At 35.0% G+C, this 72,089-nt stretch overlaps 1 protein-coding gene across 2 annotated transcripts; it reads right to left on the bottom strand.

Moving 5' to 3' along the window:
- Nucleotides 1-17,025: 17,025 nt before the first annotated feature.
- RB1CC1 (RB1 inducible coiled-coil 1) lies at nt 17,026-69,478 on the bottom strand (the record flags this gene model as incomplete). Of its 2 annotated transcripts, none has more annotated exons than XM_084229558.1 (22): nt 17,026-17,203; nt 17,948-18,018; nt 20,268-20,404; nt 22,190-22,248; nt 31,181-31,228; nt 32,580-32,634; nt 36,064-36,304; nt 39,111-39,219; nt 42,210-42,375; nt 49,559-51,459; nt 51,547-51,673; nt 52,068-52,171; nt 54,241-54,302; nt 54,531-54,612; nt 54,696-54,882; nt 55,078-55,262; nt 57,677-57,847; nt 59,438-59,864; nt 61,189-61,391; nt 67,586-67,756; nt 67,924-68,050; nt 69,393-69,478. In XM_084229558.1, 22 exons carry the CDS (start codon nt 69,461-69,463, stop codon nt 17,126-17,128), a joined length of 4,782 nt encoding a protein of 1,593 aa, XP_084085684.1. In that variant the 3' UTR covers nt 17,026-17,125. The 2 variants fall into 2 exon arrangements, with proteins under 2 accessions (XP_084085684.1, XP_084085685.1); XM_084229559.1 differs by having other exon boundaries at nt 20,277-20,404; nt 69,393-69,463.
- Between the last annotated feature and the right edge of the window lie 2,611 nt (nt 69,479-72,089).

Below are 72,089 nucleotides of genomic sequence, written 5' to 3'. Positions count from 1 at the left end.
CTGCTCAAACTCATTTAAAACAATTGAGAGAAAAGGAATACTTCCAAACACATTTCATGAGGTCAACACTACTCTATTAAAGACAACACAATAAAAGAAAATGTATAGACCAATATCTCTAATGAACACATGTAAAAATCTTCAACAAAATCTTAACAAACTGAAACAATGCATTAAAAGGATCATACACCATAACAAAGTGGGATTTATACCAGGGACATAAGGGTGGTTCAACATCTGAAAATCAATCAAGTAATCCATCATATCAATAAAAGGAAAGATAAAGACTAAAACTCTCAAAAGACTGGGGATGAATAGAAGATACCTTAAAATAATGAAAGATGTATGTAACAAAAATGTAACTTACATTATTCGCAGTGGTGAAAACTGAAAGCTTTTCCACTAAAATCTGGTACAAGACAAGGATAGCCACTGTCACCACTATTATTCAACATTGTGTTGGCAGTATAAGCTAGAGCAATTACGCGGGAGAATGATTTAAAAGGGATCCATTCCAATCAAAATTTCAATGTCATTCTTCAAAGAAATAGAACAATTATTGATGAAATTCATATGGAATCACAAAAAACCCCGAATAGCCAAAGCTCTCCCGAAAAAAAAAGAAGGGAATGGAGGCATCACACTCCCAGACTTCAAACTCTACTACAAAGCCATAATCATCAAAACTGCATGGTATTGGAACAAGAACAGACATACAGACCAATGGAATCGAATAGAAAATCCAGAAATAAACCCACAGATTTATGGTCAACTAATCTTTGACAAAGGAGCAAAGACTATGCATTGGAGCAAAGAAAGTTTGTTCAATAAATGGTGCTGGGAAAACTGGGTCGCTACATGCAAAAGAATGAAGCTTGACCACTACCTCACACCATACACAAAAATCAACTCAAAATGGATTAAAGAACTAGACATAAGACCTGAAACCATAAAATACATAGAAGGAAATATAGGCGAAACACTGCGTGATTTGCATATCAAAGACATCTTTACAGACACATCACCCAAAGCAGTGATAGTGAAGGCAAAGATCAACAGCTGGGACTACATCAAATTAAAGAGCTTCTGCACAGCAAAAGAGACAATAACAAAAACAAAGAGAAACCCCACCAACTGGGAGAAAATTTTTGCACACAACACTAATGACAAAGGACTGATCACAAAAATCTGCAAAGAGCTGATGAGACTCAACAACAACAAAGAAAATAATCCAGTCAAAAAATGGACAGAGGAACTAAAAAGAAACTTCTCTGAAGAGGAAATGCGAATGGCCAACAGGCATATGAAAAAATGTTCAACATCACTTGCAATCAGGGAAATGCAAATCAAAACTACCATGAGATACCATCTTACACCAGTGAGAATGGCACATATTAAAAAAAATAGCAACAACAAATGTTGGCGAGGGTGTGGAGAAAAAGGAACTCTTCTGCACTGTTGGTGGGAGTGCAAACTGGTCCAACCACTGTGGAGAGCTGTGTGGAGATTTCTGGACCTACTAAACATAGAGCTTCCATATGATCCAGCAATTCCACTCCTAGGTATTTACCCAAAGAACACAGAAACATCAATTCCAAAGAACACATGCACCCCTATGTTTATAGCAGCACTGTTTACAATAGCTAAGCTTTGGAAACAGCCCAAATGCCCAAAAATAGATGACTGGATCAAGAAGATGTGGTACATATATACCATGGAATATTACTCAGCATTCAAAAAAGATAAACACATGCAATTTGCAGCAACATGGATGACGCTGGAAGGAATCATGCTCAGTGAAATAAGCCAAAAAGAAAAAGAAAAATACCAGATGGTCTCACTCATAGCAGGGATCTAGAAAACTTAAATAAGGGACCAGGAAAATGAATAACTATAAGAAAGTGAAAATCAAAATCAACAAAAACTATGAACCAGAGACACTTTTTGGGGGGTGGGGGGCGGGAGGAGAGGGATTGGGGTCAGAATGGGGGGATTGCAATTGTATGGGGAATATAAAAATAAAATTTATTAATTAAAAAAATTATAATATCTAAAATTTTATAATTTTATTTATAGTCTGTAGGCATCACTGCTTTTTATTTTTTGACACTTTTAGTTACATCTGTTTATTTATTGATCATCTTTCCTGTAGGTTAGGGATATTATAAAATCCTTTCAAATGACAAAAAAATAAATAAAAGGGATCCAAATCAGGAAAGAGGTAAAGCTATAATTATTTGCAGATGACATGATAATATACAAAGAGAATCCTAAAGACTCCATTGAAAAACTTATTAAGGAGCCTCCCTGGTGGCACAACGGGTTGAGCACAGGTCTGTGAAGCTGTCCACAGCCTCTGTGGGACTAGTTCGATTGCCCAGGTGCCAGGGAGCTATTCACATGGCACAGCAGACCTCTCCTGTCTTGCCTGCTGCTCCCCTCAACAGTGTATTTTAGTCAGTCTGCCTGTTCTGCTCCCCATTCTGTCTCTGGTGAATCTTCTCACCCTTCTCTGCCTCCAGTCTGTACCCCAGCTCTTGTATACATAAATAAATATTCAAAAAAAAACTTAATAGACAAGTTAAGCAAAATCAACACACAAAAATCAGTTACTGTGCTATATGCAAAAAATAAGCTGAAAGAGGAAGAACCTAAGAAAGTTATCCTACTTACAATCACACCAAGAAATATTAAATACCTAGGTGTGAATTTAAGGAAATAGGTAAGTAACCTATGCAAGGAAACCTATAAGACTTTGTAAAAGAAACAGAAGATACAAAGAAATGAAAAAATATTCCATGCTCATGGATTAGAAGAATCAACATTGTCAAAGTGGCCATCACCCAAAGCAATATACAGATTCAGTGCAAACCAAAGAAAAATTTCAATGGCATTCCTCAAAGAGGGGCAAAAAATGAAACTAAAATTCATATGGAGCCACAAAAGACCCCAAATTGCCAAAGCTATCCTAACCAAAAAAAAAAAAAAAAAAAAAAGTGGCATAATGGTGGTATCACACTTCTAAAATTCAAACTATGTTTTAAAGTCATGATAATTAAAACAGCATGACTTACTTCCTTTATAAGGACAAAGACAACAGAGAGATTCAGGACATACATACTCTCCCCCACTACAACCCTTCCTTCCCTCTCTAGAACCCATTGTTAAGTATGTTCTACTGACTTAAAGGCTCAAAATATGTCCCAAGCAAAGATGTATTTGGGAACTCAACTCCAATGGCAAAACAAAAATAAGCAAGTGGGACTACATTAAACTAAAACCCTTTTGTACCTCAAAATAAGGCATCATGGGGCCTTCCCTGGTGGTGCAGTGGTTGAGCACTGGGCTGCAAAGCTGCCTGCAGCCTCTGTAGCGCCCGTTCGATCCCGGGCCGCCGGGCGAGGGTCCCACATGGCGCACAGACCTCTCCTGCAGCCCACTGCTCCCCTCAGCATTGTACTTCATCACTCTGCCTGTTCTGTTCTGCGCTCTGGCTCTGGTGAATTCTCTCACCCTCCCATGCTTCTGACTGTACCCAGTGCTTGTATAAATAAATAATCTTAAAAAAAAAAAAAAGGCATCACAACAATGAAAAAGGCCACCTATAGAATGGGAAAACAATATTTGTACATTAGGCATCTGACAAGTAGCCAATCCCCAAAATTAATCAAATATTGATGCAATCTAGTGATGCGACAACAACAACAACAAAAAAAAAAACAGACTGCCCAAATAATGGACAAAAGACCTAAATAGACATTAAGGACGACATTCAGATGGCCAACACACATACAAAAAATTGTTCAACATCACTTATAAGGTAAATGCAAATCAAAATCACAATGAAATATCACTGTGAGAATGACCTATATCAAAAAGAATGAAAACAACAAATGTTGGTGAAGATGTGGTGTAAAAGGAAATCTTATCCAGTGTTGGGAATGAAAGTTGATGTAGCCTTTATGGAAATAAGTTTGGAGATTTCTCTATGAAAATAAAAATGGAAATTCCATATTACCCAGTAATACCTCTATTAGGTATATATTCTAAAAATATGAACTCTAATATGCAAAGATTTATGCTTATATTCATAGCAGCACTGTCCACAGTTGCCAACTCATGGGACCAACATAAGCACACATTAAAAAGTGAGCAGATCAAGAAACAGTGGAATATATACTCAATGGAATACTACATAGATATTTTTTAAAAAGATAGAATAGTGGCTTTTGGAAGAAAACAGATGGACTTCAAGGTAATTAAGTGAAATAAGTCAGAAAATGAAAGATACTGGACTGTTTCTCATATCTGTGGAATATAAATAACTAAAACAAAACAAAACAAATAAAAAACTCCATACACATCAAATACAGCTGGAAGAAATCTTGGACTTAGTGAAAGAATTTAATGGTTACCAGAGAAAACAGATGGAAGGGCAAAGGGGATGGACAAGGGAAGCAGAGGAGTATTTGCTCTTCAGAAGACTGATGAGGTGACGCACGCTATTACTAGCTTTTTACGTTGGCCAATGTTTATCCTCTTTTATGAAAATGTGTTCATGTCTTTTGCACATTTAAAAAATTGGCTTGACTTTTTCTTATTGATTATAATTATATATTCTAGATATTAGCCCTCTATTTCATTCATTCACTGCAAATAACTTTTCCCATTCTGGGACTTGTATTTTACTTTAACAATGACATCTTTTCATCAATCAAGTCATGAAGTCTAATGTTGTATCTTTTGTTCTGTTTTGTGGTTGGGTTTGTTTGGTTTGGTTTGGTTTGGTTTGGTTTTTTTGGTCCTGTTAAGAGCTTTTCATTCTACCCAGGGAAGGTATTTTCTACTATTTTGTTTTGTTGTGTTTTACCTGTCACATTTTGTTCTATGCTCTATATCGAATACGTATCTCTGTGCTTCAAATACATTTTCTTTGTGATAGACAGTAGACCAAGGTTGTTTTCCATCCAGTGTATTTTTTTAAGAACATACTTTTCCAGGGCTTCCCTGGTGGTGCAGGCAGTTGAGCACTGCACTGTGAAGCTGTCCGGAGCCTCTGCAGCTCAGATTCGATCCCCGCCGGCCAGCAAGAAACCCACATGGCGCAGGAGATCTCTCCTGTCTCGGCTGCAGCTCCCCTCAGCAGTGTATTTCACTCAGTCTGGCTGCTCTGTTCCCCACTCTGTCTATGGTGAATCCTCTCACCCTCCCCCGCATCTGGCCTGTACCCCGGTTCTTGCATAAATCAATAAATCTTTTCTTTTTAAAAGATTTATTTATTTGTTTATACAAGCACTGGGAACAGTCAGAAGTGCGGGAGGGTGAGAGAATTCACCAGAGCAGAGCTGGGAGCAGAGCAGGCAGAAGGACCGAAATACACTGCTGAGGGGAGCAGGGGGCGGCAGGAGAGGTCTGCGCGCCATGTGGGACCCTCCTCTGGTGGCCGGGGAGCAGCCGGGGATGGAACCGGTGCTGCAGAGGCTGCGGGCATCTTTGCAACCCAGCGCTCAACCCCTACACCACTGGGGAGGCCCTAAATCAATAAATCTTTAAAAAAACAAACATACTTTTCCAATTGAATTTCAGTGGTATCTTTGTAGGAAATCAGGTGACTACATATGTACTCATCAATTTCTCCTGTTTTCTTTTCCATTTTGCCCTGTGATTTGCCCAAATCAGTACTAAATTTGTAAGGACAGAGATATTTTCCCAGGACATTTTTAGGTAAAGTCATGAATGCTTTTGTCTTGTGTTCTTTAGATTGTTTTCCCTGACTTACTTTCAATTCCTTTATAAAGGACAAAGATGACAGAGAGTTTCAGGACATACACTGGCAGTGGTAGCTCCAGTTTTACTGTATGTTCTCTCTACTTTTTCTAATAGAAAAATTTAATAAGACAAAATTTGATATGATCCTTATACTAATATAAAGAAAATGAAATTACATGGAGGCTAAAGAACCATTATTTTGGATTATTCATAAGTCAATTTCTATTCATTTCATTCCTGGTTATATTTCTGAAAACCTACTATAAAGAGTGTAAAAATGTTTTGAGATCTCAGAGAAATAACAGTGCTATAATCTGGGATTTTAATCTGTGTTCCTTTGTGCATAAAGAAAAATATTACATAAAGAATATTAAGAAAAAATTACATCAGCTTAATTTTAATCTTGGCATTTAATACATTACTAGAGATATTCATACAATTTCCATATTTTCAGTGTACATTTTAAATGATCTTTTAATTTAAAAGTATAGTTCTATCTCTTGTGAATGACAAGAAATATTTATGTATACTTTGGCTGTGAATTTTTTTTTTAAAGATTTATTTATTTATACAAGCACTGGGTACAGTCAGAAGCGCGGGAGAGTGAGAGAATTCACCAGAGCCAGAGCGGAGAGTAGAAAAGGTAGAGTGATGAAGTACACTGCTGAGGGGAGCAGTGGGCCTCAGGAGATGTCTGTGCGCCATGTGGGACCCTCGCCCGGCAGCCGGGGATCGAAGGGGCGCTACAGAGGCTGCGGGCAGCTTTGCAATCCAGCACTCAACCACTGCACCACCAGGGAGGTCCTTGGCTGTGACATTTTTGTGAAATTCTATAGTCTTCATAAACTGATAACTGAAAAGCCAATTTCTTGATGGAAGCTATTCTATCACAATCTCTCTCATGTATCTGGCAGAACTATTAAACTAATTTCAATTCTCTGCAGGCACTTGGCCACTGAATGTAATGCTGAAAATTTCTCCATCTCAGTATGCAACTGGCTCTTATAAAAGATTCAGTAATATATACAACTGTAATTGTGAAAATTATGGATTACTGTTTATTTAGATTCAGTTTTACTTCCTCCGAATGTTAGGTGAGCCCTTTTGAGGTTCCACCTAACACAAGAACTTGTTGATAAATGACAGGTACTTGAATCATTCAGGCAAGTGAGTTTCTGTTAAGAGTATAACCTTAGAATAAGTGGTCACTGTCCAACGGAATCCAATTTTGGCTAAATAGCACTGTGGAATATATGTTGTTTGCTTTCAAATATAAATACTGACAACATATACAGAGAACATTTTTGCCTACGATTTTTTTATGAAGACCTTAGTAAAGACAAGCCAAATAGAGTTAAAGGTGGGGAACTTACATAACTTTTGTGTGTGAGCAGGGGTGGTGGTGAGTGTGTTGGAGATAGGGGAACTGAATAACAACTGAATAAACCATTGATGTAGAAGCCTCAGAAGACCACATGGCAATTTCTAAATCGGATTTTGAAAGCCTATAGAATCTTTTTAAATTCTTTCTTGAAATTGTAAGTATTTGTACAGTACTTTTTAATATGCAAAATCCTTTTACCTATTTTATTTGTGATCACAACAAACTGAAGATTGTTTCTTATGGATAGGGAAATTTTGGTTAACAAGTTTTTTTTGGAGTCAATATTGAACTGTTTTACAAGTTAAAATGTTCTCTGTTCCTGTCAGAAGTTTACATTATATCATACCTACATAATTCTAAGTAGCAGGAATTTCCCAGAGAAAACAAGTTCTAATGGTACTTAAAAGATTATAAAACCATTGTGTATGATTATGTTCAAGCTGTGTATTTATTTATGTGGCTCAAATATAGATACTGATGATTCCAGTTATTGATTTGGGCAGGTGCAGTATTAAAATCCAAACAAAGTAGTTGATTTATAAGCACTCGACACAGGTGGCTTGTGATATCCTCAAGTGCCCTAGATACTCATGGCTTATCTTGGCATTAGGCTTCAGCAGTATTGTGATGTATTAGCTAAATGCAATTACATCACCTAACTTGCAGTAGAACAAGGAGTCTTAGAACAAAAGGTGTCTTTCTTTCCAGTACAAAGCTAGATTCAGACAGAATGACTAAGGTGAATCTTGCAGACTCTTAGTTTCTTGGCATTATCATTGAAAATGTGTACAACTTCCTATAGTTGAGCAGTTGATACTATCATGTAAAGAAAATAGTCAACACATTCCTTGTCTGACCATCACATCCTATTATCAAGGTATGCTCGGGCTCTTCGGATAATGTGAATTTGGTCCATGAAAACACTCATCATTTTCCGTAACATCCAATTGTGTCATTATATTGTAGTAAATTAGAATCAATGGGCTCCCCAAAACACTTTGAAATGAAATATTGTGCAAAGTAATTTTAGTAATCTGATATCCTACAATGCTAGTTATCTCCCATTTTTTTATGTAACATTGAAAGTACAAGAGAAGTTACTGTGTTTTGCTTTGGCCCTTCTAGCCAAGACACAACCGTTGAACTTCACTGTTCTGTTCACAGAGACAATCATTTTGATGTGAGGCATTATTTAGTGAAGTCTTCCTAAGCTTCATTCTAATCATAACCTTTTAGTGACAAGCTCTGCAACTGAAAGAATTAGAAATATGCCAGTGAACACTGAGGACATATTTTAGAATGGCAAGAGTGTTGGAATTTTCAAGATTTAAATAATCGGTGTTTCCAATTCCATATTGGGTTACTCTCAAAATGCAACAGAGAACACATTCAGGGAAGGAATGAGACACACTCTAGAACATGGGTAACACTAGAAAAGCTTAAATAAATAATTCCATCAGTCACCTGGAAAACAGAGGCTGTGGCTGCATGGCTGGGAATTTTAAACAAAGAATAGTCCAACCAAGACAAAAATTTGACTACAATATCAAGAATGCAATTATACTTACTCACACACACCCCTTTGAACAAACGAAAAAGTCAGTCTTGACTAAAGGGGGATGAGAGGCTAGAGGAGGAAATAGTTTGTTGTAGGTCCTGTCAGTCAGTGTGTATAACTGAGAAGTCCCACTATACTACCACAACCCAAGCACTACACTCATCAGACTACTAAACATTGCTCCAATTTCCAACTCACAAAGTTTTTGATAATGCTTATCAAAAAGAGAAGGAATTCACTTAAGTAATACACTATAGCCTCTCAACCACATAGTTATCACTCACAACTGAGCATGGTTTTGGCTTATACCAGAATCACACTTCCTGTGACAGAGTCTACTTTTATACAAAAACAGATCAGCACCACTTTATTTTTTAAAGAAAGTTTTGAGAGAATACATTTAGAAGACAGTAACACTGACATGTGTAAAAAAGGAAAGTGGTATGTGCTTAAATAAGACAACTTGTAGATGTTTTGAAAGTAATTTGTTTTTTTAGTTATATCCACAATCTCTACCCACCTTTTATTGTTCTGAACTATGAATTATTACTTAATGGAATTAGAGATCTCTACTATCTCAATTGAGAATACTCTTATTGATAAATATAAATGGCCAGTTTGCCCTTCAATCAAAAGAAAACTTCATCGAAGTGAGGCTTTACCATGTGCACAATCACTGGTTAAAGTGGAGGTGCTTTGGGGAAATACCAGGTACCAAATTTGGAAAGTGACCTATCTGGTCCTTCACATCCACACAGAAACATCAGAATCAGTGATGACAGAATTCTTGTATAAAATTTTTGAATGCTCTTACATAACAAAATACTGTCAGGCATCACAAAATATTTCAAATTATGCACAACTGCTTTTAAAGAGTTCATACAAAGTGCCCTCTGCTATGATTTCCAAAGTGTACATAGCCATTCCCAGTCTAAAAAGTTGCTCATTCATGAATTCTTGTATCTTTCAATTAACAGGCTATTTGAGGACTATTTATGAAACTTTTTAATTACTTTTAAAAAGGATCAAATTAAGCATATGGTGGCATAAGAACATAAGGAAATGTATACCAAAAGTCTTCAAAAAACATTTAGTGCAGTACTATTTTGTTGTAATACTGAGGAGAAAAACAAGAGTCCCTGTTACAGCTACTGTCTGGGTAGTCTGCATTCATGGTAAGAAGTTTCCTTGTACATCATTCTGCTTGTTAAATGAAGACTTACCATGTACCTTTACAATGCTATATATAACTGGTCTTAAAGGTATACCGACATATCTGACAACATCTCCAGAATTGGATAGAGATAAACTTGTTAACACATGACAGAAATTGTTGAATTCAAATATATATACGTGAGAAGTTAGGTTTTACACTTGTGTAGAAGTTTAAGAACTTTAAGAACTTTTTTTTTGAAAGGAAATTAAGCAGTTCATGTTGTAAGTTTGAGCTGGCTATGTAGACTAGACATTCACTGGTAAAAGAATTCCAGATACAACATAGAACAACTACATTAACTACTAATATTAACAACAGCAACAATGGGAGAGGTATTGATGGCATTTCTACATCAGTCTAAGAAAGTTGTATTACAGTATCAATTTGGAACTTGATTATATGAAGCATCTTTGCTATTACTTATTAGGTTCCTCAAACCTGGGGAATTCTTTCTGAAGCAATACTTAACATTTGTAAATACAGTGCCCGAAAGTGTTAGAAATTCCTAAATTGGCAACATTTATCTAGTTTCTGTTCAGTGAGGATGGTGGGATTCCTGTCTCTTGGCCTAGAACCCTGCTCTGAAGGAAAATAAAAGGGCAAGATCTGCTATAATGGTTCAATGACAGTATTTCTATGGGTCATGTATATGATAATGACATAGCCTTAAGTATATTCTTATGTGAACCATACTTTGCTTTGACTAGAAGACAACGATGAGGACTAATCTTGCACTTTTGTTAGATTGCGATTGTTTCCACTAACATTACTATTGATATTGCTGCTTGGCATTATATATTTTACAGTGGGAATGAAAAAGGTGGGACTCCATCTAAATGATTTCCAAGTTTGACACAACTAAGAATTATGTAAATCAAATAGTTTAGAGTTGACTGTATAGTCTCATTAGTTCCATGTTAAGAATTGTTTGAAAGAATTTCCATCTTACCCATAAAGATTATAAATTATACAAAATGTTTTAAAATGAGTCCAAGAAAGCTGGTATATATTTTAAGTATGACTAAAATAAAAGCTAATACTTGACATTAATAATTTTTACCTGCTTCCCAGTTATTACTAGTAAGTGTAAAAAAGGTAAATTTATAAAAATTAGATCTGAAACATTACTCCTTTTTTTTTTTTTTTTTTTGCTTTGGGTATCATTAAATCACACGGTCTTTAAAATAATATTTAAAGACATCTATAACTGTGTATCTAAGTATTAAAGGCAATAATAATTTTAGACCCAACTCCAAAAAGAAATGTGATGGCTTAAAGGTTTTATTTTGTTTACTTACATACTTTGAATCTGATTGACTGTAACTTTGATCAAGACCCTGTAGCAGAGTTGAAATGTGATATCCATACATATATATAGAATGAAGCAGCATCCTATGGAACAGGTAAAAATATTTTCACACCGTACACCTGACAATGTACTGATATGGAAGATCTACAAAGAGCTCACACAACTCAACAAAAAGAAAACCAACAACTGAATCAAAAACTTAGTAGAAGAGCTAAAAATGCATTCATCCAAAGAAAACAGGCTCAGTTGAATCAAAAGATAATGCAGCCAAAGTAGCAAATAAGTGGTGATTTAAGCCAGTTGTGACATGAGTATTTGCATAATCAACACTCACCACAGAAACTGGTACCAAGAATGAGGTGCAGCTGTAAAAGAAAATCTAGCATGTTACACTGCCTGACCAAAGCTGAATGAGTAGTGAACTACTCATGAGAATTGGAAAAATAAATTGCTATTGGAAACTGAGATGATGACTTATGCTTTGTAGCAGCAAAAAATTGGGAAAATCACAAATGTGGGTTTCTGGCTAACTTTTCAGGAAACATTCACTGTTAACTGTCTTATTGTAGGTGTGCATTGGCATGGGAAGAGATGAAATAGAGAAGTGTTCAACAATGACATTTGGACCTGCAGGATTGGAGACACTCCCTCCAGCAAGCTGACGAGGCTCAAATAAAATGGTTTCAGCGTCATGCCCAAATTAATTTTAAGGAAATTAATTTTTTTGTGGGACCCTCGCTGGTGGCCGGGGATTGAACTGGCGCTGCAGAGGCTGCGGGCAGCCTCGCAACCCAGCGCTCAACTGCTGTGCCACCAGGGGAGGCCCTTAAGGGAATTAAAATTTATGAAAATATAAGAGCAAAGGCATTTTAAAATGAAAAGAGGGGCTCCCCTGATGGCGCAGCGGTTGAGTGCTGGGCTGCAAAGCTGCCCACAGCCTCTGCAGCACTGGTTTGATCCCCAGCCACCGGGGAGGGTCCCACATGGCGCGCAGACTTCTCCTGCCCACTAAGCTCCCCTCAGCAGTGTATTTCGTTGGTCTGCCTGCTCTGCTCTCCGCTCTGGCTCTGGTGAATTCTCTCACCCTCCCGTGCTTCTGACTGTACCCAGTGCTTGCATAAATAAATAAATCTTAAAAAAAAAAAAATGAAAAGATTTTTTATCCCCTTCCCATGTCAAATGGAAAACCATTATGCTGTATGTAAGTCAGGAGTGATCAATTTGAATCCTAGTTGAGTTTTGAAACATTCCCAATGTCATTAATATTTCTTAACCTGCATATTCAAAAGGAAAAAGACAACAGTGATGTCACAAATGGATTTGTACTCTGTGACTAGGTTCTCCACTTAAGCAACCAAATTATATGAAACTACTCAACAAAATACTAGTCTACTGAATTCAGTTGCATATTAAAAGGATTATGCATCATGACCATGGGTAATCTATTTCCAGAATGTAAGGATGGTTCATCAAATGAACAGCCACGCAATACATTCTACTAAAAGAATGACAGGGGGAACCCATATTTATCTAAAAAGTGAAAAAGGTATTTGACAAAGTTAAACACCTTTCCATGCTTTAAAACAACAACAATAACAACAAAACCTCCAAACGGAAAAGAATCTCAATCCAAAAGCAATATATGATAAGCCAAAGAAAAGTTGAGGCGCATAGTCAATGGTGAAAAGTTGAAAACTTGTCCTCTAAACATCAGAAGCAACAGAAGGATGCTTATTTTTACTATTTATATTCAACACAGTATTAAAGTTCTAGCTGAGCAAGAAGGCAAGTAAAACATCAAAGAAATCTAAATTGGAAAGAACAGAGAACTATCTCTTTTTTCTTATTTGCAGGTAATTAGGAAAACAATCCAATTATATCATCCAAAATAATAAAATACCTAGGAATAAACTTAACCAAGTTGGTCAAGACTTTGCACTTAAGACTGCAAAACAGGGCCTCCCCTGGTAGCGCAGCAGTTGAGCGCTGGGCTGTGAGGCTGCCCGCAGCCTCTGCAGCATCGGTTCGATCCCTGGTCACCTGCGAGGATCCCACATGGCGCAGCAGACCTCCCTGCCATGCCCGCTGCTCCCCTCAGCAGTGTATTTCAGTCCATCTGCCTGTTCTGTTACTCGCTCTGGCTCTGGTGAATTCTCTCACCCTCCCGTGCTTCTGACTGTACCCAGTGCTTCTATAAATAAATAAATAAATCTTAAAAAAAGACTTTATAATAAAGACTGCAAAACATTTCTGAAAAAATTAAATGCATAAATGGGAAGATATCATGTGTTTATGAACTGTAAGACAGTATTAAGAATGGCACTACTGCTCCCAAAGCGTTCCACAGATTCAATACAATTTTTACCAAAATCTCAAAAGCCATTTCTTGAAAATAGAAACCTGCTAAAATTCAATGACCCTGAATAACCAATTTTAAAAACAAAAACAAAACTTCACTTTCAGAGTTCAAAATTTATTACAAAGTTTATTATAAAACTCAGTGAACACTGTGGTGCTGTCAGCAGACAGACAGACAGACTGGAAAAGAACTGAGAGTCTAGCTATAAGCCCACACAGCTATGGCCAATTTATTTTTGGTAATGTTATCAAAACGACTCAATGGAAAAAATAACATTTTAGTTTCGTCAAGTGGTGCTAAGGTTACTGAAGATCCACATATAAATGAAAAGTTGGATCTATGCCTCACAGCAAACAAAAATTAAAAATGGATCAACAATCTAAATATATTAATTTAATATAATTTATCTAAATATAATTTATTAAAGGTAAATTTTTAATAAATATAATTTATTAAAGGTAAATTTTTATGCTCTCAGATTTGGCACTGAATTCTCAGATAAGACATCAAAAACAGACCGGACACGCAGGGAGTATGTCCCGCATCGCCATTTTAGAACAGGGACATTTCTCCAGTAAAGACTGCCTGAAACCAGCAGAAGGCTCCCGGAGTAGCCAGAGGTGAGCTGGGAAGTTCACCCATGCCAGGCCCCTTCTGGCCTGCAATCCAAGCCCAGAGGGGGAGCGGTGTGATTACTGAAAAATCTGTCACCTAATAAAACTATCTACAACAAGTGTAAGCCTACTACACTTGCAGAAAGCCAGAATATCTCTTACTAATTGTTTCCTGGGGAGTTACTTTATCATCGAGTCTAACAAAAGAGAACAAGAAAACAATGACTTTCTAACAAAATATTAATATGACTTCATATTCTTACAATATGAAAACCACATCAGATTGAAGCAGAAGAGCTAATGGTTCCAAAATGGAGTTCTCTGAGAAAAATGTGACTTGATAGAATAAGAAACATTTAAAATAATTAAAGCTGGTAAATACATAATAGAACAAGAAAAAAAAGAGTGTCAAATAAAGACTATGAGCTGTAGCAGAAAAGGCAATGTAATCATATTATCAGGCGATAATATTTAAAGTCATGATGTGAATGCTAATGAACCCATTAGAAAATAAACATACTATGTTAAGGCAGAAACACAGAAACTTCTTATGAAGTAACTAGATTGTCATGAGAAAATATGTCAATAAAATAACTTGATTTATCAAGAAACAGCAGTATAGTCATACAATTCAGCACATAATGCCAAAAATGGCTGAAAAAGCAGAATTATCTTTAGGTGGCAAAATGGGGAACTAAGACAAGGACTTGGGATCATACTGATTTTTGAAACCATGTACACATTTTACACTGTATTTTTTTCAATTAAATAAAGTTTTTGTTCATACTGTTCTATGTACGAAACCTTTCTAAAATATACACACAATAAATGTTTAAAGTTTACTTGAGTAAAACAACACCTAACTATTCTATATTGATAATAAAATTACATGACTACTAGAGATAGAATGTCAATTTACAGGTTTTGGTTATATTATACAAAAATGTTTACAATGGCCAACATTGATTACTGAGTATATGCCTGCTACAAATATAATTTTCATTTAAACTTCAAAATAACCCTACAAGGTAGGACCTGTTCCACCAATGTATACATAAGAAAACCGAAATTCAGAGTTTATGCAATCTTCCCCAAATTAAAGTTATATCTGAACTGTAAATTTTCATTCTAATGTCAAAGCTTGCAGCACAATAACTTTGACTACCCAAAGGTAAGAACTCTACTGATAAGTTTAGATTTCCAGTTTTGTTTTTCTTCTTTTTAACTAAAAAGAAAATTCTAAAAACTACATTTTCTTTTTGCTTGATTTATAAAGGTATCCATGAACGCTGCCAGGATGGATATAAAATAGGCTGTAAGAAAAATAATACACAACCAAAAGCCAACATTAAAATTAGTAACATTTCTTTTTAAATTAGTAACTTTAATGAGATAATAGGTTTGATGTCATGAGTCAGCCCTGGCAATTCTACAGCACAGTGACCACTTATTAAATTTGAAGGATACCAATTATGCCAAATGCCTACCTGGTAGATTTATTGATACTCAACCAAATGTGCTTTACAAAACCACTCAGTATATAAAGTTATTTATTGCTTTTGTATTCTTTGCATAATGATGTCATGGAAGGACTGAATACAAACATGTCAAATCATTTGTTCATTTATTCATTAATATGCTGTCAAATTCAGTTTTCTATACACTATGGTTGTTTATTTTGTTTTCTATATTATTAGATATACATAATTAAAAAAATATTCAACTTATTTTTATGAAGAAATTAAATATTTTCTGAAAAAGAATCATTTAATTTTTCTCTAATGACAAACCTGAAAAAGTCTCATCCAACCCAACTAACTTATTTAAATAACTCTGCTCAATGGCAACTTGTCTGAAGTTCTAGTTTATACAATTCTATTCTACATAATACTGTTTTACCCTGTTACATAGCATACAAAGAACATTTTTGTAATAAACATGTTTCTATGTTGATATGATACAGAACAAGTTTCATACTTCCCAGCAATCACTCAAGTATCTTAAAAATGTATCCTCCTTTAAAAGGCACACGCATTTACAGGTTCAAATCTTTATTGTTTTAAAATTCTACATGTCTTTTACAATACAATATTTTGTTATTTAAATGATCTCTAAATGGTTAATATACAATGAATTTTTTTTCTGAAACTGAAACATGAATTACAATTTCATCAATATGATTATTCTAAACAGAATAATAAAGATGGTGGGAAGAGTTAAGTGCTGTATTTGAAATTCAATAGCACAGACTCTTCCCTATAGAACCCAGGTGACCAATCTATTGAAAGTGCTTTTGAAGACTGTTGATTATGGCTGATCTTAATAATCAGTCAATCAAATTAGAGTTCTTTTATGTTTTGAAACATCAAAGGGCATTTAAAAAAATAAATGAAACAATTTGCTTTAGTAATCTATAGAGGCAAACTCAAAATTATGATTATCTGCATGCAGTAACACTCCTCTTTAAATAGTTTTGAAGAATTTATACATTTTATAAAGAATGTTAAAGAGTGCAAGTTTTCTGATATTGATTTCACAAAAGGACAAATGCTGGTAATGATAACTAACATTTAATATCTAAGTTCAAGCTAATGTATATGTAACAGGCAATTAATATGGCTAATCATAAGCCACAATGCACAGGGTATGCCCTTTGAGAAAATGAAATTAGTTTGGTCCGCATTTCTAGAGTTACTTGGGTAAAAAACCAAAAACAAAACCATTTTAACTCATTCAAGGGTTTTGATGAATTTATTGTTCCTAAGATGTAGCCAGTTAAAAAGGAAATGAATCAATGAAGTATACTGTCATGTTGACTTTTGTATAAAAAGACGGCCTGCTGTTTTTGGAGTGATGAATGAGTAGTGTAGGACAAATCAGAAAAATGTCACAGAATGTATTCATTTCTTCCATAAGTTATACTTTCTTATTCCATGACACAGCTTTCACTCTGTAAAACTTTGTCCCTAAAGGGACTTTAAATCTGTTTTGTGCCTAAGAAGGAAAAAAAAGAAAAGAATTTAAGTGATTTTATACATGTACTATACTAACACACTACTCAAATCTATTAAGTATTATCAGAGTAAGGGAGAAGTCTTTATCAAACTACCCAAGATCCACCCCTCAACCAGTGAAGAATTTAGTGAGCCATTACTACTGATGAAGAAAAAAACTGATAATCATCATCACTAAAAAATAGTACAAAGTTAGTAAGATGGCCTTTATTTTAAGTACTGAAAGAAACCTTAATTCTACACAGTTTAAGTACGACTAGAGCTCTGGAGCACAGGGACCCTAAATTATAATGATTTAGGAAGGATGTTCAATAGATTTCACTGATTCTATAGCCCTGATATTGTTGACATTACAATCAGGTGCATTTAAAAAATCAAACCCTTTACATTATCTGTTTTTTTTTTTTTTAACAAGGGGGACAGCATATGAAAATAAGAAAACATCAACCTTCCTATTAATAAAATTCACTTTCAATCATCAATTATGCTGTGGCTCTTTTTTTTTCTAGCACATAAAAACACTAGTAGCTTCACAGTCATAGAAAAGAGATTTGCAGTTGTTTTCCTGTATATATTGAGAGATTTAAAATAAACAAATGTATTTATAAAATTGCTAGTTCAAATTCAGTCTCATTAAATTCAAGGCTATCTCAAGTGAGCAAAAAAGCCAAGGAAAGAATTATTAACAATTTCTATATAAATTAACACATGATGCAGTTTTTACCTTTTTGGCTTGACAGTATTCTTTCTCCATTACTTTTCCAAGAACCCAGGGTCTTCTAGTTGCACCTGAAGCTATTGAATCAAATCATTAATTTCTTTTTGAAAGCACAGTTATGAGTTGTAGCCTCACTACTGTTTCATGAGTTATAGACTCAGGAAACCAAAACTGGCAAAATCAGAATAATGAAGTTCTCGTAAGTGAAAAAGTATTACTTATAAAACAAAATGGAACTCATGTTACTTTTCAACCAGTGATATATGGCTTTATTTCCTAATTCAATATAGATGGCAAGTAAAAAATCACAGAACGAACCAAGTTCAAGAAGTATAAATAATCTAAGTACAAATAGGTATTAATAAATTAGCTCAACAGTGCCACCTACTAAAAGTGTTAAAAGAGATGACCATTACTGAGAGCAGAAAATGTTATACAGACAAAATGTAAAGGCACAGCACTAGTTTTGAAGGGCAATGTTTTCACAACATTTCTCAAGGAAAGGAACTGCATCTTTCTCATGTCTGCATTCTACAGTGCCTTGCAGGGCAGTGTGCACACAGTAAAGTGCACAATAAGTAACTAATAAAGGTTCGAAACCAAACAAAGTCTGGAACTGTAGTACTTATATGAAGGGGAAATAAAAAAATGCAGGAAGAGACAGGATTCAGTGTCCTTGTAATGCTGAAGTGTGATGAGCTAAGAAGAAGTAAATATTCATTCTCTAAATTCATCAGAAATGATAAAAGTTGATTTTAAAAGTATCAATTCAATAAATTATATATTTAAATTAAAATCTCTGAAATACCAGAGAAATCAAAACTAACTTTTATTCTATCAACACCATTTGGAAAGACAGAAATCAAAAATATTCTGAATAAACTATCAGAAATGAATAGACACTGTCATGTGACAGTCCCCTGGATCACCAGATATGGAATACACTTTGAAGAGCTATTATTATAATGATTTTTGAAAAGAATTATCTAAAAGTGAATGATTTTTTTGGTTTATGTTTGAGGAGTAATGAGTCTCACTGTCACAGGCATTAAAGCATTCTGGTAATCCACACAACCGTTTAAGCAATGCCATAGTAATAGGGTATCATAACCCCCCAATTGGTATTATGTGTTCTATAGTCTTCAAAAACAAAGAGAGGATGAGAGTAAAGTAAAATCAAATAAATTCTTTCTCTGGGACTTGTGAGCAATTTTAAAATGGTAATGTGTACTGTATACTCTAAAAGCATTCAGTGAATGTTCCTATTCTTATGAAATGCACCTTGAAATATTTAGATAAAGGGCCATGATAATATAAATTAGTCACATGATTCCAGGAAAAAAAAAAGTACATGCTTGTGTGCATTTATGTATTTGTGCATTTATATATACATATATATATATGTAAAGATAATGCAAATGGAACAAAATATAAACAAGTTAATCTGTGTAAAGGTCTAGGTTTTTTGAACTACTGTACTACTTAATGCTACTTTTCCATAAATTTAAAACTCATTCTCAAATAAAAAGTTAAACATGAAAGAAAACCACAAAAAAAAATTAAGAAAAAAACTTATGTTCACTTTTTTCAAAGTAAAACACCAGCAAGTTGTAAGCTTATCTTCCTGTTTTATATGATTATGTGAATACGGTATTTATTCTTGATAAGCACAACCAATAGCCATGATGTAGTGACCATGTGCCACTGGCCCGTATCAGAATTTGACCATACTGACAAGCAATTCCAAAAAAGACCATTAATCTTATGGACATATGTTCTTGTTTTTTAAGATTTATATTTAGGTTAAATATCCCAAGGTATCTATTCTGTTCATTTAAAACTCTTTAAAAATCAAAGTAACAGATTATAGACAATTTAATAAAGTTTAACAAAGTTAATTCCCTTTTTATAAAAATGTTTAAGTATTGACTAGTTCAATGTAATTCAAGACAGGAATACAGGAAATATACAGGATAGAAAAGACATTTATAATTTAATTTTTTTTTGCCAAAAATAGTAAAGTCTTTTATAAACAAATAAGCATTAATTAAAGCTTTACTAATTTGTGAGAATTCTGGCTATTGTATTCTATGTATGTAATTGCTATTGCTCTAACAGCAATAGCTAAATCCCAATTTCAGAATTGGTAATGGAATCCAGGAAAGTCATGTGGATAATGCGATTTAAAAAAAAAAAAAGAATAAAGCAAATAAAGCAGTAGCCTTCTCAGTGATTTAATTCTGATATAACTAGACAACAGGAGAAATATATACCTCAAAATATTCTATTGCACATTTATTGTTTTAGTTAAGAATGTGACACTTACCACCCTCACCTGGTTTGAGATCCAGGGCAGGCAGAGATTCTGAATGCAAGAAATATAAGGTTGGACTAACAGTAAATAATACATAATTGTCGTGGCGCTCGTCTAGGATAATAAGTACCAAATCTCCCACCTGAAAACTGAATAAAGAAATATAATTTTATTGCTCTAAAGAATTATTAGCACCCTATTTCAGAAATCTAAGTATACTGTGCAGTGTTCAACCATGTATTTCAGAATCAGTGCCATATTCAATTTCACATTTTATGGTTTTTCATTCTTTTACTTAGCTCCTAATGGGAATGCCAGTCTAAAAGCTGCTCAAAGGATGATGCCACCCACTACCAAAGACAAAAGTCTTACCTTTTTAAAGGAAAAAAAAAATGCTTGAAGGGTGGAAAAACACCAAATATAGCTCGTATAATTATAGGGCTAGTCACCTATCTTTCATTTTGCAACAAGAAACATGGTCAGAGGGAGCAAACTTATTTACAGTCAGTAACTTGAAAGAGAAACAATCTGAGCTAGCTAGGCGCTTGCATTTAGGTTTAAACAAGTCAATGGAATAACTGGTTTAGGGCAAAGGTCTGAAGGCAGTGAAGAAGGAGACAAAGAAGTGGGTACAACTGCCTACAAGTTTTAAGTGGAGTCTATTTCCTCAGAACATTTTTTAAAAAGATGCTCAAGGGGCCTCCCTGGTGGCACAGCGGGTTGAGCACAGCACTGTGAAGCTGTCCACAGCATATGCAGCATGGGTTCGATAGCTGGCAGGCCAGGGAGATAACCACATGGCACGGCAGACCTCTCCTGTCTTGCCTGCTGCTCCTCAGCAGTGCTTTTGGTCTGTCTGCCTGTTCTGCTCCCCACTGTTTATGGTGAATCCTCTCACCCTCCCATGCCTCTGACCTGTACCCCAGCTCTTGTATAAATAAAAATAAATCTTAAAAAATAAAAATAAAAATATGTTCAAATTATCAAGAGGTCTTAAAAATTAACTTTGAATTTAATGGATCCTATACCAGATAAATCATCAAAATCAGTGGCAAAGCTTTTAAAAGACCTGATCTTCTACTTATTGTTTAACTTCAAATGTGGTAAGAAGTTTTGGCTAAATACCAGAAGATAAATCCTTTTTCTCTGGTCTTTTAAAGACCATAAACTGATTTGATCTGACAAACACTGGTGAACACAGATCTTTTTTCTCAAATCACTGAGAAAAGATAAAATTCTAAGGAGATCCCCTTAGAAATCTCATAACCAAAAATTTAGTCAACAGACTTATTATACTAAAATATTTTAAATATGTTTTGTTTACTGATTATTGTCTCAATCCTGACAGGTTTATAAACTGACTAGCATTGTTAAAGCTGCTATCAATGCTTTTATCATTCCAGGGACCCTCCCTTTAAGTAACTTATGTCAAAAAAAAGAAATATATTACTATGTACTAATTTGGTTTATGGAAATTAACTATTAGATTACTCAACCAAAAAATTAAATAGTGTATTATGAATTTGTGGCATATCAGTAAGAGTATAAAAAATAAGTAAACACTGCAACTTTAAGAAATCAAGACATTACTATCTAAAAATAAAGACTAAGGAAATAAATGAGATTTAAGAAATGTACCAGCTGAAAAGTAAACTAGAATCAAAAGGTTTCAAAATATTTATGTGATTGATAATTAAAGCTGTAACAAGAATGTCTTGGAATTTAATCCTAATGTTTCAGAATAACAATTTAGAAAAACCTTGCTTTTTCAATTTAAACAAAAAACTTTTCACTCCCAATGATATAAAACACCCAGTTCAATGAACCTGGATCTAAAGGATTATAATTAAAATACTTTAAAATACACTCTCATAAATATCTCAATATTTAGTTCAGTAAATTTTTTTCAAAGAAAACAGAAATGAAATACTTACTCTCTAATAGCTATCTTTTCAGAATGCCTTGAGGATACTGAAGACATGCTCTGAGACATCTGAAAAAAAAAAAAAAAAAAGAAAATTCATAAAGCTTATACAATTAAAGTACTACATGTAGTTATTATGTCATTACTGTATAAATTTTCTTTCAGTGTCACAGTCACATCTTAGTCAGTTTTTAAAAGTCCAAGTTTATATAGTATTTAATTTAGTTAATGTAATTCCTCTCCTTCAAAAATCACTTTCTTTTTTTATGGGGGTGGTGGTGGTAACTGATATGTAACTGACATAACAACATATTATTTTGAGGTATATAAAATAATGATTTGGCATTTGTATATATTGCAAAATGATCGCCACAGTAAGTCTATGTAACAACTGTGACTATACATTTTTTTTCTTTTCATGGGAATTTTAAGAACTACTCTTTTAGCAACTTTGAAATATACAATACAGTATTATCAGCCACAATCACTATGCTGTGTATCTTCATGATTTATTTATTTTATAACTGGATATTTTCACCTTTTGACTTCTTTTACCCATTTCTGTCCCCTCTCCATTAACCCATGCTTCTGGCAATCTACCACTTTGGTGTATCTCCATGAGTCTATTTTTTTTTTATTCCACATATATGAGATAATAAGGTACTTGTCTTTCTATACAATTATTTCAACAATTTTACCTACTTTTTGTTATATTCTTAATCAAATTAAAACGAGGAAAACATGAATATAGATTTGTATTTTAGTTATTATTATATATTTAATATTAAAGAGACTGACATTTTTCAAGAAGAGTTTGAAAATTACAACACCTTGGTTTCAAATCTTTCCTTTTTAATTTTTTTTTAAGATTTATTTATTTATACAAGCACTGGTGTACAGACCAGAGGGTGGGAGGGTGAGAAAATTCACCAGAGACAGAGCAGGGAGCAGAACAGGCAGAAGGACCAAAATACACTGCTAAGGGGAGCAAAGCGCAAGACAGGAGAGGTCTGGGGCACCATGTGGGAATCTCCGTGGCTGGCTGGGAATAGAACCCGTGCTGCAGAGGCTGTGGACAGTTGCAGTGCTGCACTCAACCCGCTGCACCACCAGGGAGGCCCCTCAAATCTTTCCTTTTAGCAAAAGAATAAACAGATCAAAAAAACTCTAGAAAAACCTTATATAAAACAATACTACTCCGGTTGCAATGGGGGTGGGAAAGTATATTTCCGAAAATTGGTGATGTCCCTTTGTCTCATCTCAAAGAGAAATCCTTAAATGTCTCAGTTTTAAAAGTCCAGTATTCTGAGCAAGCATTAAATAATGAAAGTGTGACTGCCATCCATTTGCTATCCGGACAAGCAGCACAACTGAATAGGACATGCTAACTGAGTGCTGTTGTGCTGGATTAGCTAGGACTTCTTATTCTCAGACAGGCTTCAATCCAATTTCTCAGTATTACTTAATAGAAGGGACAAAAGTACCACCATTTTGGTAAAAAGAAAGGATGGCAAGGATGACCATCTTTCCCCAATGAGTAGCCCCAATACATTGTTGAACAAATCAAGGACAAATCAAGACAAATCTATTTAAAGTCCCATTTTGATGCTCAAAATGTCTTCCATTTTGCCTCTCAATAGAGCCTCAATTAGCATTAAAAAAAAAAAAGAACAGGGGCCTTCCTGGTAGCACAGGCAGTTGAGCACAGGCTGTGAAGCTGTCCACAGCCTCTAATGTGCCGGTTCGATCCCCGCTGGCTGTGGAGATACCCACATGGCGAGTGGGCCTCCCATGTCTTGCCTGCTGCTCCCCTCAGCAGTGTGTTTCAGTCAGTCGGCCTGTTCTGTTCCCCACTCTGTCTCTGGTGAATCCACTCACCCTCCCACACATCCGGCCTATACCCCGGTTCTTGCATAAATAAATAAATCTTTTTTTTTTTTAAAAAAAGAACAGCAAAACATAATCAATAGAAAGGCCTATATAGCAACTTATTATCAAAATCACTCAAATGGCCTATTTGCTGCCAACGAAGACAAATCTGACCATTCATTTTCAGGCCATAGTCAACTTTATTTAGGTATTCAAAAATTTTATCCAAATAGCAAACATATGCAAATAACCTAAATGCCCACCACCAGATGACTGGATAAAGTAGTTCAGGACTGTATACTAAATGGAACACTACCCAGTTATTATGAAAGAAGAAATATTGCCTTTAGAGATAATATGAACGGGGTTTGAAATCATTAGAAAAGTGAAATAAATTAGAAAGTTAAAGACAAATACTAGATGGCTACACTCATATATGAAACATAAATACACAAACTACACAAAACTTAACAAAATACAACAAAAAAACTCTTAAGACGGAGAAAGGGGCCTTGCTGGTGGCACAATGGGTTAAGCACAGCACTATGAAGCTATGCGCAGCCACTGCAGCATGAGTTTGATCCCCAGCCAGGGAGGTGACCCACATGGTACAGCAGACTCTCCTGACTCGCCCGCTGCTCCCGTTAGCGGTGTTTTTCAGTGGATCTGCCTGTTCTGTTCCCCACTCTGTGTCTGGTGAATCCTCTCACCCACCACACTTCTGGCCCTTACCTCAGTTCTTGTATGCATAAATAAATAAATCTCAAAAAAAAAAAAAAGAGAAAAACATGGCAGTTACCAGATGGATTGGGTGGGGAGGGGTCATTTGATTACAGTGAATAGGCATAGAACTGCAGTCTTGTACATACACACAAACACACATATTGAGGTATGTAGTCTCAAAACTTATCTAGTACGGTTAAATCAACTGTAGATCAAAAACATTATGAAAAAAGTTTAAGTTTGGCATACACTTAAGTGAGCACTTAGATTTGAGGAAAAATTATGTGAATACAGCTATAAATTGTCATGAAAACAGAAGAGATGAAATGGAAGAACAAATAAGTACTCTCGAAGACAAAGAAATAAAAAGAACCAAAACAGAAAAGGAAAGAGAAGCATGAATAAAAAAGACTGAAGAAAGACTTTGAGAACTATCTGACTCCATGAGGAAAGGAAATATAACAGGTATAGCAATCTCCAAAGGAGAGAAGAGAGATGTAGGAACAGAGAAAAGATTCAAGGAAATAATTGAAGAGAACTTCCCAAACATGAAGGAGCAGCTGAAAATAGACATACAACAAGCAAGAACACCAAACTTCCATGATGAAAGGAAAAATACAGCAAGACACATAATAGTAAAGCTCCCAAGAATCCAAGACAAGGAAATAATAATAAAACGGATAAGAGGGAAGAAATAGGTAACATACAAAGGAAAACCAAATAGCTTGACATCAGACTTCTCCAAAGAAACACTATAGGTAAGGACAGAGTGGAGGGACATAGTCAACAGACTCCATGACAACAAATGCCAACCAAGAAAACTCTATCCCACAAAGCTTTCCTACCTCTATGAAGAAAGAATAAGGACCTTCCCAGACAAACAGAAACTCTGGAATTTCATTACAACTAAACCCCGACTCCAAAAAATACTACAAGGACTCCTAAAGCCAGAACCAACAGAGGGAGGAATAAGAACGAAACAAGAACAAAAAAAAAAAAAAAAAAAAAAAAAATTTAATAAAAAAATAAGTAAAACCTGAGAAAAGTCAAACAAAATGGCAAATACAGACACTAACATATCAATATTAACCTTAAATGTAAATGGACTAAACTCTTCAATAAAACGACACAGAGTTATAGGCTGGATTAAGAAACAAAACCAAAACCCAACCTTTTGATGGCTCCAGGAAACTCACTTAACTACAAAAGATAAAAATAGACTGAAAGTAAAAGGATGGAAAACAATCCTACAAGCAAATGGACCAAAAAAGAAGGCAGGAATAGCTATACTTATATCAGATAAAACACACTTCAAACTCAAAAAGGTAAAAAGAGACCCATATGGTCACTACATTATGATCAAGGGGACAATACTTCAAGAAGAAATAACACTTATTAATGTATACTCACCAAATGAAGGAGCGCCAAAATATATCAGACAACTATTATCATCTCTGAAAACAGACATCAGAGAAGACACATATGTAGTAGGTAGACTTCAACACACCACTATCAACAATGGATAGGTCAATGAGACAAAAAATAAGTAAGGACACTAAAGCTCTACATAAGGATCTAGAGCGCGTGGGCTTAACAGACACCTATAGAACACTAAACCCAAAAAAAATCCAAGTACACATTTTTCTTAAGTGCACATGGATCATTCTCCAGGATCTATCGCATACTGGGACACAAGACAAAAATCAACAGACACACTAAGATTGAAATCATACCAACCATCTTCTCTAACCATGAAGGCATCAAACTAGAAATAAACCATAAAAAGAAGGCAAGGAACTCTCCAACCTCATGGAGACTGAAACCCACACTACTGGAAGACCACTGGACTAATGAGGAGATCAAAGAAGAAATTAAAAAACGACAAGGAGGACACCGATTTCCTAAATGTATGGGATGCAGCAAAAGCAGTCAAGGAAAATATACAGCAACAGGCTCACATCAAGGAACAACTCAAAGAAACAACCTAATCTCAAAGTTCAAAGAACTAGAGAAAGGACAACAAAACCCCTAAACAAGTAGAAGAAAATAATAAAAATCAAAGCAGAAATAAATGAAATAGAAACTAAAAAAACAATCCAAAAGATCAACGAACCCAAAAGTTGGTTCTTTGAAAAAATAAATAAAATAGACAAACCCCTAGCCAGGCTCACAAAGGAAAAAAAGGGAGAAGACACAAATAAATAGGATCACAAATGAAAGAGGAGAAATCACAACAGACACAGCAGGATTCAAAAGAATAATCAGAAACTACTATGAACAGTTATACGCAAATAAGCTCAACAATCTAGAAGAGATGGACAAATTCCTACAACTCTACAATCACCCAAAGCTAGATAGAGAAAAAACAGAACACCTAAACAGATTACAAGCAGTGAAATTGAAATGGTAATCAAAACCCTCCCCCAAAACAAAAGCCCAGGACCAGAGGGATTTACAAATTAATTCTACCAAACATTCAAAAATGAATTAGTGCCTATCCTTCACAACTCTTTCAAAAAACTGAGAAGGAAGGGATAATACCAAACATGTTCTATGAAGCCAACATTACACTAATACCAAAACCAAACAAGGACAACGCAAAAAAAGAAAACTACAGGCCAATATCTCTAATGAACACAGATGCAAAAATCCTCAATAAAATTTTAGCTATCAGAAACCAACAATGAATCCATAAGATAATTCACCACGAACAAGTAGGATTCATTCCAGGGACACAAGGATGGTTAAACATCTGAAAATCAATCAATGTAATCCACACATCAACAAAAAGAAATATAAAAGTCATATTATAGTATCAATAGATGCTAAGAAAGCCTTCAAGAAAATAAAACACCCATTCATGATAAAGGCCCTTGAAATTCTCAGGATACAAGGAACATACCTCAAAATCATAAAGGCCATATATAACAAGCCCATTGTCAGTATAATTCTCAATGGTGAAAAGCTAAAAGCATTTTCATTAAGATCTGGAACAAGACAAGGATGTCCACTCTCACCACTGCTTTTCAGTATAACACTGAAAGTCCTAGCCAGAGCATAAGACAAGAGAAAGACATGCAAGGAATCCAAATATGGAAGGAAGAAGTCAAACTATCACTATTTGCAGATGATATGACAATATACACAGATAACTCCAAAAACTCCACAGAAAAACTAATTCAACTCATCAATCAGTTCAGTAAAGTGGCAGGATACAAAATCAACACGAAAAAATTAGAAGCCTTCCTATACACCAACAATAAATCTGAAGAAGAAATCAAGAAAACCATCCCTTTTATTATTGAAACAAAAAAAATCAAATACTTGGGAATAAACCTAACAAAAGAAATAAAGGACCTATACAAAGAAAACTATAAAACACTGTTAAAAGAAATAGAAGAAGATACAAAGAAATGGAAAGAAATCCCCTGCTCATGGATTGGAAGAATTAACATTAACAAAATGGCCATCCTACCAAAAGTCATCTACATATTCAATGCTATTCCAATAAAAATTTCAATGTCATTCTTCAAAGAAATAGAACAAATATTGATGAAATTCATATGGAGCCACCAAAAACCCTGAATAGACAAAACCCTCCTGAAAAAAAAAAAAAAAGAAGAGGAATGGAGGCATCACTCTCCCAGATTTCAAACTATACTACAAAGCCACAATAATAAAAACTGCATGGTACTGGAACCAGAACAGACACACGGACCAATGGAACTGAATAGAAAACCCAGAAATAAACCCACAGATTTATGGTCAACTAATATTTGACAAAGGAGCAAAGAATATGCACTGGAGCAAAGAAAGTTTGTTCAACAATGGTGCTGGGAAAACTGGGTCGCTACATGCAAACGAATGAAACTTGACTACTACCCCACACAATGCCCCAAAACCAACTCAAAATGGATTAAAGAACTAGACATAAGACCTGAAACCATAAAATATATAGAAGGAAATATGGCAAAACACTACATGACATGCACCTCAAAGACATCTTTACAAACATATCACCCAAAGCAGTGATAGTGAAGGCAAAGATAAACAGCTGGGACTATATCAAATTATAGAGCTCTGCACAGGAAAGAGACAATAACCAAAACAAAGAGAAACCCCACCGATCAGGAGAAAATGTTTGCACACAACACTAATGATAAAGGACTGATCACAACAATCTGCAAAGAGCTGATGAGACTCAAGAAAAACAAAGAAAATAATCCAGTCAAAAAATAGGCAGAAGAACTAAAAAGGGGGGCCTCCCCGGTGGCGCAGCGGTTGAGCGCTGGGTTGCGAAGCTGCCCGCGGCCTCTGCGGTGCCGGTTCGATCCCCGGCTGCTCCCCGGCCACCGAAGGAGGGTCCCACATGGCACGCAGACCTCTCCTGCCGCCCGCTGCTCCCCTCAGCAGTGTACTTCGGTCCTTCTGCCTGTTCTGCTCCCCGCTCTGGCTCTGGTGAATTCTCTCACCCTCCCGCGCTTCTGACTGTACCCAGTGCATGTATAAACAAAACAAACAAACAAACAAACAAATAAATAAATAAAACATGCCTCTATTAAAAAATAAATAAATAATAAAAAAAGAACTAAAAAGGAATTTCTCAAATAGGAAATGCAAATGGCCACCAGGCATATGAAAAAATGTTCAACATCACTTGTAATCAGGGAAATGCAAATCAAAACTACAATAAAATACCATCTTACACCAGTGAGAATGGCACATATTAAAAAAACTAGCAACAACAAATGTTGGCGAGGATGTAGAGAAAAAGGAACTCTCCTGCACTGCTGGTGGGAGTGCAAACTGGTCCAACCACTGTGGAAGCTGTATGGAGATTCCTCAACCTACTAAAGATAGAGCTTCCATATGATACAGCAATTTCACTCCTAGGTATTTACCCAAAGGACACAGAAACATTAATTCAGAAGAGCACCAGCACCACTATGTACATAGCAGCACTATTTACAATAGGTAAGCTTTGGAAACAAGCCAAATGCCCAAAAATAGATGACTGGATCAAGAAGATGTGGTATATATACACAATGGAATATCACTCAGCAATCAAAAAAGATAAACTCATGCAATTTGCAGCAACATGGATATAGCTGGAAGGGATCACGCTCAGCAAAATAAGCCAGAAAGAAAAAGAAAAATACCAGATGGTCTCACTCCATAGCAGGAGTTTAGAAAACCTAAATAAGGGACCGGGAAAAAAGAATAACTATAATAAAGAGAAAATCAAAATCAACAAGCAACTATAAACCAGTAACACACTGGGCCTCCCCCGGTGGCGCAGTGGTTGAGCGCTGGGCTGCGAAGCTGCCTGCAGCCTCTGCAGCGCCGGTTCGATCCCTGGCCACCGGTCAGGGTCCCACATGGTGCACAGACCTCTCCTGGTGGGGCAGACCTCTCCTGCTATGCAGACCTCTCCTGCTGCGTCCACTGCTCCCCTCAGCAGTGTATTTCGTCAGTCTGCCTGTTCTGTGCCCTGCTCTGGTGAATTCTCTCACCCTCTAGCGCTTCTGACTGTACCCAGTGCTTGTATAAATAAATAAATAAATCTTAAAAACAAACAAACAAACAAAAAAAAAAAACAGTGACACACTATGAGGGGTGAGGTGGAGAGAAGGGACTGGGGCCAAAATAAGGGGGGGGGTTGCAATTGTATGGGGAGTATAACCAAGATGAAAATGCATACATTGTGCAAAAATGAAAAATGATTTAAGAAATATATAAAAAATAAAAAACAAAAAGCAGCAGATATTTCCCTACCACTTCATCTTAAAACTTTCTGAAATGCATTGAAAACAGCACTAAAACTGTTTATATTTCTTTGTAAATTAAAAGAATGCTATGAAAATGCAGTGATTGTTTTTTACATAAGATTGACTGCAGAACTGACCCAGTAATAGGTTAAATTCACAGCTTAAAGGAAAGTCAAGGTAATCTAGAAGACCATAAAGAGTCTCATGCATTGTGTCAAACTTTATATACCATCAATTGGAAAAATAATTCAGCAAAGGAAATAAACACATCAATTATGCACATTTATGAAAGTAAACATTTTACTCTTCAAGAAGAACAGCTTTAAACTTATTTCCTGACTTAAGAGTCCTAACTAGATCAACAAACATAGTAATGGAATCCTAAGAAATTAAAGCTTATTAGTAATATAATCTAAAAGAACTGCTTTGAGTTTGTTGAATGCTTTTAGAAATTTATTTTAATGTGTTCAGTCAACTTGACATGATCTATAGTCTAATTCTGACCTGACTGCACTACTCTCAGAATCAACAGCCATCAATAACCAACATGGCTCAATTAAAATTTGCATTAAAAAATCAAAATTTGGGAAACAAATTTTTAAATTTTTAAGTTTTTAAAACAAACTGTAAGAAAAATTTACCAGTCTCTGATTCAACCGCTTGTTTTCTTCTTCTTTCAACTGTAATGTCTGTAGGGGAGGAAAAAAGAGAGAAAGACACCTGTAGTTTAATCTTGTACCTACTCAAATTTAAACATTATGATTGTTGGGGGCCTCCCTGGTGGCACAAGGAGTTAAGACACAACACCATGAAGCTATCTGTGGCCACTGCAGTGCTAGTTCCATCCCCGGGGGGCCAGAGAGGTGACCCACACAGCACAGCAGACCTCTCCTAACTCGCCAGCTGCTCCCCTCAGCAGTGTATTTCAGTAGATCTGCCTGTTCTGCCTCTGATGAATCCTTTTATCCCCCGCATTTCTTGCCTATACCAATTCTTGTATGCATAAATAAATCTTTAAAAAAAAAAAACACACTATGACAATGTTAAGATTTTCTTACTGTTCAGGTTAATCTACGGTTCTAGTATGAAAGGTTTGTCAGGATATTTTTCTTTTTAGCGGGGCAGGGGGCGGGGAGGGATCCTCTCCAATGATTTTAATTACTTACTGGCTTAAGAGATTTAGAATTTTAGGGACATTTCCCTAAGGCAAGCATTCTCAAACTTCAGTAAACATTAGAATAACTTGTGGAACTTGTAAAATATACAGTAAATATCTGAGATTTATCATTAAAAAAATGTTAGTAGTTTGGCCTGGAAGATGAAATATGCACATGACACATATCCTCAAAAGTCTCTGAACTTAAGTGATCACACAAACCTTATAATAGCAAAATGTGATTATACAACTGGGAGGAAAGCCTTTATAACGAATTTTCTCTTTTTTATTACAAGTAATCTGTAAAATAACCTCTTCTTATTTATGTATTCCAATTTTGCCCCATTCTTTTAAAAATTAACTTTACTTTTGAAATAAACATGAAATTCGTAGTTATGATTCTACTGAAATTTTGTCATTCACAATATATAAATATATTACATATATTCATTTTACTTTGTAACAATTTTTAATTTTTTTGCATTTTAAAAGGTTAGGCTTATTAAGAAAAGAAAAGGAGAAAAGGACATTTATATCAGTGCAATGAATGGGCAGGTCTAAAAGGGCAAGAAGCTGCCTTTTGAAAGGAACAGGATTACTAAGAAAAGAGAAATCTGCATTAAGACAGGTGGACATTTTATAAGAACTACCAAGTGCTTTCTCTGATACGACTTCATTTATTGGGAGTTATGAAAAATAAATGGATTAAAATACTCCTACCCAATGTTTAACCCTTGGATCAAAAAATGACAACTTCTCAAAACATTAACTACAAAACAATCATTAAAAGAATCAATTTATAATGCAAGTGTTTTAGCATAAATTTCATTAAAATGCATAACAAATTGAACATAAAAAACACTATTTCAAGAAAGTGTACTTACTCGTTCTAACAGCATTATCCTCTGTTTTTCTTCAGAGAGCATATGTATATTTTCTCTAAAAGAGAATAAATTATTATGTTTTTTAGAATTCTGGACATTACATTCTTCAAGAAATATAAGCATTACTTCACTTTAATATAAGAGTTTATACTAAAATTTGAAAAGCAATTATGTTTAAGTTAGGACATTTTTCAGTGGCGTATATTCTGTATACTAGAGGTCCTGAACCTAAATGTTTTTCCCAGAGATTAAGGACTACTTTTCTTCCCTCATGTATATCAACAATAGTACTTCTTGAGTACTTTATCATAATGACATCATCATTAAAACTAAAAGCAAAGCAAAATTTCACACATCCTTGACTAAGTTTGAACTCAAAGCTCCAGTTTACAGAAAACCAAAATAAAGATTTCAAAAGTATTACTAAAATGTTGCAATGTGCTAGTCACTGAATTATGTGAATTTGCTCATCATATTAAAATACTTAAAAAGTAACTAGAAAGGAAAAAGTGTGCAGGCTTTCGTAAGTATATTAACATTTTATTAAGGTATAAATGACAAAATTTAAAATATACAATGTGATCGTTCGATATACTTTGCAAAGATTCTCAACATTGAGAATCTAGACTCTACACGTCACACATTTACCTTACTTGGTGAGAACATTTAATATCTACTTTCTTACCAAATTTCAATTATACAGCAGTTATCAACTATAGCCACCATGTTATACAATAGATCCTCAGATCTTCATATCATAACAAAATTGGCACCCTTTTTACAAATTCCCTATTTCTTTCCAGCCTGTGACACACTTTACTGTTTCTGTGAGTTTAAACTTTTTATTTTAGACTCCACATAAAATGATATCATACATTATCTACAGTCTTATTTAATGCCTGCTCTCCAGTTTTATCCATGTTGTGGCAAAGGCTGGATTTCTCTCTTTCGCATGGCTGAATAATAATCCATTACATATATTTTTTTCCCTACCATTTTCTTAGGATGTTTCCTCATCTTGGTTATTGTAAATAATGTTGTAGAAAACATGGGAGTATAACTATGCCTGTGAGAAAATGGTTTCATTTCCTATGACAGGATCCCCAAAATGAAATTGTTGGATCATAGGGTAGAGTTCTATTTTTAACCCCTTGAGGAACATATATGTGTCCACTGTGGTTATACCAGTTTATATTTCCACCAACAGTGTACAAGCATTCTCTTTTACTCTCATCCTTGCCAGGATTTGTTCTCTTGCCTTTTTGACAAAAAGAAATCCGAACAGATATGAGGTGAATGCCAATTCATCATAGTTTTCATTTGCATTTCCTCATAATTAGTGATGCAGAGCACCTTTTCATGCACTTGTTGGCCACTTGTATGTCTTCTTTGGAAAGATTTACAATTTCTCTGCCCATTTAATATATATGTTTTTCTATTGGGCTAAATATTAACTAGATAAATGGTGTGCAAGTGTTTCCTTTCATTTAGTAGGTTGCCTTTTCATTTTTTTTTTTTAAGATTTTTTTTTTAAGAACTGAGGGGTAGGCCAGAGGTGTAGGGTGAGAGGAGTCACCAGAGACAGGGTAGGGAACAGAACAGGCAGGATCTACTGAAATACAATGCTGAGGGGACCAGTGGGCGAGACGGGAGAGGTCTGCTGCGCCCTATGGTTCAGCTCTCTGGCCTGGGATGGAACTCATGCTGCAATGGCTTGGATAGTTTCATAGTGCTGAGACTTCCTTAGCCCCTTGCACCAGCAGGGAGGTCCTGACTTTTCTTTCTTTTTTTTTTTTTTTAAAGATTTATTTTTATTTATTTATACAAGCACTGGGTACAGTCAGAAGCACGGGAAGGTGAGAATTCACCAAAGCCAGAGCAGGGAGTAGAACAGACAGACACGAAACACACTGCTGAGGGGAGCAGCGGGCGGCAGGAGAGGTCTGCACGTCATGTGGGACCCTGGCCCGGTGGCCGGGGATTGAACCAGCATTGCAGAGGCTGCGAGCAGCTTCGCAACCCAGCGCTCAACCGCTGCGCCACCGGGAAGGCCCTGACTTTTCTTTTTTTTTTTTGGTTTCCTTTGCTGTGTAGGAATTTTTGCTTGAGGTAGTCCCAGTGATGTTTGTGTTTGTTGTCAAAACCAAATAAACCATTGCAAAAACTGGTATCAGGGAGCTTGTATGTTTTCTTCTACAGTTTTAGGTTTCAGATCTTATGTCTTTCATCCATATAAAGAATCTCCACTACAATATTCAGTACCAGTAATAAGAATGGATTACCTTCCCTTTTCTGGACTTTAGGGGGAAAGCATTCAGTCGTTTACTATTGAGTATGATCTGTTGTGGGTTTTCAAATATACCTTTATTAGGTTGAAAAGGTTTTCTCAATTCATATTTAGTTGTGAATAAATTGCTTTTAGAAGATTTATTTTTTTACACATACAAGAACTGGGGTAAAGCCCAGAGGTGGGGGTTGGTGAGAGGATTCACCAGAGACAGAGTGGGGAAGAGAACAGGCCGACTGATTGAAATACACTGCTGAGGGGAGCAGCAGGTGAGACAGGAGAGGTCTGCTGCACCATGTGGGTTAGCTCCCTGGCTGGGGATCAAATTCCTGCTGCAGTGGCTGCAGGCAGCCCCAAAGTACTGTGACTTAACCCCTTGTGCCACCAGGGAGGCCCTTAATTGCTTTTTAGTAAACTGTGCCTTCTCTGTGCTTGATATTTTCCTTTCATTTAACACATTATTTTCCTTATAAATCTTTTTCTATTAAAATATTAAACTTAGGGATCATTTTTCTTTAGCTGTTTCTCTTTCTGCACATATGTAGAAGATGTATTCCCCACCCCTACCCCCAGGTTTTGCTGTAAAAAGTTGGCTTACTTTTTCACAGATATTTGCATTTATTTTTGTCATTTATGTTGCTGAATTAATTACCTTGATCTCAATATATGTGCCTTGCCTTTCTACTTTTTTTTGTTGTTGTTGTTCTATTTTAAACATACATATTTAAGCCTTCTCTCTTTTGGAGACCTAAATAAAAAGTTGTAACTCTTTATTTTCTGGACAGAAACCTAAATTCCCCTGCCCTCCCAACCCAAAACACCCTCACCAAAATGAATAGATCTATTTCTGTGATAACATTTTGTTCTCTTCAGCAATGTACTTCAAAGTAAATAAATACTCTGTAAATAAGACAGCTTAATACTACTGGCAGAGGTCTTTTCCTAGTAATCTATAAAACTTGTGGTGTAGAATAAAACAACAAGGTGATTGATATAGGTACACAATCTATAATATTAAAGCATTTCTCATTGTTATAGCTTAAAGCATTAAGATGGTACAATTTCCAAATACATGGGTTATGAATAGCCAGTAACAGAAAGATATTTCCCATCTTCAGACCTTTCAGCTTACAAAAACTAGTGAGTATCTTAAAAAATTCTATGTTATTTAAGACAAGTGAAATTAGATATACTTACTGTACAGACATCATGCTTGTCTCCATTGCTGAATCCATTCGTCCTTCATCCGGTGGTTCCATGGCTGATTTCTCTGTTTCGCCTGGGAGTTCAGGTGCACATGCTCCATAAAGTTCTGGGGCTGCAGTTACATAGGGTGGAGGAACAAAACTGCTACTGCGCAACTTACTGACTTCTTCTTCAAGTTTTTTCTTTTCCTCAAGCAGACGAGCTCGATCTTCAGATAACGACTCTATCAAATCTGAAAGGCGACACCCCCCCCAATTGAAATAAGTATTATAAAACATTTAATACAGTTTATTTAACTTTAAAAAGCAATTAAAAGTATGTTACAAGGGCCTCCCTGGTGGCTCAAGGGGTTAAGACACAACCTATAAAGCTATCTGAGCCCCTGCAGCACGAGTTTGATCACCAGCCTGGGAGCTACCCACATGGCGCGGCAGATCTCTCCTGACTCACCCGCTGCTCACCTCAGCAGTATATTTCAGTCAATCTGCCTGTTCTGTTTCCCACTCTGACTCTGGTGAATCCTCTCATACCCCCCCACATCTCTGGCCTGTACCCCAGCTCTTGTATGCATAAATAATCTTAAAAAATAAAGTGTGTTAGACACAGACACAAAATTCTGAATAAACCCTAGTAAACCAAATCCAACAATGCATTAAAAAAAAGGATCATGTACTATGACCAAGTAAGATTCACAAAAAACATGTGATTGTATCAATAGATACTGAGAACACATTTCATAACACATTAGAGTCCAACATCCATTTATGTAGGAAACCCTCTAAAATCTGAGGATAAATGAAGCATACCTAAGCATAAATGAAGCATACCATAATAAAATCATTTAAAACAAACCCATAGTTAGCATGATTCTCAATGGTGAAAAGTGAAAGCTTTTCCACCAAGATCTGATATAAGACAATGACGTCCATTTTCACCATTGCTATTCAACATAGCATTAGAAGTTCCACCTAGCGCAATTAAACAAGAGAAAGCTATAAAAGGAATCCAAATTGGGAAAGACAAATTAAATCTAGCATTATTTGCAGATAAAATAATAATATACATAGAGAATCCTCAGGATTCCAAAGAAAAACTAATTGAAATAATAAACCAGTTCATTAACGTGACAGGCTGTAAAATTAACACACATAAATCAGTTGCCTTCCTATACATAATAAAACAGAAGAGGAAGAAACAAAGTGATACCATTATAATTACACCAAAAATAAATACCTAAAGGTAAGCCTAACAAAGGAGGCAAAAGTTCTTATACAAAGAAAACTGTAAGACTCCCTTAAAAGAAACCGAAGAAGTCACAAAGAAATGGAAAAATATTCCCTGCTCATGGACTGGAAGAATCAACACTCTCAACATGGCCAAAGCAATATATATATACCCAAAGCAATATACAGCAGTATACAGATTCAATGCAATCCCAATAAAAATATCAATGGCATATTGCAAAGAACTGAAGCAAACACTACTGGAATTCATATGGAATCACAAAAGACCTCAAATAGCAAAAGCATCTTGACAAAGAAGAGAATGGAGTTATCACACTTCCAGACCTCAAATTCTATTAAAAAGTTACAAATTTTAAAATAGCCTGTTACTTGAACAAAAACAGACACAGAATAATGAAACAGAATTGAAAGCCTAGGAATAAATGCACATACATATGGACAGTTAATCTATGACAAAGGAGCCAAGAAAATACACTGGAACAAGGGTAGCCTCTCCAATAAATGGTATTGGGAAAAAGCTGCATGCAAAAGAGTAAAACTAGACCACAATCTCATATCATGCACCAAAATCAACTCAAAATGGACCAAGACTGGATGTGAAACCTGAAACTATAAAATACATAGAAAAAAACATAGGCAAAACATTTCATGACTTAAGTCTTAGCGATGTTGCTGGGCCGTTTCTTAGGTCATCTCGAATAGCAGGGAAAACAAAAGAGAACATAAACAACTGGGACTATACCAGACTAAAAAGCTTCTGTACAGTAAAAGAAACCGTAAGTAAAATGAAAATACACCCTTATTGAATAGGAGAGTATAGTTGTACACCATATATTTGACAAAAGACTGATATCAAAGATATACAAAGAACTCAAAAAACTCTACCAAGAAAAAAAAAAAAACCCAGTCAAAAAATGGGCAAAAGAACTAAACAGACATCTCTTCAAAGAAGACATTCAAATGACCAGAGGGCACGTGACAAAATGCCATCACTTACTATTAGAAAAAATGCAATCAAGACCACAGTGAGATACCTGTGAGAATGGCCCATATTGAAAAGACCAGAAATAAAAAGTGCTGGCAAGGATGTCAAGAAAAAGAAACACTACTACACTGCTGGTGGGAATGCCAACTCATCCAGCCCTTATGGAAAACAGTATGGAAATGTCTCAAAACACTGAACATGGATCTGCCATTTGAGCCAGTAATTTCATTCCCAGTCATCCATTCAAAAATTTCAAAAACACTACTCCAAAAGAAAACTTGCACTCCTATGTTTATTTCAGCACTATTTATTACACCTAAACTATGGAAACAACCTAAGTTCCCCAGAACAAATGAGTGGACTAAGAAGATGTGGTGCATACATACACAATGGAATACTGCTTAGCAATCAAATTAAGATAATCTCATGCCATTTGTGGCAACATGGATAGAGCTTAAAAGGATGATCCTAAGTATAGTAAGTCAGAAGGAGAAAGATAAGGACAGATGGTATCCTAAGATGTGGAACATAAAGCGTCTAAATCAAGTTAGATAAAGGCAAACTGAAAAACTAACCCTTGATAACTGAAACACCAAGGGGAGGGGGAATGACAGGAGGAGGGCAGTGGGGGACGGAAGAGGACAAAAAGGGAAGGGAGCACAATGGTCTATGGTGGTAGAATATGGGTGAGTTGGTTGTGGATGGTGATAATACCCAATATGGTGGTAATATTACCACAGTTTAAAACAAGGCATTCCCCTGCCTTGAGGCTTTTGCAAAAAATAAAGAAGTTATGAAATATTACTAACCTTTATCTCGCTCTTGCTGTTGCATTGTACTTTTCAATTTATCACTAAGATCATTTATTATATTTTCTTTTTTCATTTTCTCTCTTGTTAAAACCGTGTTAAAATTTGTCTGGAACAACAGAATTAAATTATCTGCATGCAAATAGCAACTATGGCTGGCAAAAATAAACATGCAAGTATTTTCTTCGTGGTGCATTTTTATGTGGAAAAGAAAAAGATTCATAAATGATATTTTTAATAAAAATGCTACAGGGCCTCTCTGGTGGCGCAGGGGGTTGAGCACATGAGTTCGATACTCTCACACCCACACTTCTGGCCTGTACCCCAGCTCTTGTATGCATAAATAAATAAATCTTTAAAAAAATTCAAAATAAAAATGCTATACTGTGGTAAATACAATATTTTCTAGGTTCATAATACATTCCAATTTATTATCTTGAAAGCAAATTTTATTTTCTCATTTTTGCCCACATTTACTATCAGAAGAAAAGCATTTGTCAACAATTTTATAATTGGGGGAAAGAAAATAATCATTAACTTAATGAGTGCTATTATACATTTTTCTTTTAACAAACTTTCCATCCCTGACATCTTCCTGTTGTATTTAGCTAAATCTTGATTTGATTAAAACAGTGACATTTTAGAGATGACTTTATCTGCAATAGTCAGTGAACCTCTTATTTATAATGGATAGAAGTATTACTCCCCAATTTCTACAAAACTTACTATGAAGCACAAATGTCCAGATGGCTATAGATCTCATGAATCAATTTGATGATTCTATATGTACAGCTTCTTTTATAAAAAACTGTCAAAATTTTCATTTATAATATGCTCACTGAGTCATTTTGAAACTTAAAAGCAACAGATGAATGATCTACAGTAATTCTCCCTGTCTAGCATTTCCAGTTCCAAAGTCTAGTCATTCTATGTTCTAAGATCAATACCAATAATGTTAGCACCAGGGAGATTTAAGAAAAATCTTTTTTACTGAAAACTAGTGAGTTTATTAAATACTGAATGTCATTTATATTGATAAAGCATACAGAGTCAATATAAACATGATGTCTGTGCATTAAGTCATTTCTATAGGTAGCATTTATATAGAGAAAATTAATATTCTATTTTCATGAACTTTGTGTTCTGGAATTTGAAATGATTTTTAGAAATACCCACAATTTACAAGCATATTAAAAAGAAGAGTTAGTTGAGTCTTCCTGGTGGCCTAGGGGTGAAGTCTCAGCACTATCACTGCTACAGCCTGAGTTGGATCCCCAGCCAGGGAGCTAACCCATATATGGCGCAGCAGACCTCTCTGGTCTTGCTTTAGCAGTATTTCAATACATCTGCCTATTTGGCTCTCTCCTCTGTCTCTGGTGAATCCTGTCACCTCCCACAACTCTGGCCTACACCCCAATTCTATATAATAAAAAAAAAATCCTTAAAAAAAAAAAAAGAGCTAGTCAAAAAACAATTTGTCCATGCCATCCATGTACAACTAGTTATAAATCATCGTAAAAAAACTGCCAGTTAATGGGTCTCCCTGGTGGCCCAGGCGGTTGAGTGCCGCACTGTGAAGCTGTCTGCTGCCTCTGCAGTGCGGGTTCAATCCCCGCCAGCCAGCGAGAATCCCACATGGAGAAGCAGACCTCTCCTGTCTCGCCTGCTGCTCCCCTCAGCAGTGTAGTTCAGTCAGTCTGCCTGTTCTGTCTGTTCCCCATGCTGTCTGTGGTGAATCCTCTTCCCCCCCCCACACACACACCTCTGGCCTATACCCCAGTTCTTGTATACAAAAATAAAACATAAATCTTAAAAAAACCCAAATGTTAATGGCTTTACAATAAGAACTAAATCTATACCACACAGCTCTCTACTTTATACATTTGGTTTCAACCCTACATATTTTCTGAAATGTGAAATCTCCTATGTTCTCACAAGGGGAGAAAGAAGCCAATTAAGTACAATAAAAAGATTTTATATAAAATGAATCACATGAGAATCTACAAACTCAGATTTTTAAAAACAGGTATTACTGATGTTCACCTGTCATTAACAATTCTTACTTAACACTGGTAGCCACTCCGCTCTCTGAACAGTTAACTTTTTACTTTCATGAAGCCACACCCTTTCCTCTCAAAGCTCTTCTTTAATGCCTTTTTTGAGCTGTCCCCCCTTTTTTTTCCTGGAGTCATAAAATTTAAAGTTCTAAGGGTTTTGAGTCACATTTCTGTACTTTCTTCCTGTTCCCTTACTTATATGTTTTTTAATTCTAAAAAGACATAAGGTTTTAGTGAAATAAAAATATCACATAAAACGTGTAAACATCAACTATCACATGTGTACTAGCTTCAAGTCTGTGATCCTCAGGATTTAAAAAAAGTTCAACAGTATCCCTGACCTGTATTACAAGACACAAAACTGCTCCTACCCGTCTTGTGTCTTTCTCCACATGACTCTGCACATTATTAAATATAAATTCAACTATGCCATTGCTGTTATTTCCTATTCTAATACTGCCAATATCTTAAGTACAAGCTAACAAAGAATGCTAGTCCTTAGTAACTGATCCCCCAGCTTATCTCATAAACTTTAATTCTCACCAATGATCAACATTAAATAGTAAACCAGCAATGTTCCACAATATTTGCCATAATCTTCAGCCTATCATAAGGGTAAGCAAAAAAACTACAAGAAATCTGTACTGTTCATTATATAATTTAGAGTAATAAGATTTTAACACTTAGGGAATAAAATTCAAAGATCATCTACACAATAGTAAAACATTTATTTTGCAAAATAACTCACTGTGAAAAAGATTAAACAATATACAAAAATCGGAGGCAGGTGAGGAAACAAACACAATTTACATTTCCTAATTTCTAATCTAGGGTATTTCACTTTGAAACACATCTATTTTGACATAATGATCATCAAATTTTATAAACGACCATATCATAAGATATTTAATAAATATTAACAAGGTCAGTGAAGGAAAATCAAATCTAAAATAGTGGCTGAACAAGAAAATCATATTTGGTAATTAATACTTTTCTGTTTTCTTTAGAACTAAAGTAAATGAATGGGGCTCACAAATCATACCTGTTGTTCAGCAATCAAAGATGTTCGAACATTTTGCATTTCTTCATTCTTTCTCTTTTCTTGTTCTTCAAGCTGTTCTAAAAACTTAGCTTTTTCTTCCTGAAGCTTTTCTTGTAGCTCAGCAACTAAGCTTGAAGAATCTTCTCTGGTAGACTCAATGGCAGAACTTGAAAATTAAATATAGCATTAAGATTTTTATTTGAAGTACAGATGTAATCATAAATATAACAAAGTCAGATGACATCAGAAAAGCTGTATATTTGAAGTTTAACTATACCAAGGGAAGGCAAACAAAAACGAAAAGTTGAATATAAATTACATACTCTGACACTAACACAGAAGATTTTATCTTAAAAAATCAGGCCAATCTGTACCAGCAAATGGCACATATTTCTATATAAATATTAATATACCTCACAAGAGGTACAACTTTAAATTTCAACTTTGCTATTTAAATAACTTCAATTTACATGATAACAACAATAGCTAGCTAATGAATAACACATAACTAAAATACACAAAACTTTCTGTGAACTTAGAGGTAACAAAAAACAAATCTACAAATTCCTGTATACATATTAATGTCTCTTAAAATCTGCTAACCCTTGAAAAACTGCTGACAAAGTGACAGAGAAGAAAAGGCAAGGAGAAAAATCACAATCACAGGTTAATAATTATTTGAACTTGTGGCAACTTTCAACTTAACATTTTACATGAAAAATGTTTGTTCCACAAGTACATATCTGATACAAAGGTATTACAATATGCTAAAAGCACAGGGAAAAAGTTGCCATTTTAGCAACTAACTCCTTTTAAACATAAACTTAGTCTATCTTAAGACATTTTTGGAATTAGGATGTATTTTACTATTACTGCAGATACTGAAATTGCTTGCTCTATTTATTTGCTATGTAATTTCCTAATTGAACTTTAAGATACTTAATAACATGTGATAATCATACAGAGAACTGATTCAGTATTTTCCAATTTGTTAGTAAAAAATCATATTTGTTGCCTCTTTTCAAAGGAATGGCTTTAAATGGACAAACATGGAACACGAAATATTAAACACAATAGTCTATCAAATTCTGAGAATTTGCTTAGTTTTCAGAAAGGCTGGAATGTCAAAGGTACAAAATAAAGGATTTGTTCTGGACAAGATAAAGACTTGTTTTCAGTTTCCCTTTTGCAGATAGAAGAGGGGTATTCAAGTGAAAAATTACAGCACCGATGGAAAAATGACAGGCTGCCTAAATCAAAGTTACTGAGGATAAGAACAGATATATGTATTAACAATAAAGTATTTAGGATAAAATCAAGTATAGGCAGGGCTTACAGCTTACTTTCAATATTGTTTGGCTAAGGCATACCTTCTGCAAGTAAAAGATACTTTTACCTATCCCTATAGTTACAGGATAAGCAAACCGATACAGGGAAAACAAAAAGGCAGGTTCCTGGTAGGTAAGAAATGAAGTGCATGGTATGGAATGAGGTTAGGGCAGTAGGGAGAAGTCACATCACAAACAGTAAACATTTTGTATTTTAAGTACAATGTAAAACCATTGAATTTTGTCTCTAGAGAGTAACATAGTATTTGAGTTTAGGATTTTAAAATAATGTGAGGATATTGGTCAAAATATTGGAGCATGGAAATAATCTGAGGGAAGGATAATGTCATCATGACAGGATACTAAGAATCATGTTAGAATGAAATAATGTGGCTCAAAGTGCAAATGTGTGCACACATGTGAGCAGTACTTGCAAATTTTTTAGTGTCATGCACCTCTTGAATGCCTGGGGCCCTCTGGAAGAGTGCTGTCTTTATTTTAAGGTCAACATTGTGCTAAGATACGGCAGAAAAGGGAGGAGAAAGTTCAGGAACATACACAGAGCACATGAGATAATTAATTAGCACAACATATATGCCTAAATAATAAGGTAAAAGGACTTTGCAGCTAAAAACAAAGTTAAGCTATGAGATGAAGAATGATCAATCAATAACCACCATGCTGGAGAGAAGGGGTTTCTTGTGGCAACATCACTGTTTTATTTTGCATTAAGAACTCAAAATGGCTCTGATAGTCAGGGTAATTAACCCTAGCCATGAAACAGGAACAGCTAAAGTTAGTTTTGTTTAATTAGCACCACTGCATAGCTTTCTCTTAGAGTAAGGAACAATGTGTGCTAGCTGGGTAGAAAAGTATGAACAAAAAGTTAGTGTCTCACAATTTAAAAATGTTTGCTACAGCAAGGCTTAGAAACATAGTAAGTTATTAATAAAGATTTCCCCCCTCAAAAACAATTAGACAATACTTTGTATATAATAATACCTCAAAAATGTCTTGAAATTAGAACTCAAGGAAGTGGATATATTAGTGATAAATTATCGTAAATTCATACCATCACATAGAACTTCAAGTAAATCATCCTGGTAGTTTCTCTCACCATTAGTAAATTAGTGTGTGCTAGTAATAGGTTCTATCATACCAAATATTTCTAGTAAATAGGAAATTTGCGTTGAATACAAACTATACAGTCTTGATGCTTTAACTTTCTTCTCTATCACTGACTATATTAGTTTGGCCTAGTAAACAATTTGTGGTTGTTGTCTTATTTTTTCCACTCTTCAGATTAAAATTACAAAATTCAGATTCTCTTTAACACATCCAGATCCACCTCAGCTCCCTGGAAACAGTACTATGGACAGCATAGTAGACACACTTCTACAAGGAGAGTCTATCGTGCCCCCAGAATTGGCTGTGGCCAAACTTGTAGGTGATATACAACCTTGTTCCGAGTGAGAACAGTCTACATTGGCATCAGAGTAGACAATTGGCAGAATACTTGAAAGAATTTTAGCAGTGTCTTGATTAGGCACCAGCTTTGGTGCTTCAGATGAATTTGAATCTTCAAATTTCCAGGCCTTGCAACTCCTTTATACTCTCCCAATAGTTACACAAATTCTAAACCCTTTAATCCTAGAATCAAGTGGTTTTGTTTTCTAAATTCAATCCAGACAAATACAAATATGATTCTAGGAAGCAAAAAATCTGCCAGAGGAATCTGGGACTCTCTGATTTGTTGTGATATGAAGACATCAATTAACTCAATGACCGTACAAAATGGAACATTGGTAGAGCAGAGCATCCCATGGCAGGACAGCTGATACAAAGGTATTACAATATGCTAAAAGCAGAGAAAAAGTTGCCATTTTAGCAACTAACTCCTTTTAAATATAGTCTATGGTAAGACATTTTTGGAATTAAGATGCATTTACAATCACTGCAGATACTGAAATTGACAGATGTTTGGGATTAAGTGAGAAATTAAGGCAAAGCTCTGTAGATGCTCTAGCTGTCCCTCCAAGTCCCATGAAACCTCTCAGCAGCAGCTGACTCCTCTCTAAGCACCTAGCTTGAGGTCCCCTCTCAATTGATCCTTATTTTCAACACCCACTCCCACCATTACTAGTAAACCCAATGCACTTTAAAAATCCCCCAAATCTCAGGGAGCTAAAAATCTAATCAAAGAGAAACTGTAGTATTTTTCAGTTCTTCTGGCAGAAACGTGAGACATATGTATAGGAATGGATTTGATGGCAATTAGCACAGGAAGGATTAACACAAAGCTGAATCAGGCCAAAATTATTTGTATAGATACAGTGATCTAGATTCAATGTCAGTAATTAACAGTTTGCTACGGTGACTGCCTGAAATCTAAACCTAATGAGTAAATGAAAATAAGATGGCAAGATGAGATACTCTAGAACAAAGGTAGGCAAATGAAGGCTTGAGGGCCAGACTCCAGTCAGCTACCAGTTTAAGTTTTATTGAAACAGTCACTCCCATTCATTAATATCATGTCACTGCTTTGCTATAATATACAGGAGTATACATAGACACCACCTAATCCATGACAAATTTATTTATAATCTTGCACTTTACTGTGCCATTAGCTATATCAACAATTCTCAAAGAATTCTGATCCACAGCATTGTGGGTAACTAGAACATTATCAGGCGATCAGAGGTCAAAACTATTTTCATAATACTAAGATGATGTTTCTTAACTGTCTTGACACTTTCACAGATCATAAAGCTACTGGCACCTTAACATAAATAAAAGAACTGTATTTTTGTATTCTTTACTGTGCTTTCATTCGAGGTGAAAAAGTGAAAGGGAGGTTTGATTCTGAATATACCTTAGATGTAAAAATCATTAAATTTGACTACTGAGTACACATCTTTTCAGTATTCTATGTAATGAAATGAGAAGAATATTATAAAGCATTCTATTCTATCAGAAAGTATGTTTGTCTCATGGGAAAGTACGTTGTTTTAGGTGTGTGCTGAACGACTTTTTTCATTGTACACTTTTTATTGAAATTTGACAATCTTTGGTTATTTACTTTTGGGTTTTTGACATTTTCTCAAAAAATGATGTGTTAGTCTGTTGCTTTAATGAAAAAAAAAATGACAGGAGGTGTTACCAATGCTTAACTGTAATCCCTTAAAAAGAAAATTTTAGAAAATGTGTTTCTGCCACTGTGAACTTGAGAACATCTCAGAACCAGGGATCTTTTATAAAATTGGTGAGTATATTAACAAATGTGATTTTTTTATGTTAATGTGTCAGTATTTAGGAGATCTGTGTAACTCAATGCACCTATGTTTTTTAAATGAGCAATTCATTGTACTATAAAATCACATACAGGGCTTCGCTAGTGGCGCAGCGGGTTGAGTGCCACACTGTGAAGCTGTCCACAGCCTCTACAGCGCGGGTTCGATTCCTGGCTGGCCGGGAAGAAACCCACATGGTGCTGCAGATCTCTCCTGCCTTGCCAGCTGCTCCCCTCAGCAGTGTCTTCGGTCCGTCTGCCTGTTCTGCTCCCCACTCTATCTCTGGTGAATTATCCCGCCCTCCCACAACTCTGATCTGTACCCCAGTTCTTGTATAAAAAAATCTTTAAAAAAAAAAATCACACACAGGCAAAAAAGTAAGGCACAAGGCACATATAGTTTGATAGATATTAACACAGAGTATGTAAAATATTCACTGACATAATTTCATATTGTACAATGACTACTAATTATCATTTGTTCAATTTTGATTTAGTATCAAAGTAAAACATCCACACATATCTGAAAAAGCTACTTAAATTTCTTCTCATCTCCAAATACATATAAGAGGCTGGATTTTCTTCATGTACCTCAATCAAAACATTAAAAAAATTGGATGCACAAGCTAATGAGACTCAATTAAGCCAAATATCAAAAAGATTTACAAGTACATAAAATAATTCCAAATCTTTTCATTTTCATTTTAGAAAACAGGCTTTACTGAATATCCCATTTATTCTAACAAAGTTTATTTTTAAATGACTATCTTCAAATTTTGCCTTAATTTCTATTACAGAAAACGTTGTTAGATATAATTAGATACAAAATCACTTAGTGGTCTTCAGTAATTTCCACTATACAAAACCTAAAAGAGTAACTTGATTGTGGCTTTTACATATTTAATGGGTGATAGCTTATCAACACACAAGTGCCTGCCCAAACATACAGAATAATGTGATACAGACTTCATGTCTGTGTATGTCACCAGTAAATTCTAAAATATTTACTACCTGGCCCTGTAAAGAACAGATTTACTGACCTTTGGCCTAGAGAAAGGCATCAAAAGTCTGATGGAGATACACACACTGGAAGGAATTGACTATGTGTGCCCTGAGAGGGTCCGGAGAATACTCATTTCATCAAAGGGGTAATGGAAGAAAACTATAAATATCTACCAGAGTTGCAAGAAAGCAACATTATAGTAATTAAGCCTGTACATATTAATCAATTTCTGATCTTTATCCCTCTTCTTCCTCTCTTCCAGTGTATGTGTCACAATAATGGCAGTCCCCATATTTCATCATTTAACCTACAAAATATCAAAGAGAATGTTCAGGCAAAGAAAGATGAAGGAACATCAATATGCTCACTCTAGAATGGCTACCATGACCTAAGTTTAAGTTTCTCCTGGGCATATGAGGGACACAAGTTGAATCACACTAAACAGAAACATGACATTGTATTTTTATTTGGAAGTTCAACATGGAAAAGAAAGACAAGTAGGACTACTGAGCTTAAAATGGATGCAGAGATGGACTGTCATCATGTTGGTACTGCTCTGTACCCCTCTTCTAGAATCACAGCTGTACTATAAATGCAGAATCTGTATTTCCCAGGATTCCCTTTACAACTTCAATTCTGCCAACGAACAGAACACATGCAAGGTTTGGAAAAGAGAAAAGTCAACCAATTGGAATTTTTCTCCAGATGTGCTGCTTACAGAGTTTCACAGCAGCTTCCTGTCAAGTAACTAAGAATTACCCAGTTTGTGCTGAAGATTGAACCATATCATCGGGGCTTTGAAGAGATTCCTGAGTGTTGCAAGCAGCTTCCCAGTGAGGCATGGAGAAACTTTCAGCTTTGGTGGGTACTTCAGTATCTGTTTTGCTGTTATTTCACTACGAGTTCTCCTGGCTGGCCTTTCAGCAGGGACTCCCTTTTGCCTTCACTCTCCTAGCCCTGTAAACATCCATGCAGGTCCCAACTGCTACATTAAAAACCATAAACTCCAGGATACATAAAAATTTTCTCTTCAAAATAAAGGGGGAGGTTAACTGTATATGAATGTGACAGAGTGACAATCACAAGTGTAAAAGTGATGAGACAAAAAAACAGAATAAATATATAATACATATATACATATTTTTTCACTTGAAAAATCAATGATAGACTTGATAATGTTCTAGAAACTGTTTATTATGCCATACAACCCCTCAGTAAATTTTAAAGAAATACTCAAGGCCACTTTCTCTGTTTTTGGATAATCATTTTCAAGTTTTTGGATAATCGCTTCATACTTCTCTTCTGTTGGGTGACTTTTTCATCTTTTTGTTTTTCAAGAGCACTCAAAAGGCAGTAACATAAGACAGTAACAATAATAAAAGTGCCCCAAAATCCACATGCCACCACTGCATAAAACCTGAAATTTAAAAACATTATCTTTTGAACCAGAGAATATATAAGAAATTGGTGTAACTGAAATACCAAGACATTAACGATAAAAACTTTGTACCCTCAACTTATGATGTACCTTTTATTAACCACTGCTCAGAGGAAACTGATATAACCTTAAAAAAAAGAAAAATTTAAATAATCTCAATTGCTCCATTTACCAAAAATCTATAAGTAAGGTACTATGACTACACACAATTTTTCAAGGTACTATGACTACACACAATTAAATTTAAATTGACCTAATTTTTTAATTTTATAATTACAGATTAATTCTTACCTTTTTGCTATTTGAGTCTCAAGATGTTTAACTTTTTCTAGTAACTCTTTCTCAATAGCTTCTCTCTCCAATTTAAATTCTTTTAGGGCAATCTGAATAGCTTCTTCTTTTTCACTAGTAAGTTTCTGAATTAACTGTTCTCTGTCTTGTTCCTGGCTCATGATAAATTTTTCTTTATCTTTCTCAAGTTTCTGGATAATCGCTTCATACTTCTCTTCTTGTTGGGTGACTTTTTCATCTTTTTGTTTTTCAAGAGCACTCAATTCTGAGTCCAATTTTCTCTGCAGTTCAACTATTTCTTCCTTCAGGTTTTTTTCTATTTCAAATGCTTGGTGCTGCATAGATGTAACTTTGTTTAATTCAGCTTTAAGCATATTAGATTCTTCTTCATGTCTACTAATTAACTCTGAAAGGCATTGATCTTTTTCAAGTGTCATTAAAGTTCTTAACTCTGCCAAGTCCACCTGATATTTTTCATTATCATCCTGAATCTTTTGATTTAGTTTGTTTATCTCAGTTCTCAAATTTTCTGTTTCTTTTTCAAGAAGAGACTTTAATGTCTCCTTCTGTTGGGTTTTGCTTTCTTCCAGCAAAATTTTTATTTCATCGGTTTCTGCCTCCTTCAATGCAAGCTCAACTTCTAACTTACACCTTGTATCTGACAAATCAGAAACCTTGAGTTTTAATTCCTGTAGCTGTTGTTCTTTTTCCTGAATAATTGTGGCATGAGACTCTTGTATCTGTTCAATTCTTTGTTGATTTTCCTTTTTTAGTTCTTCTAAAGAAACTTTGTGGTCTGTCATAACTTTCTCAAACTCCTGTGTGTGTCTGACATGCAGTGTGTCCTCTAACTCCTTTAGATGACTTTGCTCTAAGCACTGAAGTTCTGCCCTCAACAACTGAATCTTCTCATCATTTTCAACATGTAGCTTTTTTAAATCTTCTAAAGCTGTCTCTCGTGACTGTTTCAATTCATTAATTTCACAATTTTGAGTGTGCATTATACTTTCCATTTCTAACAATTTCTGATCCTTTTCATTCTGCAGGCAGATGACAGCTTCTTTTTCATGTTTAACCAAAGCAAACTCATTGTCTTTATTCTGTAAAACCTCCTCAAGGCATACTAAGTCTCCCTTCAATTTTTCAATTTTGTTCTCGTTTTCTTGACTCTCCTTTATTAGTGTATCGAGTTTACCTTCATATTCACTTTTTAAAGACTGTAGTTCTTTCTGATGTTTTTCATTTAGTGTTATTTCTAGCGAAAATTTTACTTGTTCAATAACATTTCTTATTTCTACTGCTGTACATTTTAAAGAATTTGAGAAGTCACACTGTTCTTTTTGAACAAATGTTCTGAAGTGGCAAAGGTCTTCCTTGATGGTTTGAATGCTGAAGTGTGAGTCTTGGGCAACAACCTTACATTTTTCTAATCGAACATTCAGAGAAGCATGATCACCTGACTCCTCTTTACCACATACATTTGTATCCTGCATACGTCTACTGTCTATTGCATTGATAACTGATGAATAAAGTGATTCTACCATCATTTCTGGACTTTGTGGATCACTTATAGGATTAGGAGATGACAAATTTTCTTCTATTACAAACTCATTCACAGCAGACATAAAATCTGATTCAGGACTTTCTGCTAATGAATCCAAGTCTAATGAAGCTTGGTGAATAGTCTGTTCTATGTTTGGATGGGGGATGGTTTCAAAATCAAATGTATGAGCATCAATGCTATCTGGAGATAACTCTTCTAAGGGACATACTGTAGGACATAAGGGATCCTGAACAGTAAGTGGAGGAGGAGTTCTTGGTGAGGTAGTAGTTGTAATTCCTGTTGTACTTTCTATCCTTGGTGAGGAAGCTGACTGTGGGGATGTCTGACTCACGGATGCCTGGAAAAAAAGAGGAAAAGACTTATAAAGCTACAACATATACATTTTACACTAATGAAGAAAAGCATTTGAAAGCATTTAATTTGCCTTTTGTTCACTCAGAAGATCTGTGATGGTCTGTGACATTTCATCCAAACTTTGTGCTGCTTTTACCAAATTATGTAGAGCAAGTACATGCTGGTGCAGAGGTTCAAAATCACAAAGTAAAGGAACCCTGAAATAGAATGCAAGCAAATTAGATTTCTGATTTCTTAAAGGTAATCACATTAAAAATTTAAACCTATATCAAAAATAGCTACAGTATTATTATTCTTTTTCAATAAAAACCAGGAATAGTTTAGAAACCTTAAACATCATCAATAAAGGGATAAATTAGAAATATCTAACGATTAAGTACTAGACAAAACCAACTACAAGTATGACATGATTTTCATTCTATTTTATCTTTGTTCTCTGATCATTTTTACATTCCTCAGAGATTTCTTAAAGTATCAAAGCCAGTTTACAATAAAAATTTCTTTATCCTGAGAATGCTGTTGGTAATTTCCATAGCTCCAGAAAAATGAAAACATATGAAGTTAATAGTTAAAAATATAAATGACACTTACCTGAGGAACGGCTGAACTTCTGAAGGGCAAAATGACTGCAGAAACTCTAAATCTTTTAATGAAATATCTGGAAGTTCACAGTCAAACTTCCGAGGCTTCTGAGTCTATTTGGAAAAAATAAATTCCAGGAAAAATATAGTTGAAATTTACAAATGGTTTCTTACTATAATCAGATTCAATGTAAGAAATAAGCAAAGAAGTGTTTGTTTTTTTTTTTTTTTTGGTGGGACCCTTGCCGGCGGCTGGGGAATGAACCTGCGCTGCAGAGGCTGTGGGCAGCCTTACAGCCCAGCACTCAACCGCTGCACCACCAGGGAGGCCCAGCAAAAAAGTTTTAAATGCTTACTCACACAATAAATAAAATAATAAAATAAAACTGAAGAACGATTCAATGATTATATTGCATGTTATTTTTCTGAGATTTTTAACTTGGACACAAGAACTATCTGTTATTAACTGATGTGCTTGTTTCTCCTCATTTCTATGTCCAGTATCTTTTTATGAAAATTCTAGTATTCCCCAGAATTTCAAAAGAATCTACATGTATGTAACATATAGGCTATTCCTAAAGTTATACTTCACCTACAGCTTGATCATGAAGATCTCTCGAGCCCACCACCTATATCTAGTTTTTTTTAAAAAAAACCATTAGCATGCCTTGCTGTTTGAACATGGTAAAAATAGTTTTTTCCCTACGTAACATTTCCATCCTTGCCCTTAATCTTTCCATTACTTTGTTTAAAATGTAGTCAATATCAACTTCATTAGAAAAAACTTTCTGGTGGGTATTACTACTTCTTTCTTTATAATGTAGTCAAATGTGCATATTTGAAAATAACTGTAATTGTTTTAATCAATAATTAAAGTACACTGAAAGATAACAAGATACTTTTCATTAAAAAGCGTAGTTGGATAAATGACTATAGGAAACTGTCTATGACACTGCTCTTTATTGATATAAAAAAGTACTTATGTTTAAAATCCTAAGAAATCCAGCAGTACAAAAACATGTTTAACAGTTAAGGAGTACGGGCCTCCCCGGTGGCGCAGTGGTTGAGCACTGGGTTGCGAAGCTGCCCGCAGCCTCTGCGGTGCCGGTTAGATCCCGGGCTGCTCCCAGGCCACTGGAGGAGGGTCCCACATGGCGCACAGACCTCTCCTGCCACCCGCTGCTCCCCTCAGCAGTGTACTTCAGTCCTTCTGCCTGCTCTGCTCCCCGCTCTGGCTCTGGTGAATTCTCTCACCCTCTCTCACTTCTGACTGTACCCAGTGCATGTATAAACAAACAAACAAATAAATAAAAATACATGCCTCTCTCTCTAAAAAAAAAAAAATAATAATAAAATAAAATTAAAAAAAAAAAAGCAAAAACAGTTAAGGAGTACATCTGAAAACAAAACAAAATATCTATTACAACATTTCCCAAACTTCAATTTTAGAATCATTTTTCCTCATATTAAAAAAATAGCCACCAAAGGTTCCTGGCTTAGAAATACAACATATTAATTTTCCATGGCTCCAATAAAAACGCCTGAATAGTCACCTTATTCTAAAACATGAATGAAAGAACAGTGGAAAAGGAGTTTGGGGGATGAGGGGGTAGGATCAAAACAAGGGGGGGTGGGAATTGTATGGGGACTATAACCAAGATGAAAATGCATACATTGTGCAAAAATGAAAAATGATGTAAAAAATAAAAAAAAAAAATGTAGGTACTCTGGTTACTGTTATTGCTATCAGTAATAAATTCTTCTGTCTCCGCAAAAATAAATAAATAAATTAAATTAAAAAAAAAACTGCTCAACAAAAAAAAAAGAAAAAGGGGAGGAAAGGAGAGGGGACAGGAGGAAAATGAAAGGCAGAGAAAGGGAGAGAAAAGAAAGAAGGAGAGGGTAAAGAAGGGGAAGGAGAAAGACAATAGAACAGTAAGAGAATATTCCTACCTTAAGAAAGAATTTTAAGATATTTTCAATATCTTAACAATGTAGTATGGCTTCTCCTATGTTATAAAGACACTTGGTCAAAAACTGTGAATATATCTTAAAACTTTAAGCCAACTGGCTTTGAAAGCTAAAAATGTTCTCCAAGCTTTTGATAAACATCTGTACTTCTAAAAGAAAGGTTAGAACACAAATAGAACTTAGCAATCAATGGTTAAAAAATAAATACATACACAAAAAGAGGGAGGCCAGGAGTCCAAACCCCTAAACAGACGATTTCTCAGGAACGATTTCCCTGGGTAAAGAGATTAACAATATAAAATTAGCTCTAGTTTTGAAAAAAGAATGACAATTCTACATATTTAAACCACGGTTTAAACTCTAGAAATCTTAAAAGAATATTATCTCTACATTTTGATGGTAATAATATATACAAGCTATAACCTGCTAATTTTGTATTTATGAAATAAAACACCTTTTTTAAAAGAAAATCTTTTTCAAGTTATCAATCAAAAATACTTACTAAATAATTTTCCAAAGGATTCCCTTTTTGATTTTTCAGCTTCATATAATCGCTTTCCGTCTTTAACTAAAGCACCAGCCCACTGAGAGAAGAAAAACTTGTTACTATTACACATCACTTCATAAATGGCTCATAGATAATTTATAAAGAATTCAATCTGCATACCTCCCTGTAGTGTTTTATGAACATTTTTCTCCTTACAACCTCCACTACAGCTAAACAGTACATTTGAGGAACTGTACTAAGGGCTTCGACAATTTTGACTCTTTCCAACAGCTCTATTACGAGGCGGAGCAAAGCTTGCAATTTTTCTCCATCTTGATCAGCATGAAGCATTACAAAGCAACACCACCTATAGAAAGAAACCAAACCATACAAACCCATAAAATAACTTAATCCTAAATTAATCTATCAAATATACAGTAATACACAAAAATTACTCTATCTTTAGGGAAAAATTTTAAAAAAAATTACTCTATCTTTAGGGGAAAATTTAAAAAAAAATCAAGTATAAAATCCCTAAGTTAGCTCTAATGGAATCACTTACTTCAGTCTGACATGTAGGTTATTTGCTAGTTCTTGTTTGGCAGTGGTACACTTCTGTTTAATATCCAACAGTTTTCTATGATTTTGTAACATAATCATCAACTGATTTGCATGACTCAGGCACAAATCAGGCAATACAGATGCATCCTTCAAGTTTTCAGCTCTCATCTGATTAGCTAAAAATCCCTTTGAGAAAAAATATTTTAAAGGAAATTAATTCTGTATGATGAAAGATACAAACATTCAAAAGGGAAATTTTTAGGTTAAGCATTAATTTTTAGGTTAAGCATTAAGTTACTTTCAAACAAGATTTTGAAATCTGCTTTTTTTTTTTAAAGATTTATTTTATTCATGCATATAAGAACTGGGGTGTAGGCCACAGGTGGGGGGTGAGGGTGTGGGAGAGGATTCACCAGAGACAGAATGGAGAGCAGAACAGACAGACTGACTAAAATACACTGCTCAGGGGAGCAACAGGCGGGACAGGAGAGGTCTACTATGCCATGTGGGTTAGCTCCCTGGCCAAGGATCAAACTTGTGCCATAGTGGCTGCTGATAACTTCAGGGAGGACCTTGAAATCTGCTTTTCTGAATGTAGTATATATGAGATTGAGATGTAGTAACATAAGATGGAGAGCTTGTTAAGAAATTTATGCTCATTTAATTTTGTTCCATTTTCACGTTAAAAAAAAAAAAGCAAGCCAAGAAAGATGGATAATGATGATGGATTAAATCTAACAAGGAGTGTTCAATCACATATTGTATACGTCCCTAAAAAAAAAAATGATCAACTGAAAAGTCATTCTGCTTCCCATTACTTCTGAGTTAAATTCTATTCCACTGATCTGTGTTCAAATTTTAGAACAATGACTAACTTTTGTAATTCTGAAGTACATTTTATTACTTGGTGGGAAAATTATTTTTTTTTCCTTTTCCTTGGCTATCCTCACTCGTTTATTTTCATAGAGAAACTGTACCATTTTGCTAAGCAGGGATTGCGTTTAAACTACAAATTAATTTAAATAAGTACACTATATTTAAGTAACTTTTAAAAGAATAAAGCAAGGCTCTAATTTTATTTATCTACAGCATATACTTGGCCACACAGACAAAACTTTTACACCATAAAATTGATTATTCATAGGTTCTAAGGGAAGAACAAATTTAGAGACAAAGTATTAGTAGAATAAATTTAAACCATAAAAGCCAGTGTTAGAATCATAAAGGTCAACTCTTGCTACAGGCTGTTTTGCCAGAGTACTTTCCAGGGTGGCTGAGGACAAAGTCATGAATTTTAAGAAGTCACTTGTGGGGGGGGGGGGGGGGATCTCTTAGGCTAATCACTATTCAAACTTCTATCACCTTCTTTTGGTTATAAATCTAATTTGACAACAGAGTTCTTAGAACATTGCAGTAAGTTAGACCTAAAATCTTAAATAAAATCTTAGTAAATTTTTTAAATTTCAGATTTTTCCGTTCTTTATAGAACTCATTTGTTTTTAATTTTTTGAGGGTGAAGGCAGTGAAATGTTTAGTAAAATAACTTTTTATCATATTCTTTCATCATATAAAAAGATGTTGATGTTTTCTGGGCCACTCACAATATTTTCTCTTTTTTTTTTTTAAAGCTTTATTTATTTATTTGTACAAACACTGGGTACAGTCACAAGTGCGGGAGAGTGAGAAAATTCACCAGAACCAGAACGGGGAGCAGAACAGGCAGACTGACTAAATATACTGCTGCGAAATACACTGCGAGCGCGGCACGAGAGGTCTGCGTGCCACGTGGGACCTGTGGCTGGGGACAGAACCGTGCTGCAGAGGCTGCCCGCAACTACGTAGCCCAGTGCTCAACTGCTGCACTGGGGAGGCCCACTCACAGCATTTTCATACTTCATGTTTCAAGATGTTACCTAAGGTAGCTAACTTTATCAAACCTGAACATTAAGAACATACCTTCTTTATTACATGGAAACAATACTACATTAAGAATTAAGTGAAGGGCCTCCCCTGGTGCGCAGCGGTTGAGAGCTGGTCTGCTAAGCTGCCTGCAGCCTCTGCACCACTGGTTCGAACCTCGGCCACCGGTGAGGGTCCCACAAGGCGTGACAGACCTCTCCTGCCACGCCTGCTGCTTCCCTCAGCAGTGTATTTCACCATCTGGCTCTGGTGAATTCTCTCACCCTCCCGCGCTTCTGACTGTACCCAGTACTTGTATAAAATAAATAAATAAATCTTAAAAAAAAAAAAAAATTGAGTGAAAACATGGTACACACCAAATTGATATTGCATTAAAAGTATCTGTATAAAAAACTAAAAATTCTTTTCCTGAACGAAATTTGAAATAGGCACCTGAGAGCCTCCCTCAGAGCCTAGGGGTTAAGTCACAGTGCTATCACTACTAGAGCCTGAGTTCAATCTCTAGCCAGGAAACTAACCACATGGAACAGCCCTCTCCTCTCTCACCCGATGCTCCCCTTAACAGTGGTGATTTTCTCATCCCCACCTCTGACCTATACATACCAGTTCTTCCATGCAAAAATTAAAAAAAAAAAAAGAAAAAAAGAAAAGAAATTGAAAAAAAAAAATTAAATAAGCACCTGAGCAAGTTCTTTCTGTTCATTCACCAGTCGGCTGCAGCTAGCAATCATCTGATCCAGGGCATACAGGCGATCTTCAAGACCTTTAATGGCTTTCATATTCTGATTATCAAGTTTGGCAATAGTTTGGCGGCATTCTGCTATAAATGGCCGAATAATCCTTGGATCAAGCTAAATGACAAGAAAACAAATTGAATAATATTTTTTCAAATAGCACAAAATACAGATCAAACTATCTGACAGTTTCATGAAGAAAATGTGGAAGAAAAACACAGAAAAGCAAAAAGTATGAGAAATCTAAGTTATATTTTCACAAGCAGGTCAAGAACAGAATTACAATGTTAATAAAACACAAATACTGAGGCCTCCCTGGTGTCGCAGGTTAGAGTCTCAGGGCTATGAAGCTATCACCAGCCACTGCGGACTGAGTTTGATCCCCAGCCAGGGAGATAACCCACATGGCACAGCAGACTTCTCCCATCTCACCCGCTGCTCCCCACAGCAGCGTATTTCAGCAGATCCACCTATTTTGCTTCCCACTGTTTCTGGTGAATCCTCTCACACCACCCCCCACATGGTCTCTGGCCTGTGTACACCCCAGTTTTGTATAAAAATAAACAAATATGAAACAAATAAACAGAAACAAATAAAAATGAATCTTTAAAAAGAAAACCCATTAAATACCACTGAATATACTGGAATGCATAAACAGAAATGTAGTTCCAAGAATTACCTTTCAAATATGCCACATTTTAATCATTTCTCAATATTCCATAAAAATTTTATTTTCAAGGTCTTATATGAAGTAAAACACTGCTAATAAATGACACGTTACTAGTCATTGTACTTACAATCCAACTTTCTCTAAAACATATCAATATGTTCAAACCAGCTGCCTCCTGGTATCGTTATTCTCAATCCATCTCCTCAAGGAATTTACTTCATCAGCTGTATTTTCTTACTCTTCAATTTCTCCTACTTCCTGGCTTTAATTCTATACAAATTTTGGAATGCATGGAATCTAAAAAAGTTATCTCAGGACTGCGCACCTTTCCCTTGAAAGAATACAATGGTGATATTTTTGTATGTACTCTCCATAAAAATCATTTGGCCAAAAACCACCAATGACTTCATTTCACCAAAAGTTCTTACAGATTAGGGTCCCCCTGGTGGCACAGGGGTTAAAGTCTCAGCGCTATCAAGCCATCACCAGCCAATGCAGCATGAGTTCGATCCCCAGACTGGGAGCTAACCCACATGACACAGCACACCACCTCTGTCTAGCCCACTGCTCCCCTCAGCAGTGTTTCACAGTATTTTGGAATGGGTCCCCTTAGCAGTGTATTTCAATGGATCTGCTTGTTCTGTTCCCCACTCTGTCTTTGGTGAATCCTCACCCCTGCACCTCTGGCCTATACTCTAGTTTTGTGCAAAAATAAAAAAAAAATTAAAAATGATTTCATTTGTCCAAGGTCATATAATTGGTTATGAAATCTCACTTTAAGGTTCATTATTTCCACTATAACATAATACTCATTAACTCTTGACTATAAAATCCATTTGGTATAAATAATTTTTGGAAGTACTTAAAATGATACAAGGAATTTAGATAAAAGGGGTCATCTGTATGGTGAAGAAGGAAATTTCTTTTAATGGTAAGCATAGTGTACATAGACGAGAGTGATATGCAATGATGAACACCTGATACCCATGTTATAAACCAATGTTACTTCAATAATTTTATAAATTAATATTACTTACCCTGCTCATAGAATCAAAACACTTTCTGACCAATGATTCCACGTCATTAGGTCTATCTTGCACATTTATCCAGTCTAACAAAGAAACATTAAAAAAGGGCAGATCACCATCTTTAGCATCTACTGTAGTTTCATCCCGATGGACAGTACTTGGACAAGGCTCCCTAATTTCTTTTCCACTCTCAGTATCTGTGGTATCTGGGGCTACATGTTCCACTGACTTGTGAAATGAGGTTAACAAGGATTTGCTAGTTGTTCTAGGTATATCAGGAGAGAGCACCAGTTCAGTGGAGGTTTTCATTTCAGCCTTTTCTGAGTCTTCATGTTCAGGTAAAGAATCAAGTCTTCCCAAACACTCCCTGTAACTATGTCTGGTTAGGCACTCCAACAGCGGAATCTTCGCCATTACTGAAACTGCTGTTCCTAAACTTAAAATACAAAAGAACTGTCAGTAAAATAACCAGATTGCTTTATCACAGAACAGCATTTTGAAAGAAACATTTTATTATCAGACACACAAATCTTACCACCTCTATTAAACATATATAAATTAGTCTACGAGGTGTTCTTAAAAGAAATCTACTTTGTGAATAGAGATATAAGTATTAATACATTAAAATACCACTGTAAAGTAAAGGGAACCATTTTATATTAAACAACCTAAGACCTAGCTTTTATCAAGCCTTAAGTTAAAAAAAAAAAAAAACCTTTATAAAAAGGATTTACCATGGCAATCCCTTAAATTATAACTTTGCACTTAAGTCAGTATACTTTTCATACAGTAAAAAGAGAGGACAAAATTAACAATCCCAATAAAAATTAAGGCTACTCTTGCATTCATTACACCCTGAAAATAAAGAAACAGGTAGATGTATGTAGTCATAAAGCATGAAGAAGAAAAGATGAAATGTTGAGGCATGTAAAATGATTCAGGCTCCTACAATGAATGAACATAACAGAACTTTGCAAAAAATAGTTTAGTGAAAGGTTATTATAAAAACTTTAACAAACTCTTTCAAGTCTTAATCACTGCCTTTCTTCCCAAGATTCGTCACATTGTCAACTTAAGACAAAAATCTTTTATAAATATTCATGCCACAAAATAGAAAAACTTTAAGTAATGTTCACTTGAATTTAAAAGAGAAAAAGAACATGCTATTTCCCTTCTATTCAAGGTATTTAAAAAAATGCAAACTCAAACCAAAAAAATGTGTACACAGACACACTAGGGCTATATTCATGCTGAATTGTATATGTTTACATTTATTGTAGCACTTCTTTTATTTAAAAAAAGGTATCAGATGTGCTTGTATGTAAAGAGCAAGAAAATCAATGACAGGTAGAACACAAGGCTTTCATACATGTTATCACCTGGCATTATTTAAAAGGGAAAAATTCTTTGCTAGTCTAATGCTTGGGAAAGTTTGCATTTACATTAGATGTGTTATTTTTACAGTTACCTTTACTGTAAAGAGTGTATAGCAAGGCTGCTTGGGTTCATGAGAGATAGCAAAAGTATTTTTATCTTTTTAGATGAAACACAAGAAAAAGAAATATTGGAGAGCTATAAAATGTCACTGATTTTAAATTTTTAAATTTAAAGTCTATAAAACACCCCTAGAAAGATACCAAAATGAACCCCAATTATAATGAACATACAGCCTTTTGAAACCAAGTACAGTTACTTAACATTATTTATAAATTACAATGTTATTTTAAACAAACATCTTATCTATTTGATGGAAAACATACTGAGTAAGTTTTAACTTGATGTCTTCTATGGATTGCAGATAATTTGAATAAATACTTTCGAACTTGAAAAGTAGTTTTTGATATGAATTTGAACAGTCTTCCAGATTGGCCATGATTGCAGCCCAGCCTTGGTGTTGAAGATGTTCATCATGGACGAGACCTTCACAGAAAGAGCAAAGTTTCTTGGCAACTTCGTACATTTCCTGTATTGAAAAGAGAAAAAACAGTAAAATAAAGGAATCTTTGTGTGCACATGTATGTATGAATGCATTCTAAAACATTTAAAATATTGTTATGGAATGCTTTGGTATATCTCTGTTCTGCTTATTGTTTGGGACATGAGGAGGAAGAGAAAACGCCTAGCTCTTTGCTGCTAGGAATATACATCAGTAGAGCATACACAGAAGACAAGTCAGCCCTAACTATCAAAAGTAAAATGGTGTCTATTATTTAACACAGTGATTCCTCTTACAGGGACTTATCTTGAAAAATTTAAATAAAGAATACTAAAATCCTCTTTATTTCAATACTCTAAAATGAAAGGGAACAACCTCAATATCTACCAAGAAATTGGAAAAATAAAATGGAAAATGTAACATTAACAAAATATCTTTATACACAAGAATAGAGAAAGATGAGTATACAGCATTAAATTTAAAAGGAAGGATGCTGACTACAGAAAGTGAATTTTCTATCCTTGTACTATTATATAAAAATAGCAACTACAGCTTGCCTATAGAGTGACGTGCAAGCGATTTAAGGAGGAGGAGGGGAGAAAACCTAGAAAACAGCATACTATTCGCTAGGGCCTCCACTTTGGCTGTTTCCTTCATGTCTTTGGGGAAAAAGTGAACATTTCTTAAGTAGGACCCCAAAAGCAAGATTACTGAAAAACTGGATATTAAACTAGGAATATCTTTTCATCACAACACTATTAGTTGAAAGAAAAGGCAAGCTACAGAAGGGCAGAAGATATTTTCAATATATGAAGCTGAAGATTATAAAAAAGGTACCTATAAATCAATTAAAGGATTAGTATCCCAATAAAAAATAACTAGAATAACTTTATAAAAAGGATATACAGAGTCTCAGAAATGTATGAAAATCTTCTCATTCTTGTTATCAAAGAATCACAATAACCCACTATCACACACCCATTAGAATCACTAAAATTACAAGCAACCAAGAAAATCAAGTATCAGTGAATTTTTGAACAATCACACATTGCTAGTGGAGAATAAATGGATACAACCATTTCCAACAACTTTGGCAGTATGTAACATTCAAAAGAGACATGGTGGGAGAAATGAAAAAGGCACACCAAAATATGTATGAGGATATTCACATCAATTTACAATAGTCTAAATATTGAAACAATCTTGTCTCTTTATCAACAATTCAATAAAATATAACACATAGTAATGTGTCAATTAATGATGTTTTGGTCAACAACAGAGGACATATATAGCAATCCCAATAGCTCATACCATAGAGTGTATGTGTGTGTCAGGCCACACCATCTAGATTTACATAATTACCTTCTGATGTTTATATAATGATGAAACTGCCTAGAGATGCACTGCTCAAAACTTATCTCAGGTGTCATTAATTGACATGCGACTGTATCTGTATAATGGAATACTATGTAGAAATGAATATAAATCATTATTACATGAACTGCATGAATAAAACTCAAGAACCTAATTTTGAATAAAAGTGGGCAAAGAGAAATTGATTTCATTTTAAATACGTGAAATTAAAAGAGGCAGAGCAATCTGTGGTTTGGAAGTTACAGCACTGGTGAACTTTAAAGCAAGAGGATTAGAGGAGTTAGTTTTGGAAGAAAGCATGCAATAGAGATAATACCACATTATTATACTTATGTCCAATTTTAAAAAATTCATTAAAAATGAATGCACAATTATTATTTGTGCAGTTTCCAATATGTATACTCTTAATAAACAAGAATCTATAATTTTACTAATGAAGATAACTGAGCCCATATCATGCCACAAGTAAACAGGGAAACCAGATTTAAACTCAGACAATCTATTTTAACTCTATAGACCACACTCTTGACCATTAAATTACAGTATATCTAATTTCTTCTATAATGGATTGTCTGACCTATGTCAGTGTTTTGGTTATAGCAGCTTTTGAGTGTGTTTTAAAGTCTGAGAAAATTCTCCCCTCCACCTTCTATTCTTATTCCTCATAACTTTCCTCACCACTCCTAGAAGCGGATTCTTCCACATGAAGTGTATTTTATCTACAACAAACTAAATGAAAAGACGCAAAGTACACCTTCACCACAAATACAAAAATGATCATCATGGCAATTTCAACTGTAATTCATTAGTTCACAAATAAATATATTTAGAATGTGATACTAAAAATGTTTTTTTGCTTGTCTATAATTTATGTTGTTGGATAGAATTTTATTGATATTTTTGTTGCTGAGATTGCAATGTTTCCCATTTTCATTCCAAAGCAAGACTAGGAAAGAATTCTGAAAAATGTTTATATATTTATCACTTATCTACTCACTTTATTAGATTTCCTTCTAAAACAATCATAACATCGTCTACAGTGGATGCTTTATCAATGCTCTCTTTTATTACACAAAGTTGGTTTATTGGAAAGAGGCAACAAGGTGACAGCATACCAAAGTGAAATGTGGCAGGACTTATTTGGAGGCAGTTAAGAGGAGCTTAATAGAGGATTTGGCTCGTATTGGGTAGACTTAAGAAACATGGTTTTACTCTGAATTGTGTGGTTTCCAAAAGCAGGGAAAAATTACTTCATCAGGTATCTAAATAATCATTTAGTTCATTTTCTTATTTCAGCGCAATTCCTGTAAGTTTCAAAAGAATACAGAGTATTGGGCCTCCCTGCTAGCGCAAGGGGTTAAGACACAACCTATGAAGCTGTCCGCAGCATTTTCAGCACGAGTTCGAATCCCAGCCAGGGAGCTACCCACATGGTGCAGCAGATCTCTCCTGACTCGCCTGCTGCTCCCCTCAGCAATGTATTTCAGTCAATCTGCCTGTTCCGCTCCCCACTCAGTCTCTGATGAGTTTTCTCAATCCCACACCTCTGGCCTGTACCCCAGTTCATGTATGCATAAATAAATCTTTAAAAACAAAATACAGAGTACATGATTTCTCATTTTTGCAAAAATGGCTCTAGTATTTCACTGATTTGAAGCTGATTATCATTTTATATTTGGTAGATTGTATCATGTTTCTTTTCTGTCTTTCCAGGGTTATTTTATTACAACAGCTGCTAAATTTTATCAAATGCCATTTCTGAACATATTAATATGATCTTGCATAGTTTTTTCTGTAAGGTATTATTAATAAGAAAATTAATTATGTTAATACATTTCCAAATACTGAACTTTCCTATAATACACTGTCTTTAAGCATGTTTTACTTTTTGGAGTTATATGTAAGAAAAAGAAATAAATTCTGTTTTCAGGGTACAGAGTATTAAATGTAGTACAAAGAGCTTTTTAAAATTATTGTGGTAAAATATACATAAAATTTACCATCTTAACTCATTTGAGTTACAGTTCAGTAACATTAAGTCATTCACAGTGCTTTGCAACCATAACCACTACTCATCTGAAGAACTTTTTCATTAGCCCAAACCAAAACTCTGTATTATTAAACTACTAAATGAACATTCCGCTCACCTCCCAACCTCTGGTAACCACTATTCTATTTTGTCTACATAAATCTGACTACTCTCTGTACCTCATATAATTGGGGTCATACAGTATTTGTACTTTTGTGTTTGGCTAATTTCACTTAGCATACTGTTCTCAAGGTTCACCCTGTTGTAAATTGTATCAAAATTTCTTCCTGGTTTTTTTTTTTTTCTTTTTTAAGATTTATTTATTTTTATACAGGAGCTGGAGTACAGGCCAGAGGCGTGGAGGGTGAGAGGATTCACCAGAGACAGAGCAGGGAGCAGAACAGGCAGAAGGACCGAAATATACTGCTGAGGGGAGCAGCGGGCGAGACAGGAGAGGTGGGCCAAGCCATGTGGGAATCTCCCCGGCTGGCCAGGAATCGTACCCGGGCTGCAGACTGTGGACAGCTTCACAGTGCTACACTCAACCCCCTGAGCCACTGGGGAGGCCCATTTCTTCCTGTTTTAACCAGAATATTCCATGGTGGGTATATATACCACATTTTTTTTAAATACAATTCATCATGGTGATGGACATTTGGGTTGCTTCCACCAGTTGGCAATAATGAGTAATGTGCTATGAACAATGGTATACATTATGCTTTATTAAATTATCTTGGAAATATTATTTTAATTACTTATGACTGTGTTGACAGGAAAATACAGATTTGATTATCATGTTTCACAAATTAAAACCTTTATTAAGTCCTTTATGTTTAATGCTTTAACATCCACTTTGTCAAATATTAATACTGCCATTTTTACTTCTATTTTTATCTACTACTTCTGGGCATACCTTTCTTCTCATAGTTAAGCAACATTTTAACTATATTACTTGCAATGATAGTTGTTTTTTGAACCATATTATAAAAGTTATCATTTAATAAAGAGCTGTTAAATTGACAACTGAAATATTGGAGTGTACTAGCCTTGTTATTTTGTTTAGTGTTCACTTTAATTTCTTATTCTTATTACTTCCTTTCTAGTTTTGCTGATCAATCAAGTATCATTTATTCTTAGCTCTTCTCTGCTACTTTTCGTCTCCCTCACTCCCTCCCCATCTATCTCTCCTATTTCTGTTATCACCCTACCCTTGCCTGGATAAATCTTTAGAATCCCTTACCTTGCCACCGTGTATCACTAGATATTGCCAAGTTTATTTATTTCTAGATTAACCCCTTTTCTCATTTCATGTATTTAGTTTCATATTTTTTGTGTATTTTCATGTTTTCTACTCACTTAAAATTATGGTATTTGATTATACTATAATTTTTATATTTAATATTACATTTTTCTATCCACATGTTGTATTCTACACTTTTCAACCAAATCAAAAGTTTATTAGTTTCTAAATAGCATGCATTTATATAGATCAAAATTTTATTAATTTTACACATCCATATTCTTTGCTAATAATCAGAAAACAATCTAATGGACTCTGATTATAACTTATTTAAAAATAATTTTGTGTTCTCAAAAACATTTCATGGCTCTTAGTGCATATTAAATACATCCTAGAAAGATGAGGCAATTCTCTCTATTCTCTTTCTATGTTGTATCCCATGTTTCATAAATGTATATAATACATTAAAACAAGCAGCTAAGAGTTTTACTTAAAAGGGGGGGAGCAAAAGTAAACACTCAATAATTTATAATTTTTGCTAATTTGCTAATTTTTACAAAATACTTTTATTTGGCTCATTCTAAAGATAGTATTTTTTCATGTCTGAATGAATGTGGTTTAGTGCTGATAGCTTAAAACAGTTATTACAGGGCCTCCCTGGTGGCGCAAGGGATTAAGACACAACCTATGAAATTATCTGCAGCCACTGCAGCACGGTGTTCAATCCCCAGCCAGGGAGACACCCACATAGCCCAGCAGACCTCTCCTGACTTGCCCGCTGCTCCCCTCAGCAGTGTATTTCAGTCCATCTGCCTGTTCTGTTCCCTACTCTGTCTCTAGTGAATCCTCTCACCCCCCACACCTCTGTATGCATAAATAAGTCAGTTCTTGTATGCATAAATAAATCAATCTTTTAAAAAAACAAACAGTTATAGTAAAGTACCAGAAGGTCAAAAAGGAGAGGCAAATAATTGGGAAATAATGAGGATTATAAGTAGCAATATAAAAGCATGCATTACAAAGAAACCTGGTTTTCCTCTAGGTCCTTAAATATGAATATGGAGCACAAATCAAAATTTTAAGTTACATTCCCTTTGACTATGTCTACTGAAACATAGGCACTTTATTGATTAAAGAAATACTCAAAATTACTTTAATAAATATCATCCTACATATCATCCTAGGAAAGACATTGAAGGAAATGTGTTTAAATCAGTTTTCCCATTCTAAGATCTTGTAACTGATTACAAATGTAGAATGAATAACAACATGATGGCTCTAAATTTAAAAATCAGAACTATTAACCACAAAATTTTTTTCAGGAAAGTTTTGTTATCCATAATGTTGCTTGCAAGCATCCTTTGTAATTCAGACTGCATGCTATTTAGATTTGACGTGCTTGCTTTTAGTAGTAATAAATTCATTAAAATCATTTACTGACAAATGCCTAACAGAAGTTCATGAAAATATATCAAGTACATGAATAAAATACCCTTTCCTAACTACACCAATTTTTAATTTTAAATTGTATTAAAGTAAATATTATGATCTCAAAATGTGTAACTGTTTATATCTTACCACTGCAAGTTGTGTCCTTGAGGCAACAGTATGAAAAACTGCAGGCATCATAAGAGACTCTTCAACTTTTATTTCCATGTCATTTTCTGTTGAAAAGGTAGTTTTAGGAATAGCAGGCGGACGATCACATAAGATCATTTCTTTGTTAAAAAGAAAAATTGGATTTGTGTCCTACAGAAATAAAAATGCAAAACCAAATAAACATGGAGTAACATGTGACAGCACGATGCCCTTGAAGGCATTATATGAAGCAAATAAACATTACTTTTGAATGCAGTTTCAAACCATCTGATATGAATATAGAGCATGTATGTATGAAAGGACTCTTGGATACCTACCGTCCCAGCACTGTAGGTGCATACTCTACGATCTGCAGCCATGCATTCTCCTCCATTGACCACCAGCACTTGGTGCTGAATAGCAATTTTATATTTGCTATGAATGGCATGCTTAAGGTCTGCCACACTTTAAAAAAAAAAAAAAGGAGGGTGGGGTAACAAAAAAATCAGTTATTTGCATTTGCTCAGCAACAAATTTATTATTAAAACAGTACTATCACCACAGAAGGAAATCCTATGGGGACTAAACCTGAGGGGATGGGGGAAGCAAATATTGTTTAAAAATGAACAATGATGTAAAAAATAAAAAAAATTAAAATAAAAAAAAGTACTATGCAAGAATATCTGAAAAACTAATAAATTTCACTATAAAATCTTCCCCAAAATCAGTAGTAAAGTATGTAAGCTTGCTTCTGGAATTGGATTTCATAAACAACTAGCTCACAGGTGAAATAAATCACCCTTGTGCCACATCTAAAAGTGAAGTCTATGAAATACAGGCAGTAGACACATTTATTTTTGTGCTCCTTATATAACATAGCAAAAGAATGTGCTCAAATTAGCATCAGGTCTGTTAAAATCCTCAAAACACAGGATGTGTGTTGAAGTCTCCATGTCACATTACAAAACTATTAATTCTAAAAACATACGAAAATTGCTTCCCTTCTTATCTTTCAAAGAAATCATTACCTTAAGAGGCACAAATCATACAAAAAATAGTATTTTTTTCAAAAAAGGAAGTGTTTCATAATTTCATTTTTAAAATTAAGCATATTAATTCCACAATTTACAACATGCTCAGTATCAGATTTATATGTTCTGTATCACTATTAATAAAACTATATGCAGACTGGAAATACTTCTATTTTCTTTCTGTTTGGGCTCCAAACATCCCCACCCCTTCAAAAAAAAATCTCTATTTTCCACAATGTAAGAGAGCATTCCTTAGTCAAACTACTACAAAGCTAACACATTATAAGAAATCCCACTGTTATGACTAAAAACATTCAACTGGTTTTAACTTTCTCATTAATAATAAACATTACTGACTTAATCCTATGAGGAAATAAAAACAAATGACTGAAAAACATAGGACTGATAGATACTGTTTTTATTTCACCAGCAATAATTCTGTTCTCAATGTCATGTGAAACAGATACCAACCAGCTATGAAAATTTATTTCTAGGTAATAGATTAAGTTTGAAGTCAGTTTGTTTGTAGGTAAATCTGTTTATTGTAGATATTACATTCACAAAAACAGAACAAAGCACAAACTTAATGAATTTAACTGTAGCATTTTACAGCAAGATGACAATTGTAAATGTATTACTTTGTGATAAAAGATTTATTAATAAGATTTTCCATATTGCTACTCTTGTTAACAAAGAAAGTTTTCTCAAAATCAAATTCACTAACTTTTTCATGCACAAAATGCAAAACTGATGAGAATAAATGAAATGCAGCTCACGTTTGCACTGTAAGTTCAGTATCAAATGTCAGGGTAGTTCCAGTGTTAACCAGAAATACATATAGCTTCATGATGATTTCTCTGGATTCTGTGAGTTTATACCTCACAATCTGATACGGTTACTAAAAAAATAGACAAGAAAAGTAGTTATTTTTACAAACACAACTACAAATACCTTCACATGAGATATACAGCATAATTGAACTACATAAATAGCAAAAACATCAAAATAGGCTTTGATGTTTAAGATAACTAAAAAATTTATTAGAGTACTACTTAAAAATAAATAGCAGTGAGTCTTGTGAAAAACTTAACTGTTTTAGCATGAAAAATAATTTTTTCTAAGGCAGAAAGAAGTCAGGGGTGAGAATAAAAGTTATTTGCACATTTCACACTGTTCTCATGAACCATTCTACATTAAGTAAAACCAAAAATACAAAATTTGGTCAAAGATTTTCCTAACTTCAAAAATTCCATCTCCACTTCTCCCTCTTGTCAGTTGCCTCTTAATCTGAGTTCTCCTTGCCTACTGTCATAGAAATGCCCCAAATAAGAGACTGCCCCTAATAGTTATATAACCTAATTCAATAGCAGAAAGCACACAGGTTTAGCATGCAGAATATTTAAAATAACCTGCCATTAACTAGCTGTCCAAATGGAAACATTACTAAAACTTCCTCACCCACAAAATAAAGGTATAGATTTCAAAACTTAGCAATTTAATTTTTACAAATGGAGGTAAAAATCCCAAAGATTAATGAAAACAGTGAAAAGGCAACAATAAATTGCAAAAAAGTAGCTATCTTTTTATTCTTTCCTCCTGAACCTCATTGTAAAATTAGTAAAGGAAGAGACAAAAAAAATTATTTTTAAATTACTGTTCCCAAAATCATTTAAAATGCATTAGATAAAAATAAAAAAATCTTGTTAAAAGATGGAACTGTGACTTACCGTCAGGCACTATTGAAAAGGACTATCACTTTTCTTAAAAAGCAGATTAAAACTGGATTATGTTTGTTTCGCTTGATATTGGCAACTGAATGGCATTACTGGTAAAACTCAATGAACTGGAAAAAAAAATATGGATTATTATATTAAAAAATTCAGTATGTAACAACATATGGTTATTAGTCTGTTCCTTTTACAATTATCTTTGAAAGACTAACCCCTATTCAGTCTCTTGTCCTATGTCTTATTTCACTGAAATCACCAGCTATGACTCTGACCCACACCATTCTGTTTAAAGACATCAAATACAAGTCTTCAAAGAAGTAGCAGCAAACCCAACAGCTATTTCTCAGTTCTTAAAATGGTTAAAAAGAAAAAAAGAGAGCTCTCAGGCAGTGGAGACAGACTGCCTGGATTTAATGCTGGCCCCATTACTTATGTATGATACTTTACTATTTGTTTCTTTTTTTGCAAAACAGGAATGAAAAAATTATCTGTAGCAGATCGTGATTTGCCCCAGGTGTGGGCAGAGTCTGTTAAGTAATGAAATATGAGAAAGGTGATGGAATGTGACTTCCATGATAGCTACTGAAGATTATAACTACCATCTTGCCAGATGACTTCCTCCCTCGTCAGTTTTGCTGAAGTAGGCTACCATATGGAGAGGCCCACATGGCAAAAAGTTAAAGTTGGCCTCTGGTCAACAGCCAGCAAGAAACTGAGGGCCTCAGTCCAACAACCTGCAAGAAACCAATCTTGACAACCACAAGTAAGCTTGGAAGCAAATCATTCTTCAGTCAAGCCAGAACTCCAACCCTGGCAGACATCATCAGGGCAGTCTTGAGATCCTGAAGCAGAGGACATAGCCAAGTTGTGCCAAGAAACTGTGAAATTATGAATTTATGTTGTTTTAAATAGCAAGATTGTGGTAATTTCTTACTCGGCAACAAATAATATGGTACCTCACATCACAGAGATATTGTGAGGATTAAGTGAGAAAATATGTTTATGTGTTAGCATGGCACTTAGCTAATTAAGCATTTCTTAGACTCTTCCTCTGCCAGTTCTCCACTGTCGGGACCATACCTGTTCACCCTTGTAGAATTTACCTACTCACGCAGCTACCACCACAAGTGACTGCTGATACCCAAACCCAGCCCAAATCTCTCTATATTCAATCCCTTTCAAACTTAAGTGCAATCTGATTTCCTATGTGCAATCACTGTTACTTTTCTAAAACTGAACTTATTTTCTCTGCACCCTTACTTACTTTTTGCTTTTGTCCTCTTCGCTGACAAAACCTCCTTTAACCCAACCTCTTAAGTGCTATCCTAAAAATCTCATCTTTATCCAGATTCATAAACATCAGTAATCATTTATATGTGGTCAATTCTAACATAAATGCTTATTAACTATCTCTTCCTATCGCCACTGCCTTAAATCAGGCCCCCATAGTCTCTGTGTTTTACAAACGCCTCTCAACTTGCTACAGATCTCCTCTATCCCTAGTCCACTATCCTCACTACCTTCAAACAGACCATTCTAAATGACAGGCTGCCAAGTTTTTCTGACACTTAAAGGTATTTATGATTATGATGATTTTTATGGCAGCAGCCACCATTTATGACTATTTGCTATATTCTAGGCAATTATTCAAAATGCTGCATTAAATGAAACTGTTCATTTGATCCTCACATGAATCCTTTAAGAATCCAAGTAGGGCCTCCCTGGTGGCGCAAGGGGCTAAGC

This window comes from Talpa europaea (assembly GCF_964194135.1).
Source record: "Talpa europaea genome assembly, chromosome: 3".
Taxonomy (NCBI): Eukaryota; Metazoa; Chordata; class Mammalia; order Eulipotyphla; family Talpidae; genus Talpa; species Talpa europaea.
The sequence above is the reverse complement of the archived record's forward strand: the minus strand, read 5'-3'. Positions and strand labels throughout refer to the sequence as shown.